This window comes from Chiloscyllium punctatum, chromosome 23 (genome assembly GCF_047496795.1).
Source record: "Chiloscyllium punctatum isolate Juve2018m chromosome 23, sChiPun1.3, whole genome shotgun sequence".
Lineage (NCBI taxonomy): Eukaryota > Metazoa > Chordata > Chondrichthyes > Orectolobiformes > Hemiscylliidae > Chiloscyllium > Chiloscyllium punctatum.
The window spans coordinates 8,096,720-8,168,808 of NC_092761.1; positions in this window are offsets into that span (position 1 = coordinate 8,096,720).

The following is a 72,089-nucleotide window of genomic DNA, read 5'->3' on the forward strand; positions in this document are numbered from 1 at the left end:
AAACAGGAGATTTACCCTCTCCTCAGTTGAGGGCACTGACCGTGTTCTGGCTGTTTAAATTGATAACCGGGAGATTTACACTCTCCTCAGTTTATGGAAATGACTCTGTGCTGGCAGTTTAAATATATATATAACCAGGAGATTTACACTCTCCACAGTGTAGGGCAATTACTCTGTGCTGGCTGGTTAAATATATACAACCAGGAGATTTACACTCTCCTCAGTTTAGAGCACTGAGTCTGTGCTGGCTGGTTAAATATATATAACCAGGAGATTTACGCTGTCCTCAGTTTAGGGTCCTGACTCTGTGCTGGCTGGTTAAATATATGTATAACCAGGAGATTTACCCTCTCCTCAGATTAGGGCACTGACTTTGTGCTGGATGTTTAATATATATAACCAGGAGATTTACCCTCTCCTCAGTTGAGGGCACTGACTCTGTGCTGGCTGTTTAAATGTATATAACCAGGAGATTTACACTCTCCTCAGTTTTTGGCAATGACTCTGTGTTGGCTGGGTAAATATATATATATATATATATATATATAACCAGGAGATATACCCTCTTGTCAGTTTAGGGTACTGAGTCTGTGCTGGCTGGTTAAATAGGTACATAACCAGGAGATTTACCCTCTCCTCAGTTAAGAGCACTGACTCTGTGCTGGCTGGTTAAATATATTTAACCAGGAGATTTACACTCTCCTCAGTTTAGTACACTGACTCTGTTTTGACTGGTTAAGTATTTATAACCGGGAGATTTGCACTCTCCTCAGATTAGGGCATTGACTCTGCATTGGCTGGTTAAATATATATAACCAGGAGATTTACACTCTCCTCAATTTAATGCAATGACACTGTGTTGGCTGGTTAAATATATATAACCAGGAGATTTACACTCTCCTCAGATTAGGGCACTGACTCTGTGCTGGCTGGTTAAATATATATAACCAGGAGATTTACACTCTCCTCAGTTTAGTGCAATGACTCTGTGCTGGCTTGTGAATTATATATAAAACCAGGAGATTTACACTCTAGTCAGTTTACGCAATGACTCTGTGTTGTCTGGTTAAATATATATAACCAGGAGATTTAAATGCACCTCAGTTTAGCGCAATGACTCTGTGCTGGCTTGTGATATATATATAAGCAGGAGATTTACCCTCTCCTCTGTTCAGGGCACTCACTCTGTGCTGGCTGTTTAAATATATATAACCAGGAGATTTACCCTCTCCTCAGTTTAGGGCACTTACTCTGTGCTGACTGGCTAAATATATATACCCAGGAGATTTACACATTCCTCAGTTTCGGGCACTGACTCCGTGCTGGCTGGTTAAATATATATAACCAGGAAATTTGCCATCTCCTCAGTTTAGAGCAATGACACTCTGCTGGCTGCATAAATATATATAACCAGGAGATTTACACTCTCCTCAGTTTAGGCCATTGACTTTGTGCTGGCTGCTTAAATATATATAAGACGGTGATTTACACTCTCCTCTGTTTGGGGAAGTGACTCCGTGCTGGTTGATTGAAAATATCTAACCAGGAGATTTACACTCTCCTCAGTTTAGGGCACGGTCTCAGTGCAGGCTGGTTGAATATCTATAACCAGGAGATCTCCCCTCTCCTCGGTTCAGGGCAATGACTCTGTGCTGGCCGGTTAAATATATATAACCAGGAGATTTTCACTCTCCTCAGTTTTGGTCACTGGCGCTGTGCTGGCTGGTTATATATATGTAACAAGAAGATTTCCCCTCTCCTCAGTTTAGGGTACTTCCTCTGTGCTGACTGTTTCAATATATATAACCAGGAGATTTACGCTCTCCTCAGATTAGGGCACTGACGCTGTGCTGGCTGGTTAAATATAGAGAACCAGGAGGTTTACACTCTCCTCAGTTTAGGGCACTGAGTCTGTGCTGGCAGGTTAAAAATCTATAACCTGGAGATTTATCCTCTCCTCAGTTTAGGGCACTGACTATGTGCTGGCTGGTTAAATATAGAGAACCAGGAGGTTTACACTCTCCTCAGTTTAGGGCACTGACTCTGCATTTTCTGGTGAAATATATATAACCAGTAGGTTTACACTCTCCTCAGTTTATGGTACTGAATCTGTGCTGGCTGGTTCAATATATATAACCAGGAGATTTACACTCTTCTCCGTTTTGGGCACTGACTCTGTGCTGGATATTTAAATATAGATCACCAGGGGTTTTCCCCTCTACTCAGTTGAGGGCATAGACTCTGTGCTGGCTGGTTGAATATATATAACTAGGAGATTTATACTCTCCTCAGTTTAGGGCACTGACTCTGTGTTGGCTGGGTAAATGTATATATGCAGCAGATTTACACTCTCCTCAGTTTAAGGCAAAGAGACTGTGTTGGCTGGTTAAATATATATGTAACAAGAAGATTTCCCCTCTCCTCAGTTTAGGGTACTTCCTCTGTGCTGACTGTTTTAATATATATAACCAGGAGATTTACGCTCTCCTCAGCTTAGGGCACTGACGCTGTGCTGGCTGGTTAAATGTAGAGAACCAGGAGGTTTACACTCTCCTCAGTTTAGGGCACTGACGCTGTGCTGGCAGGTTAAAAATCTATAACCTGGAGATTTATCCTCTCCTCAGTTTAGGGCACTGACTATGTGCTGGCTGGTTAAATATAGAGAACCAGGAGGTTTACACTCTCCTCAGTTTAGGGCACTGACTCTGCATTTTCTGGTGAAATATATATAACCAGTAGGTTTACACTCTCCTCAGTTTATGGCACTGAATCTGTGCTGGATGGTTCAATATATATAACCAGGAGATTTACACTCTTCTCCGTTTTGGGCACTGACTCTGTGCTGGATATTTAAATATAGATCACCAGGGGTTTTCCCCTCTACTCAGTTGAGGGCATAGACTCTGTGCTGGCTGGTTGAATATATATAACTAGGAGATTTATACTCTCCTCAGTTTAGGGCACTGACTCTGTGTTGGCTGGGTAAATGTATATATGCAGCAGATTTACACTCTCCTCAGTTGAAGGCAAAGAGACTGTGTTGGCTGGTTAAATACATATAACCAGGTGATTTACACTCTCCTCAGTTTCGGGCACTGAGTCTGTGCTGGCTGGTTAAATATATATAACCAGGGGATTTACACTCTCCTCAGTTTAGGGCAATGACTCAGTGCTGGCTGGTTCAATATATACAACCAGGAGATTTACACTCTCCTCAGTTTAGGTTACTGAGTTTGTGCTGGCTGGTTATATATTTCTAACCAGGAGATATAAACTGTCCTCAGTTTGGGGCAAAGTCTCTGTGCTGCCTGTTTAGATATATATATTACCAGGAGATTTACACTCTCCTCAGTTTAAGGCAATGACTCTGTGCTGGCTGGTTAAATATATATAACCAGGTGATTTACACTCTCCTCAGTTTCGGGCACTGAGTCTGTGCTGGCTGGTTAAATATATATAACCAGGAGATTTACACTCTCCTCAGTTTAGTGCACTGAGTCTATGCTGGCTGGTTAAATATATATAATCAGGAGATTTACACACTCCTCAGTTGCGGGCACTGAAACTGTACTGTCCGGATAAAGATATATAACCAGGAGATTTACACTCTCCACAGTTTAGGGCACTGACTCTGCACTGGCTTGTTAAATATTTGTAACCAGGTGATTTCCACGATCCTCAGTTTTGGACACTGACTCTGCGCTGGCTGTTTAAATATATATTACCAGTAGATTTAGCCTCTTCTCAGTTTTGGGCACTGAGTCTGCGCTAGCTGGTTAATTAAATATAATCAGAAGATGTACCCGCTCCTCAGTTTCGGGCACTGACTCCGTGCTGAACGGTTAAATATATATAACCAGGAGATTTGCACTGTCCTCAGTTTAGGTCACTGACTCTGTGCTTTCTGCCTGAATATATATAACCAGGAGATTTTCACTCTTCTCAGTTTAGGTCACTGAATCTGTGCTGGCTGGTTGAATATATATAACCAGGAGATTTACCCTATCCTCAGTTTAGTGCACTGAGTCTGTGTTGGCTGGTTGAATATATAAATCCAGGAGATTTACCTCTCCTCAGTTTAGGGCACTGAGGCTGTGCTGGCTGGTTGAATATATATATAGCCAGGAGATTTACACTCTGCTCAGTTGAGGGCAATGACTCTGTGTTGGCTGGTTAAATATATATAACCAGGTGATTAACACTCTCCTCAGTTGAGGGCACTGACTCTGTGCTGGCTGGTTGAATATATATTGCCCGGAGATTTACCCTCTCCTCAGTTTTGGGCACTGATTCTATGCTGGCTGGTTAAATATATATAACCAGGAGATTTACACACTCCGCAGTTTAGGACACTGAGTCTGTGCTGGCTGGTTGAATATATATAACCAGGAGATTTACATTCTCCTCAGTTTCGGACACTGACTCTGTGCTGGCTGGTTCAATATATATAACCAGGAGATTTACACTCTCCTCAGTTTAGTGCAATGACTCTGTGCTGGCTGGTTAAATATATATAACCAGGTGATTTAACCTCTCCTCAGTTTATGGCACTGACTCTGTGCTGGATGGTTAAATATATTTCACCAGGGGATTTACCTCTCCTCAGTTTAGGGCACTGACGCTGTGCTGGCTGGTTGAATATATTTTACCAGTAGATTTAACCTGTCCTCAGTTCATGGCACTGTCTCTGTGCTGGCTGGTTAAATATATATAACCAGGGGATTTACCTCTCCTAAGTTTAGGGAACTGACTCTGTGCTGGCTGGTTCAATATATATAACCAGGAGATTTACACTCTCCTCAGTTTAGTGCAATGACTCTGTGCTGGCTGGTTAAATATATATAACCAGGTGATTTAACCTCTCCTCAGTTTATGGCACTGACTCTGTGCTGGATGGTTAAATATATTTCACCAGGGGATTTACCTCTCCTCAGTTTAGGGCACTGACGCTGTGCTGGCTGGTTGAATATATTTTACCAGTAGATTTAACCTGTCCTCAGTTCATGGCACTGTCTCTGTGCTGGCTGGTTAAATATATATAACCAGGGGATTTACCTCTCCTCAGTTTAGGGCACTGAGTCTGTGTTGGCTGGTTAAATATATATAAAACCAGGTGATTTACACTCTCCTCAGTTTTGGACACTGAATCTGGACTAGCCGGATAGGATATATAACCAGGAGATTTACACTCTCCTCAATTTAGGGGACTGACTCTGCGCTGGCTGTTTAATAATTTATAACCATGGGATTTACCCTCTCCTCAGTTTTGGACACTGACTCTGTGCTGGCTGTTTAAATATATATAACCAGGAGATTTACACTGTCCTCGGTTACGGCAATGACTGTGTGCTGGCTGGTTAAATATATATAACCAGGGGATTTACACTCTCCTCAGTTTAGGGCACTCAGTCTGTGCTGGCTGGTTGAATATATATAGAGCCAGGAGATTTACACTCTCCTCAGTTTTGGACACTGACTCTGCGCTGGCTGGCTAAATATATATAACCAGGAAATTTACACTCTCCTCAGTTTAGGGCACTGGGACTGTGCTGACTGGTTGAACATATATAGCCAGGAGATTTTCCCTCTCCTCAGTTTAGGACACTGAGTCTCTGCTGGCTGGTTAAATATATATAACCAGGAGATTTACACTCTCCTCAGTTTAGGACAATGACTCTGTGCTGGATGTTTAAACATATATAACCTGGAGATTTACCCTGTCCTCAGTTTATGGCACTGACTCTGTTCTGGCTGGTTAAATATATATAACCAGGGGATTTACCTCTCCTCAGTTTAGGGCACTGACTCTGTGCTGGCTGGTTGAATATATATTGCCCGGAGATTTTCCCTCTCCTCAGTTTACGGCACTGAGTCTATGCTGGCTGGTTAAATATATATAAAACCAGGTGATTTACACTCTCCTCAGCTTTGGACACTGAATCTGTACTGGCCGGATAAGATATATAACCAGGAGATTTACACTCTCCTCAGTGTAGGGCACTAACTCTGTGCTGGCTGGTTAAATATATATAACCAGGAGATTTACACTCTCCTCAGTTTAGTGCACTGAGTGTGTGATGTCTGGTAGAATATATATAGCCAGGAGATATAGACACTCCTCAGTTTAGGGCACTGACTGTGTGCTGGCTGGTTAAATATATATAACCAGGAGATTTACACTCTCCTCAGTTTAAGGCACTGACTCTGTGCTGGGTGTTCAAATATATATAACCAGGAGATTTACACTCTTCCCAGTTTAGGGCACTGACTCCGTGCTGGCTGGTTGAATATGCATAACCAGGAGATTTCCCCTCTGCTCAGTTTAGGGCAGCGAGTCTGTGCTGGCTCATTGAATATATATAACCAGGAGATTTACACTCTCTCATTTTACGGCACTGAGTCTGTGCTGGCTTGTTGAATCTATCTAGCCAGGAGATTTACACTCTCCTTAGTTTAGGGCACTGACTCCTTGCTGGCTGGTTCAATCCATATAACCCGGAGATTCACCCTCTCCTCAGTTTAAGGCACTGACTCTGTGCTGGCTGTTCAAATATATATAAAAAGGAGATTTACACTCTTCCCAGTTTAGGGCACTGAATCTGTGCTGGCTGGTTAAATGTATATAACCAGGAGATTTGCGCTCTCCTCAGTTTAGGGCACTGACTCTGTCCTGGCTGGTCAAATATATATAACCAGGGGATTTACTCTCTCCTCAGTTTCGAGCCCTGAATTTGTGCTGGCTGTTTAAATATATATCAACCGGCGATTTACACTCTCCTCTGTTTAGGGTACTGACTCTGTTCTGGCCTGTTAAATATATATATATATATCAACAGTAGATTTACAGTCTCCTCAATTTCGGGCACTGAATCTGTGCTTTGGTTAAATATCTATATATATCCAAGAGGTTTACACTCTACTCACTATAGAGCACTGACTCCGTGCTGGCTGGTTAAATATATGTAACCAGAAGATTTGCCCTCTCCTCAGTTTAGGGCACATGATCTGAGCTGGCTATTTAAATTTATATAACCAGGAGATTTACCCTCTCCTCAGTTTAGTGCAATGACTCTGCGCTGGGTGGTTAAATATATATGACCAGGAGATTTGCACTCTCCTCAGTTTAGTGCACTGACTCTGTGCTGGCTGGTTGAATATATATAACCAGGAGATTTACCCTCTCCTCACTTCAGGGCACATGATCTGTGCTGGCTGTTTAAATTTATATAACCAGGAGATTCCCACTCTCCTCAGTTTTGGGTAATGACTCTGTGCTGGCTGGTTAAATATGTATAACCAGGAGATTTACACTCTCCTCTGCTTAGGGCACTGACTCTCTCCTGGCTGGTTAAATATATATAACCAGGAGATTTACACTCTCCTCAGTTTCGGGCAAAGCCTCTGTGCTGGATGGTTGAATCCATATAACCAGGCGATTTACACTCCCCTCAGTTTAGGGCACTGACTGTGCACTGGCCCGTTAAATATATGTAACCAGGAGATTTACACTCTCCTCAGTTTAGGGCACTGACTCTGTGCTGGCTGTTTAAATATATATACACAGGAGATTTATACTCTCCGCACTTTAGGGCAATGACTCTGTGCTGGGTGGTTAAATATATATAACCAGGGAATTTACTTTCTTCTCAGTTTCGGACACTGATTCTGCGCTGGCTGGTTAAATATATATAACCAGGAGATTTACACTGTCCTCAGTTTAGGGCAATGACTCTATGCTGGCTGGTTAAATATATATAACCAGGGGATTTACTCTCTACTCAGTTTCGAGCGCTGAATCTGTGCTGGCTGGTTAAATATATATAATCAGGAGATTTACACTCTCCTCTGTTTAGGGCACTGACTCTGCGCTGGCCTGTTAAATATATAGAACCAGGAGACTTACAATCTCCTCAGTTCAGGGCACTGACTCTGTGCTGGCTGGTTTAATATATATAACCAGGAGATTTACACTCTCCTCAGTTTAGGGCACTGACTGTGCACTGGCCGGTTAAATACATTTAACCAGGTGATTTACACTCTCCTCAGTTTCAGGCAATCACTCTATGCTGGCTGGTTAAATATATATTACCAGGAGATTTACACTCTCCTCAGTTTGGGGCACTGACTCTGTGCTGGCTGTTTAAATATATATAAACAGGAGATTTACACTCTCCTCAGTTTAGGGTACTGAATCTGCGCTGGCTGGTTAAATATATATAACCAGGAAATCAATCCTCTTGTCATTTTAGGGCTCTGACTATGTGCTGGCTGGTGAAATATATATATAACCAGGAGATTTCCCCTCTCATCTGATGAGGGCACTTACTTTGTGCTGGCAGTTTAAATATATATAAAACCAGGAGATTTACACTGTCCTCAGTTTAGGGCAATGACTCTGTGCTGGCTGGTTAAATATATATAACCAGGAGATTTACCCTCTCCTAAGTTTAGGGCACGGACTCTGTGCTGGCTGGTTGAAGATATATCGTCAGGAGATTTACCCTCTCCTCAATTTAGGGTACTGACTCTGAACTGGCTGGTTAAATATTAATAACCATGGGATTTACTCTCTCCTCAGTTTCGGGCTCTGACTCTGTGCTGGCTGGTTAAATATATATAACCAGATTTACCCTCTCCTCAGATCAGGGCACTGACTCTGTGCTGGCTGGTTAAATATATGTAACCAGGGGATTTACACTTTCCTCAGTTTCGGGCACTGAGTCTGTGCTGTCTGGTTAAATATATATTAACAGGAGATTTACACTCTCCTCAGTTTAGGGCACTGAATCTGTGCTGGCTGGTGAACTATATATAACCAGGAGATTTCCCGTCTCCTCTGTTTAGGGCACTGACTCTGTGCTGGCTGGATAAATATATATAACCAGGGGATTTACTCTCTACTCAGTTTCGAGCACTGAATCTGTGTTGGCTGGTTAAATATATATAACCAGGAGATTTACACTCTCCTCTGTTTAAGGCACTGACTCTGCGCTGGCCTGTTAAATATATTTAACCAGGAGACTTACAATCTCCTCAGTTCGGGGCACTGACTCTGCGCTGGCTGGTTTAATATATATAACCAGGAGATTTACACTCTCCTCAGTTTAGGGCACTGACTGTGCACTGGCCGGTTAAATACATTTAACCAGGTGATTTACACTCTCCTCAGTTTCAGGCAATCACTCTATGCTGGCTGGTTAAATATATATTACCAGGAGATTTACACTCTCCTCAGTTTGGGGCACTGACTCTGTGCTGGCTGTTTAAATATATATAAACAGGAGATTTACACTCTCCTCAGTTTGGGGTACTGAATCTGCGCTGGCTGGTTAAATATATATAACCAGGAAAACAATCCTCTTGTCATTTTAGGGCTCTGACTATGTGCTGGCTGGTGAAATATATATATAAAACCAGGAGATTTCCCCTCTCATCTGATGAGGGCACTTACTTTGTGCTGGCAGTTTAAATATATATAAATCAGGAGATTTACACTGTCCTCAATTTAGGGCAATGACTCTGTGCTGGCTGGTTAAATATATATAACCAGGAGATTTACCCTCTCCTAAGTTTAGGGCACGGACTCTTTGCTGGCTGGTTGAAGATATATCGTCAGGAGATTTACCCTCTTCTCAATTTAGGGTACTGACTCTGAACTGGCTGGTTAAATATTAATAACCATGGGATTTACTCTCTCCTCAGTTTCGGGCTCTGACTCTGTGCTGGCTGGTTAAATATATATAACCAGATTTACCCTCTCCTAAGATCAGGGCACTGACTCTGTGCTGACTGGTTAAATATATATAACCAGGAGATTTACACTTTCCTCAGTTTCGGGCACTGAGTCTGTGCTGTCTGGTTAAATATATATTAACAGGAGATTTACACTCTCCTCACTTTTGGGCAATGACTTTGTGCTGGCGGGTTAAATATATATATAACCTGGAGATTTACACTCTCCTCAGTTTAGGGCACTGACTCTGTGCTGGCTGGTGAAATATATATAACCAGGAGATTTCCCATCTCCTCTGTTTAGGGCACTGACTCTGTGCTGGCTGGTTAAATATATATAACCAGGGGATTTACTCTCTCCTCAGTTTCGGGCATTGAACCTGCGCTGGCTGGTTAAATATTTATAATCAGGAGATTTATCCTCTCCTCAGTTTGGGGCACTGACTCTGTGCTGGCTGGTGAAATATATATATAACCAGGAGATTTCCCCTCTCATCTGATGAGGGCACTTACTCTCTGCTATCAGTTTAAATATATATAACCAGTAGATTTACACTGTCCTCAGTTTAGGGCAATGAATCTGTGCTGGCTGGTTAAATATATATAACCAGGAGATTTACACTCTCCTCTGTTTAGGGCACTGACTCTGCGCTGGCCTGTTAAATATATATAACCAGGAAACTTACAATCTCCTCAGTTCGGGGCACTGACTCTGCGCTGGCTGGTTTAATATATATTACCAGGAGATTTACACTCTCCTCAGTTTAGGGCACTGACTGTGCACTGGCCGGTTAAATACATTTAACCAGGTGATTTACACTCTCCTCAGTTTCAGGCACTGAGTCTGTGCTGTCTGGTTAAATATATATTAACAGGAGACTTACAATCTCCTCAGTTTAGGGCACTGACTCCGTGCTGGGTGGTTGAATATACATAACCAGGAGATTTTCACTCTCCTCAGTTTAGGACAATGAATCTGTGCTGACTGGTTTAATGTATATAACCAGGAGATTAACACTCTCCTCAGTTTAGGTCACTGACTCCATGCTGGCTGGTTGAATATGTATAACCAGGAGATTTACACTCTGCTAAGTTTAGGACACTGACTCGGCGCTGGCTGTTTAAATATATATAACCAGGAGATATACACTCTCATCAGTTTAGGGCACTGAATCTGTGCTGGCTGTTAAATATATATAACCAGGAGATTTACACTCTCCTCAGTTCAGGGCACTGACTCTGTGCTGGCTGGCTAAATATATATAACGAGGAGATTTACCCTCTCCTCAGTATAGGGCCCTGACTGTGTGCTGGCTTGTAAAATATATTTAACCAGGATATTTACACTCTCCTCAGATTAGGGCACTGACTCTGCGCTCGCTGGTTAAATACATATAAACAGAAGATTTACACTCTCCTCACTTTAGGGCAATGACTCTGTGCTGGCGGGTTAAATATAGATATCACCTGGAGATTTACACTCTCCTCGGTATCGCGCACCGACTCTGTGCTGCCTGGTAAAATATGTATAACCAGGAGATTACACTCTCCTCAGATCAGGGCACTGACTCTGCGCTGGCCTGTTAAATATATATAACCAGTAGACTTTCAATCTCCTCAGTTTCGGGCACTGACTCTGTGCTGGCAGGTTAAATATGTATATAACCAGGAGATTTACACTCTCCTCAATTTAGGGCACTGACTCCGTGCTGGCTGGTTGAAGGTGGGTGAATAAATGTGGAAGAGAAGGAGTGCTTTTGGAACAGCGGCAAGAAACTCCAGGTTGGTGTATTGGTTAGGAAGGACAACATGCACTGCTGGAACTAACCCAGGAAGAAGGAGTGGGTTTGCTAAACCATAACAGGTTCGAACTCAAACAGGATGCTGAGTCCCTTCATCAGTAACACGACACTTCATAAAAAGTGAACCTCTGGGCCCTCAATACAACAAGCGGGCGCAGCTGTGATTGGACCCTATGGTCAGCTGCTTACCAAGGAGGGGTTTTAAATAACTAAGCGACGTCCATATGTGCAGTTCCTTAACCACATGACCACAGTAACTCGGAAATACATTTCTGTATCAATATTACTCAGTGTGATTTACAATCAAACCCCGCTTTTTCAAAACCAGACATTAGACGACTGAACATTCTTCAATGTAAAGCCAAATAAAAGGGAAATCTTCTCTTACATTGGCTTCAAAAAGATATTTGTATCTGTTTAAATTGACAGGTCAAAGGGGACATTTTTCATCCGCTTGGGGATTATTGACGGCTTTAATATACACAGAGGTAATCTCACATGAAGAGGAACAGTGTCATTGCCATGAATTGACCAGGAATGGTGTGTGAGCCAATGTAAACAGTTTGCAGTAAAGGCTGACTCATTAGCAGCGACACAGCCTTGCACCACCAGATCCAGACTCACTTCCTGCCTCATGCCTCCCAGTCATCATTGTCATTCACGTCACTTTCACTTCCCTGCTCCACTTCTCAACTTACTACCGATCTCCTGCAGGTGTCCGATTGGAACCTACCACTGTTAGAAACGCATTCCTGGGATAAAGATATCACTCAATGGAATAGGACTCGCTGTCCATCCCTAAATATCCCAGAGATGGAGGAGATGCGTTGCTTTTGTGAACCATTGAACTCCTTCACACTTGAGGTACAGCCATTATGCTGCAAGCGCGGGATTTCCTGGATTTACACCCAGAGACACTGAAGGAACACCAACATATTTCCAACTCACGAAGGTGAGATGATTGGAGGTAGATTTGAAGGGGTCACTATCGTATCTGTCCGCTGTCATTGTCCTTCTACATGGTTCAAGCAATCACTGGACTGATTCTGGAGGGATCCCGGTATGTCTTCTGTGTGGAACGGGGAATGCGTTTTCATTCAGACAATTCACATGAAGAGAATTAAACCTTCATTCCGTGAATGGGAACTGTATCCATGTCTGGACGATGCAAACTTTGATTCCTCAGCACGGGCCCCCTGTAATGCTGACAGTATCCAAAGCGACCTGAATTGTACACACCCTTGTGCCTGTCCATCCCTTCATAACCACCTTCGGCAACAAAGTTTCTCTCTTCAATTTTGCAAACGCTTCATATTATCGCCTTGGGTTTCAAAGTAAAGAAAGTGGGCTGTGGTAATCTGATGTTGGTCAGTAGGTGTAATGCAGGAATGTACAGAACAGGTTGGCGCTGGGAGAGACTCGTTTTGAGGCGTGAGGTTGCAGTGACGGGGTCCCACCAGTAAAAGGCGCTGTTCATCTCGTCTGATTCTCCATCCCGGGATTCAAACCAACAGAGGTTTCTCGCTGGATTGGTTCAGGATCTTGACTGGAAGAGGCCATGACGCAAGGTATGAAAAGATGTTTCACTGGAGTGAATCAAAAAATCGCGGAGTGACTGTAAATAAAATGTTGGCAACTTCCAGCAGAGGCGCAGGCGACCCTAAAGCAGGTACCTGAGGGCAAATATGTTTCCTGGGCCATTGAAAGACATTGCTTCACGAAGTGGGACATTCGATGTGAAACAGTGATGATAATTATTTTTACTGATTGTTCACCTTGTGAATACTGTTTCCCCCGATGTCCATGTTTCCATTTCATATCGACTCCCTGGTGAAAGGCTGTGCTTAATAGTTACCTTTTTATTCCTATTTGTTTCTGTCAGTCAGCAGCCATGTCGATTGGAGAATTGGTCCTTTCAGTATCTCCCTCAATATGCGTCTCCATATTGCTTTCTTTCTCTGTGAATGCACCTGACCCTCTTTCACATTCTCGGACTCTCGGTCTGCCATATTCCTCATTTCCCATTTCTGCTCTTTGAAAAGTCTGACATTCGGAGACAAATTGAGAGTGGACCAGCTAACAGGCTTTCTGCCCCCTCGGTAGCATGTGTGGGATTGGCTCACATTCTCCGAATAATGTGTCTGGCACTTATGCCTGAGGTGAGGAGTCATTCCTTCCTCCAAATATTATGATCCTTTCCAGTTCTAAATAGACTTCATAATCCACAAGAAAAGAAACCGCAATCACAGTGCAAACCACAACGATAGGAGTGTAATGAAGTATTTCCTGTTGGTGTGGAATGAATGAATGTTGACAGCAGAGAATTAGGGTGAACAGCTCTTGGTGTCTGCGCCATGACTACAACATTCACCGGCGAGTCTGTCATGTCTCCTGGCTCACCTCGTTATTCCCAACAAACTGGAAATGAACGGGGCGTAATAAAGGAGGAGGAGAAGCAGAAGTTCTTGTCAAACACAGGAAGGAAACTCCAGATTGAATTAATAGTTCGGAAGAAACAATATCCCTGGAGGAACTAAACCAGGGAGCAGATCAGGATCACCAAAACAGGCTGACACTCAAACAGGAGTCATGGTTGACTGATGAGCAACACTGACTTGGGAGATTTGGAAACAACCATGCATTTGGTAAAATGCACAGGCACCACTACGATGTGAAATCTTGGTGGGCTGTTTATGATGTCGGCAAGTTCACAAACTGAGCCACGGCACCACACCACAAGTGGTTTTCTCATCCCAGTTCCTTCACCAATTGATAACAGGAACTCGGAATTGTGTTTTCTGTATTAATGTTGCTCAGTGAGAATTGCATTCAATCCCCACTTTTGCAAAAAACGTTTATGGCTGAACGTTCTGCTCTGAAATTGTACATAAAAGACAATCTCCTCTTCCATTGGCTTCAAACTGATATGTTCAACTGTTTAAACTGACAGGATAAAGAGAATGTATTCATCCTCTCGGGGCCCATTAACTCTGTTAATATACACAGGCAACCTCACAAAAAGAGGAACAGGGGCATTGAGTTAAACTGACCTGAACAGCGTGTGAGTTAGTGTAAACAATATGTAGTAAAGATTTGGAGGTGCCGGTTTTGGACTGGGGTGGACAAAATTAAATAATCACACAACATCAGGTTATCGTCCAACAGGTTTATTTCATAGTACTAGCTTTTGTAGCGCTGTTCCTTCATGGAGCATAACATCATACGACACAGAATTTATAGTAAAGGATTACAGGGTGATGCCACTGAAATGAAATATTTAAAAGTAAAAGTGTATTGTCTTTTCAGTGTGTATACTTTTGGAAATACCATGTTAGATTTTGTTCTTTCATATGTAAACCATATGTAAAAATAGCTAGATTCTCAGGTAAATCTTTAACAATAGGTGCCACCTCAGCTCAGATTCAGCCTTGAAGGTGTGAGGTTGAAATCTGCCTGTGTCCCAATGCTCTGTCGTGGCAGAGGCTGGGGGTACCCTGCCTCATGTCTTTCAAGACGCATTTGACATCGGCAGTGAGGTTCCCACATCGGGTCCCATTGCCTAATATGAAGGGACATCCGGGTGTGTTGTCTTTGTGTACCTTCGGAAGGCAGTCGAAGTCGCCTGCTTGAGAAGTGCATGAGATGAGGTTGATGGAACTCTGAAAGAGTGCATTTCAGAGCTTAGATCAGAGTGGTGCTGGAAAAGCACAGCAGGTCAGGCAGCATCCGAGGAGCAGGAAAATCGACGTTTCTGGTAAAGGTCTTCATCAGGATTTCGGAGGTGCCGAGCACTGAAACAGACCCTCTATTCCAGCGCGTCCCTGCAGACCAGACAATTGAAATTAATCTAGCGTCTCTGCTTCCTCCTGTATTATAGAAAATAAAGGAGCTGGAGCAGCGTAACTGCTTCCTCCTGTATTATAGAAAATAAAGGAAATGGAGCAGCGTCACTGCTTCCTCCTGTATTATAGAAAATAAAGGAAATGGAGCAGCGTCACTGCTTCCTCCTGTATTATAGAAAATAAAGGAGATGGAGCAGCGTCACTGCTTCCTCCTGTATTATAGAAAATAAAGGAGCTGGAGCAGCGTAACTGCTTCCTCCTGTATTATAGAAAATAAAGGAAATGGAGCAGCGTCACTGCTTCCTCCTGTATTATAGAAAATAAAGGAGATGGAGCAGCGCCTCTGCTTCCTCCTGTATTATAGAAGATAAAGGAGCTGGAGCAGCGTCACTGCTTCCTCCTGTATTATAGAAAATAAAGGAGCTGGAGGAAGCAGTGACGCTGCTCCAGCTCCTTTATTTTCTATAATACAGGAGGAAGCAGTGACGCTGCTCCGGCTCCTTTATTTTCTATAATACAGGAGGAAGCAGTGACGCTGCTCCAGCTCCTTAATTTTCTATAATACATGAGGAAGCAGTGATGCTGTTCCAGATCCTTTATTTTCTATAACACAGGAGGAAGCGGAGACGCTGCTCCTGCTCCTTTAGTTTCTAGAATACAGGAGGAAACCGTGACGCTGCTCCAGCTCCTTTATTTTCTATAATACAGGAGGAAACAGTGATGCTGCTCCAGCTCCTTTATTTTCTATAATACAGGAGGAAGCAGTGACGCTGCTCCAGCTCCTTTATTTTCTATAATACAGGAGGAAACAGTGATGCTGCTCCAGCTCCTTTATTTTCTATAATACAGGAGGAAGCTGTGATGCTGCTCCAGCTCCTTTATTTTCTATAATACATTAGGAAGCAGTGACGCAGCTCCTGCTCCTTTATTTTCTATAATACAGGAGAAAGTAGAGACGCTGCGCCAGCTCCGTTATTTTCTATAATACAGGAGGAAGCGGTGACTCTGCTCCAGCTCCTTAATTTTCTATACTACAGGAGGAAGCAATGACGCTGCTCCAGCTCCTTTATTTTTTATAATACAGGAGGAAGCAGCGACGCTGCTGCAGCTCCTTTATTTTCTATAATACAGGAGGAAGCAGTGACGCTGCTGTAGCTCCTTTATTTTTTATAATACAGGAGGAAGCAGCGACGCTGCTGCAGCTCCTTTATTTTCTATAATACAAGGAGGAAGCAGTGACGCTGCTGTAGCTCCTTTTTTTTCGATAATACATTAGGAAGCGGTGACGCTGCTCCAGGTCCTTTATTTTCTAGAATACAGGAGGAAGCAGAGACGCTGCTCCAGCTCCTTTATTTTCGATAATACAGGAGGAAGGAGAGACGCTGCTCCAGCTCCTTTATTTTCTATTACACAGGAGTAAGTAGAGTCGCTGCTCCAGCTCCTTTATTTTCAATAATACAGGAGGTAGCAGTGACGATGCTCCAGCTCCTTTATTTTCTATAATACAGGAGGAAGCAGTAACTCTGCTCCAGCTCCTTTATTTTCTATAATACATAATGAAGCAGAGACACTGCTCCAGCTCCTTTATTTTCTATAATACAGGAGGAAGCAGTGACGCTTCTCCAGCTCCTTTATTTTCTATAATACAGGAGGAAGCAGTGACGCTGCTCCAGCTCCTTTATTTTCTATAATACAGGAGGAAGCGGTGATGCTGCTCCAGCTCCTTTATTTTCGATAATACAGGAGGAAGCGGTGATGCTGCTCCAGCTCCTTTATTTTCTATAATACAGGAGGAAGCAGTGACCCTGCTGCAGCTCCTTTATTTTCTATAATACAGGAGTTAGCAGAGACGCTGCTCCAGCTCCGTTATTTTCCATAATACAGGAGGAAGCAGTGACGCTGCTCCAGCTCCTTTATTTTCAATAAAAAATGAGGAAGCAGTGACGCTGCTCCAGCTCCTTTATTTTCTATAATATAGGCGGAAGCAGTGATGCAGCTCCTGCTCCTTTATTTTCTATAATACAGCTGGAAGTAGAGACGCTGCGCCAGCTCCTTTATTTTCTATAATACATGAGGAAGCAGTGACGCTGCTCCAGCTCCTTTATTTTCTATAATATAGGAGGAAGCAGTGATGCAGCTCCTGCTCCTCTATTTTCTATAATACAGGTGGAAGTAGAGACGCTGCGCCAGCTCCGTTATTTTCTATACTACAGGAGGAAGCCGTGACGCTGCTCCAGCTCCTTAATTTTCTTTACTACTGGAGGAAGCAGTGACGCTGCTCCGGCTCCTTTATTTTCTATACTACAGGAGGAAGTAGAGACGCTGCGCCAGCTGCGTTATTTTCTATAATACAGGAGGAAGCGGTGACGCTGCTCCGGCTCCTTTATTTTCTATAATACAGGAGGAAGTAGTGTCGCTGCTCCGGCTCCTTTATTTTCTGTACTACAGGAGGAAGTAGAGACGCTGCGCCAGCTCCTTTTTTTTCGATAATGCAGGAGGAAGCAGTGACGCTGCTCCAGCTCCTTTATTTTCTATAAAATAGGAGGAAGCAGTGATGCAGCTCCTGCTCCTTTATTTTCTATAATACATGTGGAAGTAGAGACGCTGCGCCAGCTCCGTTATTTTCTATAATACAGGAGGAAGCGGTGACGCTGCTCCAGCTCCTTAATTTTCTATACTACAGGAGGAAGTAGAGACGCTGCGCCAGCTGCGTTATTTTCTATAATACAGGAGGAAGCGGTGACGCTGCTCCGTCTCCTTTATTTTCTATAATACAGGAGGAAGCAGTGTCGCTGCTCCGGCTCCTTTATTTTCTATACTACAGGAGGAAGTAGAGACGCTGCGCCAGCTCCTTTTTTTCGATAATGCAGGAGGAAGTAGAGACGCTGCTCCAGCTCCTTTATTTTCTATAATACCGGAGGAAGCAGAGACGCTGCTCCAGCTCCTTTATTTTCTATAATACAGAAGGAAGCTGTGACGCTGCTCCAGCTCCTTTATTTTCTATAATACAGGAGGAAGCAGAGACGCTGCTCCAGCTCCTTTATTTTCTATAATACAGGAGGAAGCAGCGACGCTGCTGCAGCTCGTTTATTTTCTACAATACGGGAGGAAGCAGTGACGCTGCTCCAGCTCCTTTATTATCTATAATACAGGAGGAAGCAGAGACGCTGCTCCAGCTGCTTTATTTTCTATAATACCGGAGGAAACGGTTAACCAGCCAACAGAGACTCATTGCCCTAAACATGGACAGTGTAAATCTCCAGGTTATATATATTTAACCAGTCAGCACATGATCTGTGCCCTAAACTGAATAGTGCGTAAAACGCCTGGTTATATATATTTAACCAGCCAGCACAGACTCAGTGCCCTAAACTGAGGACAGTGTAAATCACCTGATTATGTATATTTCTCCAGACAGCACAGAGTCGGTGCCCTAAACTGAGCAGAGAGTAAAACAACTGGTTATGTATATTTAACGAGCCAGCACAGACTGAGTCCCCTAAACTGAGGAGAGTGTAAAACTCCTGGATATATATATTTAACCTGCCAGGACAGAATCAGTGCCCTTACCTGAGGACAGTGTAAATCATCTGGTAATAAATAATTAACCGGCCAGCCCAGACTCAGATCCCTAAACTGAGAAGAGAGTAATCTCCTGGTTATATATATTGAACCAGCCAACACAGAGACAGTGCCCGAACCTGAATCGATTGTAAAACTCGTGGTTATATATATTTAACCAACCAGCAGAGTCAGTGCTCTAATCTGAGCAGAGCGTAAAACAACTGGTTATAAATATTGAACCAGCCAACGCGGAGTCAGTGACCTTAGTTGAGGAGAGTGTAAATCTCCTGGTTATATATATTTAAACAGCCAGCACATAGTCAGTCCCCTAAACTGAGGAGAGTGTAAACCTCCTGGTTCTATATATTTAAACAACCAGCACGGAGTCAGTGCCCTGAGTTGAGGAGAGTGTAAATCTCCTGGTGATAGATATTTAACCAGACAGCACAGAGGCATTGGCCTGAACTGAGGAGAGAGTAAAACACCTGGTTTTATATATTTAACCAGTCAGCGCAGAGTCAGTGCCCTAAACCGAGGAGAGTGTAAATCTCCTGGAATATATATTTAACCAGTCAGCACCGAGTCAGTGCCCAAAACTGTGGAGAGTGTAAATCTCCTAGTTGTATATATTTAACGAGCCAGAAAATAGTCAATGCCCTAAACTGAGGACAGTGTAAATCTCCTGGTTCTCTATTTCACCAGTCAGCACAGAGGTAGTGCCCTAAAATGAGGAGAGTGTAAAAATCCTGGTTATATATATTTAACCAGCCAGCACGGAGTCAGTGCCCGAAACTGAGGAGAGTGGAAATCTCATTGTTATATATATTGATTTCAGACAGCACAGAGCCAGTTCCCTAAACGGAGGAGAGTGTAAAGCTACTTTATATATATATATAATCAGCCAGCACAGAGTCAGTGCCCTAAACTGAATAGAGTGTAAAACTCCTGGTTATCTATATTTACCCAGCCAGCACAGAGTCAGTGCCCTAAACTGAAGACAGTTTAAATCTACTGGTTATATATATTGAACTAGCCAGCACACAGTCAGTGCCCTAAGCTGAGGAGAGTGGAAATCTGCTGGTTATGTATATTTAACTAGCCAGCACACAGTCAGTGCCCTAAATTGTGGAAAGTGTCAATCTCCTTGTTATATGTATTTAACCAGCTAGAACAGAGTCATTGTCCGACACTGAGGAGAGTGTAAATCTCCTGGTTATATATATTGAACCAGCCAGTACAGAGTCAGTTCCCTAAACTGAGGAGAGTGTAAATCTCCAGTTTATGTATATTTAACCAGTCAGCAAAGAGTCTGTGCCCTAAACTGAGGACAGTGTAAATCTCCTGGTTCGATATATTTAACCAGCCAGCACAGAGTCAGTGCCCTAAACTGAGGAGAGCGTAAATCTCCTGGTTATATTTTTTTCACTAGCCAGCACCGTGGCAGTACCCTCAACTGAGGAAAATTTCAATCTCCTGGTTACATATATTTAGCCAACCAGCACAGTGTCAGTGCCCTTAGGTGAGGAGAGTGTAAATCTCTTGGTTATATATACTTAATCAGACAGCACAGAGACAGTGACCTAAAATGAGGAGTGTGTAAATCTCCTGGTGATATGTATTTAAACAATCAGCAACGAGTCAGTGCCCTAAACTGAAGAGAGTGTAAATCTCCTGGTGATCTATATTTGACCAGCCAGGGCAGAGTCAGTGCCCTAAACTGAATCAAGTGTAAATCTCCTAGTTAGATATATTTAACCAGCCAGCACAGAGTCAGTGCTCTAAACTGAGGACAGTCTAAATCTCTTGGTTATATATATTGAACCAGCCAGCACAGAGTCGGTGCCCTAAGCTAAGGAGAGTGGAAATCTGCTGGTTATATATATTTAACTAGCCAGCACACAGTCAGTGCCCTAAATTGCGGAAATTGTCAATCTCCTTGTTATATGTATTTAACCAGCTAGAACAGAGTCATTGTCCGACAATGAGGAGAGTGTAAATCACCTGGTTATATATAATTAACCAGCCAGCACAGGATCAGTGCCATAAACTGGGGACAGTGTTAATAATCTGGTTACATCTATTTAACCAGCCAGCCCAGACTCAGATCCCTAAACTGAGGAGAGATTAAACGCCTGGTTATATATATTGAACCAGCCAACACAGAGTCAGTGCCCAAAACTGAATCGACTCTAAAACTCCTTGTTATATATATTTCACAAGCCAGCACAGAGTCAGTGCCCTAAACTGAATCAAGTGTAAATCTCCTGGTTAGATATATTTAACCAGCTAGCACAGAGTCAGTGCTCTAAACCGAGGACAGTCTAAATCTCCTGGTGATATATATTGAACCAGCCAGCACAGAGTCGGTGCCCTAAGCTGAGGAGAGTGGAAATCTTTTGGTTATATATATTTAACTAGTCAGCACCCAGTCAGTGCCCTAAATTGCGGAAATTGTCAATCTCCTTGTTATATGTATTTAAGCAGCTAGAACAGAGTCATTGTCCGACACTGAGGAGAGTGAAAATCTCCTGATTATATATATTGAACCAGCCAGTACAGAGTCAGTTCCCTAAACTGAGGAGAGTGTAAAACAGCTGGTTACATATATTTAACCAGCCAGTATAGACTCAGAGCCCTAAACTGAATAGAGTGTAAAACTCCTGGTTATATATATTGAACCAGCCAGCAGAGAGTCAGTGCCCTAAACTGAGGACAGTGTAAATCTCCTGGTTATATATATTGAACCAGCCTGCACAGAGTCAGTGCCCCCAACTGCGGACAATGTAAAACAACTACTTATATATTAAACCAGCCAGCACAGAGTCAGTGCCCCCAACTGCGGACAATGTAAAACAACTAGTTATATATATTAAACCAGCCAGCACAGACTCAGTGCCCTAAACTGAGGAGAGTGTAAATCATCTGGTAATAAATATTTAACCGGCCATCCCAGACTCAGATCCCTGAACTGAGAAGAGAGTAATCTCTTGGTTATATGTATTGAACCAGCCGGCACAGAGTCAGTGCCCTCAATTGAGGACAGTGTAAAACAACTGGTTATAATTATTTAAACAGCCAGCACAGAGTCAGTGCCCTAAACAGAGGACAGAATAAATCATCTGGTAATATATATTTCACCAGCCAGAACAGACTCAGTGCCCTAAACTGTTGACAGTGTAATTCTCCTGGTTATATATATTGAACCAGACAGCACAGAGTCAGTGCCCTATATGAAGTAGAGTGTAAAACAATTGGTTATATATATTTAACCAGCCAGCACACAGTCAGTGCCCTAAACTGAGGACAGTGAAAATCTCCTGGTTTTATATATTGAACCAGCCAGCACAGAGTCAGCGCCCTAAACTGAACAGAGTGTTAAACAACTGGTTATATATATTTAATCAGCCAGCACAGACTCAGTGCCCTAAACTGAATAGTGTAATACTCCTGGTTATAAATATTGAATCATCCAGCACACAGTCAGAGCCCTAAACTGAGGAGAGTGTAAAACTGCACTTTATATATATTTAACCAGCCAACGCAGACTCAGTGCCCGGAACTGAGGAGAGAGTAAAACGTCTGGTAATATATATTTAACCAGCCAGCACAGACTCAGTGCCCTAAACTGAGTTGAGTGTACATCTTCTGGTAATATACATTTAACCAGCCAGCACAGAGTTAGTGCCCTAAACTGAGGACAGTGTAAATCTCCTGGTAATATATATTTAACCAGCCAGCACAGACTCAGTTCCCTAAACTGAGGAGAGTGTAAAACAACTGGTTATATATATTTAAACAGCCAGCACAGTCTCAGTGCCCTAAACTGAGGAGTGTGTAAAACTCCTGGTTACATATATTTAACCAGCCAGCACGGTGTCAGTGCCCTAAACTGAGGAGAGTGGAAAACAACTGATTTTATATATATTTAACGATCCAGCACAGAGTCAGAGCCCTAAGCTGTGGAGAGTGTAAATCTCCTGGTTATATGTATTAAACCATCCAGCACAGAGTCCGTGCCCTAAACTGAGGACAGTGTAAATCTCCGGGGTAAATATATTGAACCAGCCAGCACAAAGTCAGTTTCCTAAACTGAATCGAGTGTAAAACTCCTGGTTACATATATTTAACCAGCCAGCACAGAGTCAGTGCCCTGAACTGAGGAGAGTGTAAAACTCCTGGTTATAAATATTGATCCAGCCAGCACAGAGTTGGTGCCCAAAAGTGAGGACAGTGTAAAACTCCTGGTTATATATATTTAACCAGCCAGCCCAGAGTCAGTGCACTAAACAGAGGAGAGTGTAAAACAACTGGTTATATATATTGAACCAGACAGCGCAGAGTCACTGCCCGAAACTGTGGATAGTGTAAAACGCCTGGGAATATATATTTAACCAGCCAGCACAGAGTCATTGCCCTAAATTGAGAAGAGTGTAAATCTCCTGGTTATATATATTTAACCAGCCAGCACAGTGTCAGTGCCCTAAACTGTGGAAATGTCAATTTCCTGGTTATATTTTTGAAACCAGCCAGCACAGAGTCAGTGCCCTAAACTGAGGAGAGTGTAAATCTCCTGGTTATATATATTTAACCAGTCTGCACAGAGTCAGTGCTCTAAACTGAGGACAGTCTGAATCTCCTGGTTATATATATTGAACCAGCCAGCACAGAGTCGGTGCCCTAAGCTGAGGAGAGTGGAAATCTGCTGGTTATATATATTTAACTAGCCAGCACACAGTCAGTGCCCTAAATTGCGGAAATTGTCAATCTCCTTGTTATATGTATTTAACCAGCTAGAACAGAGTCATTGTCCGACACTGAGGAGCGTGTAAATTTCCTGGTTATATATTTTGAACCAGCCAGTACAGAGTCAGTTCCCTAAACTGAGGAGAGTGTAAAACAGCTGGTTATATATATTTAAACAGCCAGTATAGAGTCAGAGCCCTAAACTGAATAGAGTGTAAAACTCCTGGTTATATATATTGAACCAGCCAGCATAGAGTCAGTGCCCTAAGCAGAGGAAAGTGTAAATCTCCTGCTTATATTTATTTAACCAGCCAGCACATGCTCAGTGCCCAAAACTGAATAGAGTGTAAAACTCCTGGTTACGTATATTAAACCAGCCAGCACAGAGTCAGTGCCCTAATCTCAGGACAGTGTAAATCTCCTGGTTATATCTATTGAACCAGCCTGCACAGAGTCAGTGCCCCCAACTGCGGACAATGTAAAACAACTAGTTATATATATTAAACCAGCCATCACAGACTCAGTGCACTAAACTGAGGAGAGTGTAAATCATCTGGTAATAAATATTTAACCGGCCAGCCCAGACTCAGATCCCTAAACTGAGAAGAGAGTAATCTCCTGGTTATATATATTGAACCAGCCAACACAGAGTCAGTGCCCGAACCTGAATCGAGTGTAAAACCCCTGGTTATATATAATTAACCAGCCAGCACAGAGTCAGTGCCCTAAACTGAATTAAGTGCAAAACGCCAGGTTAATGTATTGAACCAGCTGGCACAGAGTCAGTGCCCTCAACTGAGGACAGTGTAAAACAACTGGTTATATTTATTTAAACAGCCAGCACAGAGTCAGTGCCCTAAACAGAGGACAGAATAAATCATCTGGTAATATATATTTCACCAGCCAGAACAGACTCAGTGCCCTCAACTGTTGACAGTGTAAATCTCCTGGTTATATATATTGAACCAGCCAGCACAGAGTCAGTGCCCTAAATGAAGTAGAGTGTAAAACAATTGGTAATATATATTTAACCAGCCAGCACAGAGTCAGTGCCCTCCTCTGAGTAGAGATTAAACATCCTGGTTATATAAATTTAACCAGCCAGCACACAGTCAGTGCCCTAAACTGAGGAGAGTGAAAATCTCCTGGTTTTATATATTGAACCAGCCAGCATAGAGTCAGTGCCCTAAACTGAACAGAGTGTAAAACAACTGGTTATATACATTTAACTAGCCAGCACAGAGTCAGTGCACTAATGTGAGGACAGTGTAAATCTTCTGGTAATACATATTTAACTAGCCAGCACAGACTCAGTGCCCTAAACTGAGGAGAGTGTAAATCTCCTGGTTTTACACATTCAACCAGACAGCACAGAGTCAGTGCCCTAAACTGAGGACAGTGTAAAACAACTGGTTATAAATATTTAACCAGCCAACACAGAGTCAGAGTCTGAAACTGAATAGTGTGTAAATCTCCTGGTTATATATTTTTAACGAGCCAGCACAGAGTTTTTGCCCCAAACAGAGGACAGAATAACTCTTCTGGTAATATATGCATAAGTAGCCAGAACAGAGTCAGTGCCCTAACTGATGTGAGTGTAAATCTCCTGGTTATATATATTTAACCAGCCAGCACAGAGTCAGTGCCCTAAACTGAATCGAGTGTAAAACTCCTGGTTATATATATTTCAGAAGCCAACACAGAGGCAGTGCCCTGAACGGAATCAAGTGAAAAACCCCTAGTTAAATATATTGAACCAGCCAGCACAGAGTCAGCGCACTAAACTGAGGAGAGTGTGAATCTCCTGGTTATTTATATTTACCAGACAGCACAGAGTCAGTGCCCTAAACTGTGGAGAGTGTAAATCGCCAGGTAATATATATTTAACCAGCCAGCACAGAGTCAGAGCCCTGAACTGAACAGTGTGTAAAACTCCTGGTTATGTATATATAACGAAGCAGCACAGAGTCACAACACTAGACTGAATCGAGTGTAAAACTCCTGGTTATATATATTTAACCAGCCAGCACAGAGCCAGTGCCCTAAGCTGTAGACAGTGTAAATCTCCTGTTTATATAGATTGAACCAGCCAGCACAGAGTCAGTGCCCTAAACTGAGGAGACCGTTAATCTCCTTGTTATATATATATAACCAGCCTACACAGAGTCAGTGCACTGAACTGATTAGTGTGTAAATCTCCTGGTTATATTTTTTAAATCAGCCAGCACAGAGTCAGTGCCCTAAATTGAGGATAGTGTAAATCTTCTGGCGATATATATTTAACCAGCCAGCAGAGTCTCAGCGCCCTAAACTGAATCGAGTGTAAAACTCCTGGTTATATAGATTTAACCAGCCTGCACAGAGTGAGTGGCCTAATCTGACGACAGTGTAAAACTCCTGGTTATATATATTTTACCAACCAGCAGAGAGTCAGTGCGCTAAACTGAGGACAGTGAAAATCTCCTGGTTATATTTTTTAAATCAGCCAGCACAGAGTCAGTGCCCTAAATTGAGGATAGTGTAAATCTTCTGGCGATATATATTTAACCAGCCAGCAGAGTCTCAGCGCCCTAAACTGAATCGAGTGTAAAACTCCTGGTTATATATATTTAACCAGCCTGTACAGAGTGAGTGGCCTAATCTGACGACAGTGTAAAACTCCTGAGTATATATATTTAACCAGCCAGCACAGAGTCAGTGCCCTAAACTGAGGACAGTGTAAATCTCCTGGTTATATTTTTTATACCAGCCAGAACAGAGTCAGTTCCCTAAACGGAGGAGAGTGTAATTCTCCTGGTTATATATATTTAACCAGCCAGCACAGAGTGAGTGCCTTAAACTGAGGACAGTGTAAAACTCCTGGTTACATATAGTTAACCAGCCAGCACAGAGTCAGTGCCCTAAACTGAATCAAGTGTAAAACCCCTGGTTATATATATTGAACCAGCCAGCACAGATTCAGTGCCCTAAACTGAGGAGAGTATACATCTCCCGGTTATATATATTGAACCAGCCAGCACAGAGTCAGTGGTCTAAACTGAGGAGAGCGTAAAACAACTGTTTATAAATAATTAACCACACAGCACAGAGTGAGTGCCCTAAACTGAAAAGTGTAAAACTCCTGGTTTCAGATAGTTAACCAGCCAGCACAGAGTCAGAGTCCTAAACTTAATACTGTAAAACTCCTGGTTATATATATTTAACCAGCCAGGACAGAGTCAGTACCCTACTCTGAGGAGAGGTTAAAACTCCTGGTTATATATATTTAATCAGCCAGCACACAGTCAGCACCCTAAACTGAGGAGAGTGTAAAACAACTGGTTATATATATTTAATCAGAGAGAACAGACTCAGTGCGCTAAACTGAATAGTCTAAACTCCTGGTTATATATATTTAACCAGCCAGCACAGAGTCAGTGCCCTAAAGTGAACAGAGTGTAAAACATCTGGTTATATACATTTAACTAGCCAGCACAGAGTCAGTGCACTAATGTGAGGACAGTGTAAATCTTCTGGTAATACATATTTAACTAGCCAGCACAGACTCAGTGCCCTAAACTGAGGAGAGTGTAAATCTCCTGGTTTTACACATTCAACCAGCCAGCACAGAGTCAGTGCCCTAAACTGAGGACAGTGTAAAACAACTGGTTATAAATATTTAACCAGCCAACACAGAGTCAGAGTCTGAAACTGAATAGTGTGTAAATCTCCTGGTTATATATTTTTAACGAGCCAGCACAGAGTTTTTGCCCCAAACAGAGGACAGAATAACTCTTCTGGTAATATATACATAAGCAGCCAGAACAGAGTCAGTGCCCTAAACTGAGGAGAGTGTAAAACTCCTGGTTATATATATTTAACCAGCCAGCACAGAGTCAGTGCCCTAAACTGAATAGAGTGTAAAACTCCTGGTTATATATATTTAACCAGACTGCAGAGAGGCAGTGCCCTAAACTGAGGACAGTGTAAATCTCCTGGTTATATTTTTTAAACCAGCCAGCACAGACTCAGTGCCCTAAACTGAGGACAGTGTAAATCTTCTGGTGATATATATTTAACCAGCCAGCACAGACTAAGTGCCCAAAACTGACGAGAGTGTGAATCTCCTAGTTATATATATTTAAACAGCCAGCACCGACTCAGCGCCCTAAACTGAATCGAGTGTAAAACTCCTGGTTATATATATTTAACCAGCCAGCACAGAGTCAGTGCCCTAAACTGAGGACAGTGTAAATCTCCTGGTTATATTTTTTATACCAGCCAGAACAGAGTCAGGTCCCTAAACGGAGGAGAGTGTAATTCTCCTGGTTATATATATTTAACCAGCCAGCACAGAGTCAGTGCCCTAAACTGAATCAAGTGCAAAACCCCTGGTTATATATATTGAACCAGCCAGCACAGAGTCAGTGCCCTAAACTGAGGAGAGTGAAAAACAACTGGTTATATATATATATAACCAGAGTGCACAGAGTCAGTGCCCTAAACTGAATAGTGTAAAACTCCTGGTTATATATATTTAACCAGCCAGCACAGAGTGAGTGGCCTAAACTGAGGACAGTGTAAAACTCCTGGTTTTTCTATATTTAACCAGCCAGCACAGAGTCAGTGCCCTAAATTGAGGACAGTGCAAATCTCCTGGTTATATTTTTTATACCAGACAGAACAGAGTCAGTTCCCTGAACGGAGGAGAGTGTAATTCTCCTGGTTATATATATTTAACCATCCAGCACAGAGTGAGTGCCCTAAACTGAGGCCAGTGTAAAACATCTGGTTATATATATTTAACCAGCCAGCACAGAGTCAGTGCCCTAAACTGAATAGTATAAAACTCCTGGTTATATATATTTAACCAGCCAGCACACAGTCAGTGCCCTAAACTGGGGAGAGTGCAAAACAACTGGTTGTATATATTTAACCAGCCAGCACAGAGACCGAGACCTAAACTGAATAGAGTGTAACAGCCTGGTTATATATATTTAAAAAGCCAGCACAGACTCAGTCCCCGAAACTGAGGAGAGTGTAAATCTCCTTGTTATATATATTTAACCAGCCAGCACAGATTCAGTGCCCTAAACTGAATCGAGTGTAAAACTCCTGGTTACATATATTGAACCAGCCAGCGCTGTGTCAGTGCCCTAAACTGAGGAGAGTGTAAAACAACTGATTATATGTATTTAACGAGCCAGCACAGAGTCAGAGTCCTAATTTGAATAGCCTGTAAAACTCCTGGTTATATATATTTAACCAGCCAGCACAGAGCCAGTGCCCTAAGCTGTGGACATTGTAAATCTCCTGTTTATATAGATTGAACCAGCCAGCATAGAGTCAGTGCCCTAAACTGAGGAGACTGTTAATCTCCTGGTTATATATATTTAACCAGCCAACACAGACTCAGTGCCCTAAACTGAATCGAGTGTAAAACTCCTGGTTATGTATATTGATCCAGCCAGCACAGAGTTAGTGCCCTAAAGTGAGGACAGTGTAAAACAACTGGTTATATATATTTAACCAGCCAGCACGGACGCAGTGCCCTAATCTGAATAGAGTACAAAACTCCTGGTTATATATATTTAACCAGCCAGCACAGAGTCAGAGACCTAAACTGAATAGAGTTTAAAAGCCTGGTTATAGATATTTAATCAGCCAGCAAAGACTCAGTGACAGAAACTGAGGAGAGTGTAAATCTCCTGGTTATATAGATTGATCCAGCCGGCACAGAGACAGTGCCCAAAACTGAATATAGTGCAAAACCCCTGCTTATATATATTTAACCAGTCGGCACAGAGTCAGTGTCCTAAACTGGGGACAGTGTAAAACTTCTGGTTTTATATATATTTAACCAGCCAGCACAGAGTCAGAGCCCTAAAGTGAGGACAGTGTAAATCTGCTGGTTCACTATTTAAGCAGTCAGCACAGAGTTAGTGCCCTAAAATGAGGAGAGGGTAGTATCCTGGTTATATATATTTAACCAGCCAGAACGGAGTCCGGGCCCGAAACTGAGGAGAGTGGAAATCTCCTTGTTATGTATATTGAACCAGCCAACACAGAGTCAGTTCCCTAAACCGTGGAGGGTGAAAAACGACTCTTTATATATATTTAATCAGCCAGCACAGAGTCAGGGCGCTGAACTCAGAAAGTGTAAATCGCCTTGTTATTTAACCAGCCAGCAAACATTCAGTGCCCTAAACTGCGGAAAGTGTCAATTTCCTGGTAATATGTATTTTACCAGCTAGCACAGAGTCAGTGTCCTCATCTGAGGACAGTGTAAATCTCCTGGTTATATATATTGAACCAGCCAGCACAGACTCAGTGCCGTAAACTGAATAGAATGTAAATCTCCTGGCTATATATATTTAACTAGACAGAAGAGAGTTAGTGCCCTATACTGAGGACAGTGTCAATCTTCTGATAATGTATATTGAACTCGACAGCACAGACTCAGTGCCCTAAACTGAGGAGAACGTAAATTTCCTGTTTAAATACATGTAACCGCCAGCACAGACTCAGTGCCTAAAATTGAAGTGAGTGCAAAACTCCTGGTTATAAATATTTGACCAGCCAGCAGAGAGGCAGTGCCCTAAATTGAGGAGAGAGTAAACTCCTGGTTATATATATTGAACCAGCCAACACAGTGTCAGTGCCCTAAACTTTATCGAGTGTAAAACTCCAGGTTCTGTATATTTACCGTGTCAGCACAGAGTCAGTGCCCTAAACTGAATCGAGTGGAAAACAACTGGTTATATATATTGAACCAGCCAGCACAGAGTCAGTGCCCGAAGCTGCGGAAAGTGTAAATCTCCTGGTTATATATATTTAACCAGCAAGAACATAGTCAGTGCCCTAACCTGAGGACAGCGTAAATCTTCTGGCTATATATATTTAACTAGCCAGCACATAGTCACTGCCCTAAACTGAGGAGAATGTAAATCTCCTGGTTATATATATTGAACCAACCAGCACAGAATTAGAGCCCTAAACTGAATATAGTGCAAAACTCCTGCTTATATATATTTAACCAGTCAGCACAGAGTCAGTGCCCTAAAATGAGGAGAGGGTAATATCCTGGTTATATATATTTAACCAGCCAGCACGGAGTCAGGGCCCGAAACTGAGGAGAGTGGAAATCTCCCATTTATATACATTGACCCAGACAGCACAGAGTCAGTGCCCTAAACTGAGGACAGTGTAAATCTTCTGGTAATATATATTTAACCAGACAGCACAGACTCAGAGCACTAAACTGCGGAGAGTGTAAATCTCCTGGTTATATTTATTGAACCAGCCAGCACAGAGTCAGAGCCCTAAACTGAATAGTGCAAAACTCCTGATTATATACATTTAACCAGCCAGCACAGACTTTTTGCCCTAAACTGAGGAGAGTGTAAATCTCCTGGTTATATATATTTAACGAGCCAGCAAAGAGTCAGATCTCTAGACTGAATAGAGTGTAAATCTCCTGGTTATATATATTGAACCAGTCGGCACAGAGTCAGTGCCCTAAACTGAGGACAGTGTAAAACGTCTGGTTTTATATATATTTAACCAGCCAGCACAGAGTCAGTGACCTAAACTGAACAGAGTGTAAAACTACTGGTTAAATATATATAACCAGACAGCAGAGAGGCAGTGCCCTAAACTGAGGACAGTGGAAATCTTCTTATAATATATATTTAACCAGACAGCACAGACTCACTGCCCTAAATTGAGGACAGTGTAAATCTTCCGGTTATATATATTTGACCAGCCAGCACAGACTCAGTGCCCTAAACTGAGATGAGTCTAAATCTACTGGTTATATGTATTTAACCAGCTAGCACAGAGTCAGTGCCCTAAACTGAGGAGAGTGTAAAACAACTGGTTATATATATTTAACCAGCCAGCACAGACTCAGTGACCTAAACTGAATAGAGTGTAAAACTCCTGGTTAGAAATATTTAACCAGACAGCAGAGAGGCAGTGCCCTAAACTGAGGACAGTGGAAATCTTCTGATAATATATATTGAACCAGACAGCACAGACTCAGTGCCCTAACCTGAGGAGAGTGTAAATCTTCTGGTTATATATATTTGACCAGCTAGCACAGACTCAGTGCCCTAAACTGAGAAGCGTGTAAATTTACTGGTTATATGTATTTAACCAGCCAGCACAGAGTCAGTGCCCTAAACTGAGGAGAGTGTAAAACAACTGGTTATATATATTTAATCAGCCACCACAGACTCAGACACCTAAACTGAATAGAGTGTAAATCTTCTGGTTATATATATTTAACCAGCCATCACATAGTCAGTGCCCTTATCTGAGGACAGCGTAAATCTCCTGGTTATATATATTGAACCAGCCAGCGCAGAGTCAGTGCCCTAAACTGAGGATCGTGTAAATATCCTGGTTATATATATTTAACCAGCCAGCAGAGAGTCAGTGCCCTTAACGGAGGACAGTGTAAATCTCCTGGTTATATATATTTAACCAGCCAGCACAGAGTCATTGCCTTAAACTGAGGAGAGTATAAACGTACTGGTTTTATATATATATTTAAACAGCCAGCACAAACTCAGTGCCCTAAAGTGAGGCGAGTGTAAATATCCAGGTTATATATATTTAAGCAGCCAGCACAGAGTCAGTGCCCTGAACTGTGGAGAGTACAAATCTCCTGGTTATATGTATTCAAAAAGCCAGCACCGATTCAGTGCCCTAAACTGAGGAGAGTGTCAATCTCCTGGTTATATATATTTAAACAGCCAGTGCAGAGTCAGTGTCCTAAACTGAGGAGAGTGTCAATCTCCTGGTTATATATATATAACCAGCCAGCACAGACTCAGTGCCCTCACCTGAAGAGAGTGTAAATCTCCTGGTTCTGTATTTATTTAACCAGCCAGCACAGAGTCATTGCTCTAAACTGAGGAGAGTGTAAATCTGCTGGTTATATATTTTTAAAAAGCCAGCACAGGGTCAGTGCCATAAACTGAGGAGAATGTAAATCTCCTGGTTATATATATTTTAACAGCCAGCACAGAATCAGTGCCCTAAACTTAGGAGAGTGCAAACCTCCAGGTTAAATGCATTTAAACAGCCAGCTTAGAGTCAGTGCCCTAAAATGAGGATAGTGTAAGTCCCCTGGCTAGATATATTCAACCAGCCAGCACAGATTCACTGCCCTCAACTGGGGAGAGGGTAAGTCTCCTGATTATATATATTTTAACGGCCAGTACAGATTCAGTGCCCTAAACTTAGTAGAGTTTAAATCTCCTGGTTATATATATTTAAAAAGACAGCACAAAGTCATTGCACTAAACGGAGGAGAGTGTAAATCTCCTGGTTATATATATTTAACCAGCCAGTGCAGAGTCACTGCCCTAAAATGTGGAGAGGGGAAATCTCCTGGTTATATCTATATTTAAACTGCCAGCACAGTGTCAGTGCCCTAAACTGAGGAGAATGTAAATCTCCTGCTTATATATATTTTAACAGCCAGCACAGAATCAGTGCCCTAAACTTAGGAGAGTGCAAACCTCCAGGTTAAATACATTTAAACAGCCAGCTAAGAGTCAGTGCCCTAAAATGAGGATAGTGGAAGTCCCCCGGCTAGATATATTCAACCAGCCAGGACAGAGTCCGTGCCCTAAACTGATTAGAATGTACATCTCCTGGTTATGTATATTTAACCAGCCAGCACAGATTCAGTGACCTAAACTGAGGAGAGTGTAAATCTTCTGGTTATGTATATTCAACCAGCCAGCACAGACTCAGTGCCCTCAACTGAGGAGAGGGAAAGTCTCCTGGTTATATATATTTAACCGGACAGCACAGATTCATGCCCTAAACTGAGGAGAGTTTAAATCTCCTGGTTATATATGTATTTAACCAGCCAACACAGAGTCAGTGCCCTAAACTGAGGAGAGTGTAAATCTCCTGATTATATGTAACTAACCAGCCAGCACAGAGTCAGTGCCCGAAACTGAGGAGAATGTACATTTCCTGGCTATATATATTCAACCAGCCAGCAGAGTCAGTGCCGTATACTGAGGAGAGTGTAAATCTGCTGGTTATATATATTTAACCAGCCAGTACAGATTCAGTGCCCTAAAGTGTGGAGAGTGAATATCTCCTGGTTACGTATATTCAACGAGCCAGCACAGATTCACTGCCCTTAACTGGGGAGAGGGTAAGTCTCCTGGTTATATATATTTAACCGGCCATTATAGATTCAATGCCCTAAACTTAGTCGAGTTTAAATCTCCTGGTTATATATATTTACCCAGACAGCACAAAGTCATTGAACTAAACTGAGGAGAGTGTAAATCTCCTGGTTATATATATTTAACCAGCCAGTGCAGAGTCAGTGCCCTAAACTGAGGAGAGTGTAAATCTCCTGGTTATATATATTTAAACAGCCAGTGCAGAGTCAGTGCCCGAAACTTAGTAGAGTGTAAATCTCCTGGTTATATCCATATATCCAGCCAGCACAGACTTAGTGTCCTAACCCGAACAGAGTGTAAATCTCCTGGCTCTGTATTCATTTAACCAGCCAGCACAGAGTCATTGCTCTAAACTGAGGAGAGTGTAAATCTGCTGGTTATATATTTTTAAAAAGCCAGCACAGTGTCAGTGCCCTAAACTGAGGAGAGTGTAAATCTCCTGGTTATATATATTTTAATAGCCAGCACAGAATCAGTGCCCTAAACTTAGGAGAGTGCAAACCTCCAGGTTAAATACATTTAAACAGCCAGCTTGGAGTCAGTGCCCTAAAATGAGGATAGTGGAAGTCCCCCGGCTAGATATATTCAACCAGCCAGGACAGAGTCAGTGCCCTAAACTGATGAGAATGTACATCTCCTGGTTATATATATTTAACCAGCCAGCACAGATTCAGTGACCTAAACTGAGGAGAGTGTAAATCTTCTGGTTATGTATACTAAACAAGCCGGCACAGACTCAGTGCCCTCAACTGAGGAGAGGGTAAGTCTCCTGGTTATATATATTTAACCGGCTAGCACAGATTCATGCCCTAAACTGAGGAGAGTTTAAATCTCCTGGTTATGTATGTTGAACTAGCCAGCACAGAGTCATTGCACTAAACTCAGTAGCGTGTAAATCCCCTGGCTATATATATTTAACCAGCCAGCGCAGAGTCATTGCCCTAAACTGAGGAGAGTTTAAATCTCCTGGTTATATATATTTAATCAGCCAGCACAGAGTCATTGCACTAAACTGAGGAGAGCGTAAATCTCCTGGTTATATCCATATTTAAACTGCCAGCACAGAGTCATTGACCTAAACTGAGGAGAGGGTAAATCTAATATATATATATATTTAACAAGCCAGCACAGACTTAGTGCCCTGAAGTGAGGAGAGTGCAAATCTCCTGGTTATATATATTTAACCAGCCAGCACAGTGTCATTGCCCTAAACTGAGGAGAGTGTAAATCTCCTGGCTATATATATTTCGCCAGCTAGTGCAGAGTCAGTGCACTAAACTGAGGAGAGTGTAAGTCTCCTGGCTAGATGTATTCAACCAGCCAGCACAGGCTCAGTGCCATAAACTGAGGAGAGTGTAAATCTCCTGGTTAACCATATTTAACCAGCCAGCACAGATTCAGTGCCGGAAACTGAGGAGATGGTAAATCCCCTGGTCATATATATTTACCCAGCCAGCACAGAGTCATTGCCCAAAACTGAGGAGAGTGTAAATCTCCTGGCTATATGTATTCAACCAGCCATCAGAGTCAGTACCCTAAACAGACGAGAGTGTAAATCTCCTGGCTATATATATACAACCAGCCAGCAGAGTCAGTGTCCTAAACTGAGGAGAGTGTAAATCTCCTGGTTGTAGATATTTAGCCACCCAGCACGGACTCAGTGCCCTAAACTGAGGAGAGGGTAAATCTCCTGGTTTTATATATATATATTTAAACAGCCAGCACAGACTCAGAGCCCTAAACTGAGAAGAGGGTAAATCTCCTGGTTATTTATATACAACCAGCCAGCAGAATCAGTGTCCGAAACTGAGGAGAGTTTAAATCTCCTGGTTATAGATATTTAACATGCCAGTACAGATTCAGTGCCCTAAATTGAGGAGCGGGTAAATCTCCTGGTTAAAAATATATTTAACCAGCCAGCACAGTGGCATTGCACTAAACTGAGGACAGTGTTAATATCCTGGTTATATAAATTTAAACAGCCAGCACAGATTATGCGCCCTAAACTGCGTAGATGGTAAATCTCCTGGTTATATATATTTAAACAGCCAGCAAAGGGTCAGTACCCTATACTGAGAACAGTGTAAATCTTCTGGTCATATATATTTAACCAACCAGCACAGACTCAGTGCCCTCAATTGATGAGAGTATAAATCTCCTGGTAACATATATTTAACCAGCCAGCAACGAGTCAGTGCACTTAGGTGAGGAGAGTGTAAATCTCCTGGAAAGATCTATTTAACCAGACAGCACAGAGACAGTGCTCTAAATTGAGGAGTGTGTAAATCTCCTGGTTATATATATTTAACCAGCCAGCACAGTCTCACTGCCCTAAACCGAGGACAGTGCAAATCTCCTGGTTATATATATTGAACCAACCAGTGCAGAGTCAGTGCCCGAAACTGAGGAGAGTGTAAAACAACCGGTGATATTTATTTAACCAGCCAGCACAGACTCAGTGCTAGCCAGCACAGAGTCAGTGCCCTAAACTGAGGACAGCGTAAATCTCCTGGTCATATATATTTAACCAACCAGCACAGACTCAGTGCCCTAAACTGAGGAGAGTGTAAATCTCCTGGTTATATATATTGTACCAGCCAGCACAGAGTCAGTGCCCTCAACTGAGGACAGTGTAAAACAACTGGTTATATATATTTAACCAGCCAGCACACAGTCAGTGTCCTAAAATGAAGACAGTGTAAATCTAGTGGGTATATATATTTAACCAGCCAGCACAGAGTCAGTGCCCTCAACTGAGGACAGAGTAAATCTTCTGGTAATATATAGTTAACCAGACAGCACATAGTCAATGCCCTATAGTGAGGAGAGTGTAAATCGCCTTGTTATATATATTGAACCAGCCAGCACAGAGTCAGAGCCCTCAAATGAGGACAGTGTAAAACAAATGGATATATATATTTAACCAGCCAGCACTGACTCAGTGCCCAAAACTGAAGAGAGTGTAAAACTCCTGGTTACATATATTTAATCAGCCAGCACAGAGTCAGTTCCCTAAACTGAAGACTGTGTAAATCTCCTGGTTATATACATTTAACCAGCCAGTGCAGAGTCAGTGCCCGAAACTGAGGAGAGTGTAAAACAACTGGTTATATATATTTAACCAGCCAGCACAGACTCAGTGCCCTAAACTGAGGACAGCGTAAATCTCCTGGGTGTATATGTTGGACCAGCCAGCACAGAGTCAGTGCCCTAAACTTTGGATAGTGTAAATCTTCTGGTAATATATATTTAACCAGCCAGCACAGAGTCAATGCCCTAAACTGAGGACAGTGTAAATCTTCTGGTTATATATATTGAACCAGCCAGCACAGTCTCAGTGCACTAAACCGAGGAGAGTGTAAATCTCCTGGTTATATATATTGAACCAGCCAGTGCAGAGTCAGTGCCCGAAACCGAGGAGACTGTAAAACAACTGGCGATATATATTTAACCAGCCAGCACAGAGTCAGTGACCTAAACTGAGGACAGAGGAAATCTTCTGGGAATATATATTTAACCGGACAGCACATTGTCAGTGCCCTAAACTGAGTACAGTATAAATATCCTGCTTATGTATATTTAACCTAGCAGCACAGAGTCAGTGCCCTAAACTGAGGAGACTGTAAAACCCCTGGTTATATATATTTAACCAGCCAGCACAGACCCAGTGCCTGAAACTCAACAGAGTGTAAAACTCCTGGTTATATATATTTAACCAGCCAGCACAGAGTCAGTGCCCTAAAATGAGGACAGAGTAAATCTTCTGGTAATATATATTTAACCAGCCAGCAGAGAGTCAGTGCATTAAACTGAGGTCAGAGTAAATCTTCTGGTAATATATATTTAACCAGACAGAACATAGTCAAGACCCTGAACTGAGGAGAGTGTAAAACTCCTGGTTACATATATTTAATCAGCCAGCACAGAGTCAGTGCCAGAAACTGAGGACAGTGTAAATCCCCTGGTTATATGCATTGAACCAGCCAATGCAGAGTCAGCGCCTGAAACTGAGGAAAGTGTAAAACAACTGGTTATATATATTTAACCAGCCAGCAAAGACTCAGTGCCCTATACTCAATAGAGTGTAAAACCCCTGGTTATATATATTTAAACAGCCAGCACAGAGTCAGTGCCCAAAACTGAGGATAGTGTAAATCATCTGGTAATATATATTTAACCAGCCAGCACAGAGTCAATGCCCTAAACTGAGGACAGTGTAAATCTTCTGGTTATATATATTGAACCAGCCAGCAGAGAGTCAGTGCATTAAACTGAGGTCAGAGTAAATCTTCTGGTAATATATATTTAACCAGACAGAACATAGTCAAGACCCTGAACTGAGGAGAGTGTAAAACTCCTGGTTACATATGTTTAATCAGCCAGCACAGAGTCAGTGCCAGAAACTGAGGACAGTGTAAATCCCCTGGTTATATGCATTGAACCAGCCAATGCAGAGTCAGCGCCTGAAACTGAGGAAAGTGTAAAACAACTGGTTATATATATTTAACCAGCCAGCAAAGACTCAGTGCCCTATACTCAATAGAGTGTAAAACCCCTGGTTATATATATTTAAACAGCCAGCACAGAGTCAGTGCCCAAAACTGAGGATAGTGTAAATCTTCTGGTAATATATATTTAACCAGCCAGCACAGAGTCAATGCCCTAAACTGAGGACAGTGTAAATCTTCTGGTTATATATATTGAACCAATCAGCACAGTCTCAGTGCACTAAACTGAGGAGAGTGTAAATCTCCTGGCTATATGTATTTAACCAGCCAGCACAGAGTCAGTGCCCGAAACTGAGGACAGTGTAAATCTCATGGTTATATACATTTAACCAGCCAGCACAGATTCAGTGTTCTAAACCGAGGAGAGTATAAATCTCCTGGTTATATACATTTAACCAGCCAGTGCAGAGTCAGTGCCCTAAACTGAGGACAGAGTAAATCTTCTGGTTATATATATTTAACCAGCTAGCACAGAGACAGTGCCCTAAACTGAGGACAGCGTAAATCTCCTGGTTATATATATTTAACCAGCCAGCACAGACTCAGAGCCCTAAACTCAACAGAGTGTAAAACTCCTGGTTATATATATTTAACCAGCCAGCACAGACTCAGTGCCCTAAACTGAGGACAGAATAAATCTCCAGGTTATATATACTTCATCAGCCAGTATAGAGTAAGTGTCCTAAACTGAGGATAGTGTAAATCGTCTGGTAAAATATATTTAACCAGCCAGCACAGTCTCTGTGCCCGAAACTGAGGAGAGTGTAAATCCCCTTGTTATATATATTGAACCAGTCAGCACAGTCTCAGTGCCCTAAACCGGGAGAGACGAAATCTCCTGATTATATATATTTAACCAACCAGTGCAGAGTCAGTGGCCGAAACTGAGGAGAGTGTAAAACAATTGGTTATATATATTTAACCAACCAGCACAGACTCAGTGCCAGCCAGCACAGAGTCAGTGCCCTAAACTGAGGACAGCGTAAATCTTCTGGTTATATATATTGAACCAGTCAGCAGAGAGTCAGTGCACTAAACTGAGGACAGCGTAAATCTTCTGGTTATATATATTGAACCAGCCAGCACAGAGTCAGTGCCCTAAAGTGAGGAGAGTGTAAATCTCCTGGTTATATATATTGAACCAGCCAGCACTGAGTCAGTGCCCTAATCTGAGAAGACTGTAACACTCCTGGTTATATATATTAAACCTGCCAGCACAGAGTCGGAGCCCTAAACTGTATACATGTTTTAATCTCCTGGTTAAATATATTCAAACAGCCATCACAGAGTCAGTGCCCTAAATTGAGGAGAGTGTAAAACAACTGGTAATATGTATTTTACCAGCCAGCGCAGACTCAGTGCCCTAAACTGAGGAGAGTGTAAATCTCCTGGTTGTATATATTTAACCAGCCAGCATGGAGCCAGTGCCCTAAACTCAGGAGAGTGTAAAATATCAGGTCATATATAATTAACCGGCCTGCACAGAGTGAGTGACCTAAACTGAGGAGGGTATAAATCTCCTGGTTATATATATTTAACCAGCCAGTGCACAGTCAGTGCCCTAAACTGAGGAGAGTGTAAAACAACTGGTTATATATATTAAACCAGCCAGCACAGACTCAGTTCCCTAAACTGAGGACAGTGTAAAACTCTTGGGTATATATATTGAACGAGCCAGCACAGAGTATGTGCCCTAACCTGAGGAGAGTTTAAATCTCCTGGTCATATATATTGAACCAGCCAGACAGAGTCAGTGCCCTAAACTGAGGATAGTGTAAATCTTCTGGTAATGTATAATTTAACCAGCCAGCACAGACTCAGTGCCCTAAACTGAGGAGAGTGTAAATCCCCTTGTTAAATATATTGAACCAGCCAGCACAGAGTCAGTGCCCTAAACTGAGGACAGTGTAAATTTCCTGGTTATATATATTTAACCAGCCAGCACAGATTCAGTGCCCTAAACTGAGGAGACTGTAAATCTCCTGGCTATATGTACTTAACCAGCCAGCACAGAGTTAGTGCCCGAAACTGAAGACAGTGTAAATCTCATGGACATATATATTGAACCAGCCAGCACAGATTCAGTGCCCTAAACCGAGGAGAGTGTAAATCTCCTGGTTATATACATTTAACCAGCCAGTGCGGAGTCAGTGCCCGAAAATGAGGACAGTGTAAATCTCCTTGGTGTTTATATTAAACCAGCCAGCACAGAGTCAGTGCCCTAAACTGAGGACATATAAATCTCCTGCTTATGTATATTTAACCAGCCAGCACAGAGTCAGTGCCCTAAACTGAGGACAGAGTAAATCTTCTGGTAATATATATTTAACCAGACAGAACATAGTCAATGCCCTAAACTGAAGAGAGTGTAAATCTCCTGGTTGTATATATTTATCCAGCCAGCATGGAGCCAGTGCCCTAAACTCAGGAGAGTGTAAAATATCAGGTCATATATAATTAACCGGTCTGCACAGAGTGAGTGACCTAAACTGAGGAGGGTATAAATCTCCTGGTTAAATATATGTAACCAGCGGGCACAGACTCAGTGCCCAAAAATGAGGAGAGTGTAAATCCCCTTGTTATATATATTGAACCAGCCAGACAGAGTCAGTGCCCTAAACTGAGGATAGTGTAAATCTTCTGGTAATGTATAATTTAACCAGCCAGCACAGACTCAGTGCCCTAAACTGAGGAGAGTGTAAAACTCCTGGTTACATATATTTAATCAGCCAGCACAGAGTCAGTGCCCTAAACTGAAGACTATGTAAATCTCCTGGTTATATACATTTAACCAGCCAGTGCAGAGTCAGTGCCCTAAACTGAGGACAGTGTAAATATCCTGGTTTTATATATATATTTAACAAGGCAGCGCAGAGTCAGTTCCCTAAACTGAAGAGAGTGTAAATCTCATGGTGATATATACTTAACCAGCCAGCAAAGAGTCAGTGCTCTAAATTGAGGACAGTGTAAATCTCGCGGTTATATATATTTAACCAGCCAGCACAAAGTCCGTGCCCTAAACTGATGAGAAAGTTAGACAACTGGTTATGTATATTTATACAGCCAGCACAGACTCAGTGCCCTAAACTGTGGAGAGTGTAAATCTCCTGGTTATATATATTGAACAAGCCAGCACCGAGTCAGTGCCCTCAACTGAGGACAGTGTAAAACAACTGGTTATATATATTTACCCAGCCAGCACATAGTCAGTGTCCTAAAATGAAGACAGTGTAAATCTAGTGGGTATATATATTTAACCAGCCAGCACATAGTCAGTGCCCTAAACTGAGGATAGTATAAATCTCCTGATTCTATATATTTAACCAGACAGCATATAGTCAATGCCCTAAACTGAGGAGAGTGTAAATCGCCTTGTTGTATATATTGAACCAGCCAGCATAGAGCCAGAGCCCTCAAATGGGGACAGTGTAAAACAAATGGATATATATATTTAACCAGCCAGAACTGACTCAGTGCCCAAAACTGAAGAGAGTGTAAAACTCCTGGTTACATATATTTAATCAGCCAGCACAGAGTCAGTGCCCTAAACTGAAGACTATGTAAATCTCCTGGTTATATACATTTAACCAGCCAGTGCAGAGTCAGTGCCCGAAACTGAGGAGAGTGTAAAACAACTGGTTATATATATTTAACCAGCCAGCACAGACTCAGTGCCCTAAACTCAATGGAGTGTAAAAACCCTGGTTATATATATTTAACCAGCTAGCACAGAGTCCGTGCCCTAAACCGAGGACAGCGTAAATCTCCTGGGTATATATGTTGGACCAGCCAGCACAGAGTCAGTGCCCTTATCTGAGGACTGAGAAAAGCTTCTGGTAATATATATTTAACCAGACAGCACAGTCTCAGTGCCCTAAACTGAGGACAGTGTAAATCCCCTTGTTATATGTATTGAACCAGCCAGCACAGAGTCAGTGCCCTCAAAAGAGGGCAGTGTAAAACTACTGGTTATATATATTTAACCAGCCAGCACAGAGTCAGATCCCTAAACTGAGGTGAGCGTAAATCTCCTGGTTATATGTATTTAACCAGCCAGCACAGTCTCAGTGCCCGAAACCCAGGAGAGTGTAAATCTTCTGGTTATATATTTTTAATCAGCCAGTGCAGAGTCAGTGCCCGAAACTGAAGAGGGTGTAAAACAAATGGTTATATATCTTTAACCAGCCAGCACAGACTCAGAGCCATAAACTCAACAGAGTGTAAATCTCCTGGTTATATATATTGAACCAGCCAGCACTGAGTCAGTGCCCTAAACTGAGAAGACTGTAACACTCCTGGTTATATATATTTAACCTGCCAGCACAGAGTCGGAGCCCTAAACTGTATACATGTTTTAATCTTCTGGTTAAATATATTGAAACAGCCATCACAGAGTCAGTGCCCTAAATTGAGGAGAGTGTAAAACAACTGGTTATATATATTTAAGCAGCCAGCACAGACTCAGAGCCCTAAACTGAGGACAGTGTAAATCTCCTTGGTGTTTATATTTAACCAGCCAGCACAGAGTCAGTGCCCTAAACTGAGGACATACAAATCTCCTGCTTATGTATATTTAACCAGCCAGCACAGAGTCAGTGCCCTAAACTGAGGACAGAGTAAATCTTCTGGTAATATATATTTAACAAGACAGCACATAGTCAATGCCCTAAACTGAAGAGAGTGTAAATCTCCTGGTTGTATACATTTAACCAGCCAGCATGGAGCCAGTGCCCTAAACTCAGGAGAGTGTAAAATATCAGGTCATATATAATTAACCGGCCTGCACAGAATGAGTGACCTAAACTGAGGAGAGTATAAATCTCCTGGTTAAATATATGTAACCAGCGGGCACAGATTCAGTGCCCTAAACTGAGGAGAGTGTAAATCTCCTGGTTATATATATTTAACCAGCCAGTGCACAGTCAGTGCCCTAAACTGAGGAGAGTGTAAAACAACTGGTTATATATATTAAACCAGCTAGCACAGAGTCAGTCCCCTAAACTGAGGACAGTGTAAAACTCTTGGGTATATATATTGAACGAGCCAGCACAGAGTATGTGCCCTAACCTGAAGAGAGTGTAAATCTCCTGGTCATATATATTGAACCAGCCAGACAGAGTCAGTGCCCTAAACTGAAGATAGTGTAAATCTTCTGGTAATGTATAATTTAACCAGACAGCACAGAATCAGTGCCCTAAACTGAGGAGAGTGTAAATCCCCTTGTTATATATATTGAACCAGCCAGCACAGAGTCAGTGCCCTAAACTGACGACAGTGTAAATCTCCTGGTTATATATATTTAACCAGCCTGCACAGATTCAGTACCCTAACCTGAGGAGAGTGTAAATCTCCTGGTCATATATATTGAACCAGCCAGACAGAGTCAGTGCCCTAAGCTGAGGTGTGTGTAAACCTCCCGGTTATATATATTTAACCAGCCAGCACAGAGTCAGTGCCCTAAACTGAGGAGAGTGTAAATTTCCTGGTTATACACATTTAACCAGCCAGCAAAGAGTCAGTGCCCTAAACTGAGGACAGTGTAAATCTCCTGGTTATATATATTGAACCAGGCAGCACTAAGTCAGTGCCCTAAACAGAGAAGACTGTAAAATTCCTAGTTATATATATTTAACCTGCCAGCACAGAGTCGGAGCCCTAAACTGAATACAGTTTAAATCTCCTGGTTAAATATATTAAAACAGCCATAACAGAGTCAGTGCCCTAAATTGAGGAGAGTGTAAAACAACTGGTTATATACATTTAACCAGCCAGCACAGACTCAGAGCCCTAAACTCAACAGAGTGTAAAAATCCTGGTTATATATATTTAACCACCTAGCACATAGTCAGTGCCCTAAACTGAGGACAGCGTAAATCTCCTGGTTATATATATTTAACCAGCCTGTGCAGAGTTAGTGCCCGAAACTGAGGAGAGTGTAAAACAACTGGTTATATATATTTAACCAGCCAGCACAGACTCAGTGCCCTAAACTCAATAGAGTGTAAAAACCCTGGTTATATATATTTAACCAGCTAGCACAGAGTCAGTGCCCTAAATTGAGGACAGCGTAAATCTCCTGGGTATATATGTTGAACCAGCCAGTGCAGAGTCAGTGCCCTAAACTGAGGAGAGTGTAAATCCCCTTGTTATATATATTGAACCAGCAAGCACAGAGTCAGTGCCCTCAACTGAGGGAAGTGTAAAACTACTGGTTATATATATTTAACCAGCCAGCACAGAGTCAGAGCCCTAAACTGAGGTGAGCGTAAATCTCCTGGCTATATGTATTTAACCAGCCAGCACTGAGTTAGTGCCCTAAGCTGAGGACAGTGTAAATCTTCTGGTTATTTATATTGAACCAGCAAGCACAGTCTCAGTTCCCGAAACCGAGGAGAGTGTAAATCTCCTGTTTATATACATTTAACCAGTCAGCACAGAGTCAGTGCTCGAAACTGAACAGGGTGTAAAACAACTGGTAATATATCTTTAACCAGCCAGCACAGACTCAGAGCCCTAAACTCAATCGAGTGTAAATCTCCTGGGTGTATATATTTAACCAGCCAGCGCAGAGTTAGTGCCCTAAACTGAGGACAGTGTAAATCTTCTGGTAATATATATTTAACCAGACAGCACATAGTAAGTGCCCTAAACTGAGGACAGTGTGTAGGGGGTAGTGTAATTTTTAAACGGTTAGCTGCCTTTTAGTCTTTTTACCTTATAGTAAACACAAGCAGACACTCGAAACTGTTGCCGGACCTCCCCCATGTTTATATGAATGAAACAGTTGTAACAGCTTTCCTCGATAGTTGAGAGACCGCCCTTAACCACAGTTGTACAACATCATCCATATAAGGAAAGAACGGGAAGCTCAAACACTGATTGGCCAAGTGAATAACAAAATAATCGCAGGCACAAGAACCCAAATAAGGAAAACAGTGGGGAATCCTAGCACTCGTTGGTCAAGACAGCAGTAGTAGACCCAGCCCACATATACATGTATATAATGCGTGGAGATTACTATGCTTGTGTGTGTGTACCTTTGGGAACAACACCCGACTTTGCAAAGTTGAATGAAAAAGTTTTGGACAGACTCCTCCGTGTCTTTGTTCCTGGGAAGGGAAATAAAAATTGCCATAGATGGAGCCGGACAGCCACCTATCTCGCACAATTGGGGGCTCGTCCGGGATGAAATAATTATTGCCGGGGGGCGGGGGGGCAGTCTCTTCGGCTCACGGATCAAGCCTGATTACAACAAAGACGCGTCTAGTATTTATTTATACTTCTCACTGATCAGCTTGGTCCGTCGGCCGTCGGCCAAGAGAGGATGTGACCCGGCTCATTTTAAAATAATTTTGAATCCTGGAAAAGGAACACACGGACGAGTGCTGGGACGACCAGTTAGTGACTATACACGGGGGTACACACATTTTAAAAGGCCAGACAACTCCGTGCACGGATCAAGGTAAGAGATTATTTTGTTCTTCCTTGTTGGCCGCGTGGTTTTGACGGTCATCTGTGAAAACGCTTTGGGCGTTTAAGACCAGGACCGAAGATAGACCATGGGAAATCAGACTTCTAGATTTACTAAGGAAAAGTCAGGGAAGACTGCAAATGGGAAAGAAATACCCCCCGATAGTCCATTATGTCGGAAGTTAAGTCTATGGACGGACAGTAGTAGAACGAAGGACTTAAAGAAAGAGACCATGATAAAATATTGTTGTTTTATATGGACCAAAGAACCTATCCGCGCCCCCTCGGTAGTTTGGCCCGAGTATGGGTCTGATGAAGACTGGGTGTGTCAAATCCTAAATGTATATTTTAACAGAAAACAACCGTTTGACCCAGAGGAGAGCAAATACGCCGCCGCCTGGTTGGCGAGCGACGGCGAGAATCCCACGCGTCTCTATCCTCTGATTCCCCAAACAGACCCGAGGAAGCCCCAGAAGTCTAGGGACATCCTCACCGACGGTTTGCTAACGTCTGCCCCGCCCCCGGATATACCACCCGCGCACGACCAGGCGTCCAGCGCGGACCTCCCTCCTGCGACGGATAATTCCGAGTCCCAGCAGGCTACGACCAGTGAGGAAGGGACTGCTGGGGGGGCGGGGTACAGGAGGGGGCGCAGAACTCACCCCAGGCACTAGGAAATCAGTCCGACTCGAGATGCGGAAAGGTCGAGAAGAGGGATTGAGAGCTGGGAGGAGTGACAATATTGAACAGCTGAACCCCTTACGAAAGGTGTCGTTTGGTAACGAACGGACCGGATTCGTAGTACAACCTTTAAATTCTGGGGATATCCGGCAACTCCGTAATGAACTACCCCGTCTACTGGATGACCCCGTCAGTGTGGGAATACAACTGGACCAATTTCTGGGGCCCAGTATATGCACATGGGCTGAACTGCAGGCCATGATGAGAATACTATTTAATTACGATGAAATTGTTATGATCCGGAATAGTGCAATGGCCATTTGGGATAGGGAGCATCAGGACGGCCCTCAGCGGGGAGAGCAGAAGTACCTCTTAGTGGACCCCTGGTGGGATCATAACGACGCGGGGGGACGAGCCAATATGACAGACCACAGAAGCCTTATAATCAGGGGGATCCAAACCTGCGTGCCCAATCAGCGGAATTTAGTGAAAACATTCGAAGTTGGACAGAAAATGGATGAATCCCCGAGTGAGTTTTTAGAACGTTTGTGGGAGTCCATGCGAAAGTATTCAGGTTTAGACCCCGATGGGGAAATAGGCAAGAGCATGCTTAAGGTGCACTTTGTGACTAAGTCATGGCCTGACATTCAGAAGAAATTACAGAAAGTGGAGGATTGGGCTGAAAAGGATGTTGCAGAATTATTACGGAAGCACAGAAGGTGTACGTTCAGAGGGATGTAATAAGGGAGAAACATAAGACAAAAATGATGGTGGCAGCCGTACGGGAAGCTTGTAAGTCCACCGGAAAGGGGGAGGGAGGTTATGGGGTGGAAAGAGGAACGTTGAAGAAAAGTTGGAGCGGGAGAGAAGCGAGACGGGGCAGAAGTGAGAGAGGAGGATCTTATGGAATTGAGCGCCCTCAGAAGGCTGGATGTTACCATTGCGGGAAACTGGGACACTTCAAAAGGGATTGTCCCGAGTTTAAAAGGGAAAGAGAAGGGATGTATGAAATGGAGTGTGAACAAATGGATTAGGGAAGTCAGGGGAGGATCGGAACACGGGCCTACCAAGAACCCCTGGTAAATTTACGGGTGGGTCCATTTAGACAAGATGTTACCTTCTTAGTTGACACAGGCGCCGGCAGGTCCTCAATTCCCCTCCATCCGAGGGGGTTTGGCTTCCAAGCTAAAACATTAAACATTTCAGGATTTAAGGGTGGGTTTTTTTTTAAATGCGAAAATATTCGAACCACAACCCTTGCGGCTGGAGGAGGAGGAGCTCCAGGTGGAACTCCTTCACCTCCCCCATCTTCCCTATGGGTTGTTGGGACGGGATTTGATAGTCCGTTACGGATTACGAATAGAAGTGGGAGAAGAGGAAGAATTAGCCGTTACCATGTCATACCTTAGTGTGTCCCGATTGACAGAGATAGACCCTAGGGTTTGGGTCGCCAAAGGGAACCGGGGGGGACTCGAAATTCGACCTGTGGAGGTAAAATTAAAGCCCCAGAGCCCCGACGTCAGAGTGCGCCAATACCCCATCTCTTGGGAAGGGAGGCAGGGCCTGAAGACAGTTATGGAAGACCTAATAAAAGATGGATTGGTAGAGCCCTGTATGTCACAATACAATTCCCCCATCCTGCCGGTCTGGAAGTCGGACGGGAGCTACCGAATGGTCCAAGACCTAAGGGAAGTAAATAAAATTGTCCAAGTACGACACCCTGTGGTACCGAACCCATACACTCTTCTGGGGCGAATCCCCCCGGACCACGGCGGGTTTAGTGTTATAGACTTAAAGGATGCCTTCTGGGCGTGTCCCCTGGACAAGGACAGTAGGGATCTTTTTGCTTTTGAATGGGAGGATCCTGATACTGGCAGAAAACAACAGTACAGGTGGACCGTACTCCCCCAAGGATTCAATGAGTCCCCGACTCTGTTCGGGCAGATTCTGGAACAATTATTGGAGGGACTAAACTTGTCCCCGGCCCTTAGGCTTATACAATACGTGGACGATCTCCTTTTATCCGGACCCGCGGAGGAGGACGCCCTACTTGGGACCAATGCCCTGTTAAACTACCTAGCTGAGAAGGGGTTAAGAGTGAGCCAGAAGAAGCTCCAATATGTCGAGAAAGAGGTTAAGTACCTGGGACACTTATTAAGCCAGGGACAGAAACGAATAAGTCCGGAAAGAGTGCGGGCAATAATCGAACTAGGCCTCCCAACGACCAAGAGGGAGTTGCGGAAGTTCTTGGGACTCTTAGGCTATTGTCGGTTATGGATAGACGACTATGCCCCCCTTACTAAAGACTTGTACCTAAAACTCATTGAGGAGGCACCCAACAGAATAAAATGGGAGGAGGAGGAGAAAAAGTTAATTGGAATCCTTAAAGGAAAATTGATGGCCGCACCTGTTTTAAGCTTGCCGGATTTTAGTAAGACATTTCGTCTCTTTGTGAACTCCAGAAAGGGAACCGCTCTTGGAGTATTGACCCAGGATTGGGGGGAAAAAGGAAGCCCGTGGCTTTCCTGTCAAAAATTCTGGATCCAGTCTCCCGAGGGTGGCCGGAGTGTGTCGAAGCGGTGGCAGCCACGGCAAAGCTGGTAGAGGAGAGCAGGAAGTTGACTTTCGGGGCCCCCTTGACAGTCACTACTCCCCACCACGTTAGAACTATCCTGAATCAGAAGGCCGGGAGGGGGCTGACTGACTCGAGGATTCAGTTACAAGTGGAGTTCCGCAGGGATCAGTTCTGGGTCCTCTGCTGTTTGTAATTTTTATTAATGACTTAGATGAGGGAGTCGAAGGGTGGGTCAGTAAATTTGCAGATGATACAAAGATAGGTGGAGTTGTGGACAGTGAGGAGGGCTGTTGTCGGCTGCAGAGGGACTTAGATATGATGCAGAGCTGGGCTGAGGAGTGGCAGATGGAGTTCAACCCTGCCAAGTGTGAAGTTGGCCATTTTGGAAGAACAAATAAGAATGCGGAATACAGGGTTAATGGTAGGGTTCTTGGTCAGGTGGAGGAACAGAGGGATCTTGGGGTCTATGTACATAGATCTTTGAAGGTTGCCACTCAGGTGGGTAGAGTTTGTAAGAAGGCCTATGGAGTATTATCGTTCATTAGCAGAGGGATTGAATTCAAGAGTCGTGAGGTGATGTTGCAGATGTACAGGACTTTGGTTAGGCCACATTTGGAGTACTGTGTGCAGTTCTGGTCGCCTCACTTTAGGAAAGATGTGGAAGCTTTGGAGAGGGTGCAGAGAAGATTTACCAGGATGTTGCCTGGAATGGAGAGTAGGTCGTACGAGGATAGGTTGAGAGTTCTCGGCCTTTTCTCGTTGGAACGGCGAAGGATGAGGGGTGACTTGATAGAGGTTTATAAGATGATCAGAGGAATAGATAGAGTAGACAGTCAGAAACTTTTTCCCCGGGTACAACAGAGTGTTACAAGGGGACATAAATTTAAGGTGAAGGTTGGAAGGTATAGGGGAGATGTCAGGGGTGGGTTCTTTACCCAGAGAGTGGTGGGGGCATGGAATGCGCTGCCCGTGGGAGTGGTAGAGTCAGATTCATTGGCGACCTTTAAGCGGCATTTGGATAGGTACATGGATTGGTGCTTAATCTAGGATAGAAGTTCGGCACAACATCGTGGGCCGAAGGGCCTGTTCTGTGCTGTATTGTTCTATGTTCTATGTTCTATGTTCTATTCGGAAATATGAAGCCATATTGTTAGACCGAGAAGACCTCCGAATAGAAGTCGGGGGCTGCCAGAACCCGGCGGACTTTCTTTGGAAAGGGGAAGGGGAGGAGGAACTGGAACACTGCTGTTCAGACATAATAGAGTACCAGAGTAAAGTGAGGGAAGATCTGAGGGATACCCCCTTACATGCAGGAAGGCTGTGGTACATTGACGGGTCCTCTCGAGTGATAGATGGGAAGAGACACAACGGTTATGCAGTCATTAGTGAGACTGGTTGGGAATTAGTGGAAAGTGGACGGCTACCGAATGCCTGGTCGGCACAAACGTGCGAATTGTACGCCTTGCACCGGGCTCTGAGGAATTTAAAGGGAATAGCCGGGACAATCTACACTGACTCTAAGTACGCCTTTGGGGTAGTACACACCTTTGGGAAGATCTGGAAAGAAAGGGGAATGATAAATAGTAGAGGGAAGGAGTTGGTCCACGAGGAACTAGTAGCCATGATCTTGGAGGATTTGTTGCTGCCACAAGAGATTGCTGTAGTACATGTGAAAGGACACCAGAAAGACGATAAAATAGAGACCCTGGGGAATCAATTGTCAGTTGAACAGGCAAAATTGGCTGGGATGGGGACGGAAGTAATAAACTGCCTGGTAAGGATTCCCCAGATATCCGAAATTACCGAAGTGCCCACGTTTACTGACAAAGAAGAAACTCTTCTCGCGTCTCTGGGGGGTACAAAGGATAGGGAAGGCAAGTGGACCTTACCCGATGGCCGCCAGCTACTAAATCGACCGTTGACGCGGGACATTATTGCCCGTCTACACCAAGGGGGTCACTGGGGCGCCCAGGCACTGTGTGATGCCTTCCTGCGCCGATATGCTCACCCTGGTCTGTACACGGTCGCCAAGCAGGTCACAGGAGATTGCATAACATGTCGAAAGATTAACAAAAGGGGGCTGCGTCAGCATGCAAGACAAGGGGGTAGGAGTCCGGCCTATAGGCCGTTTGAGTATGTCCAGGTAGATTACACTGAGCTCCCCCATAGGTCGCCTGAAGTATCTATTAGTAGTGGTAGATCACCTGACAGGATGGGTGGAAGCTTTCCCCACTACCACGGCAACGGCAACTCAGGTTAGCAAGATTCTACTCGAGCAAATCATCCCACAATTTGGGCTACCCCGCGCTATTGACTCTGACCAGGGGAGCCACTTCACCTCGACCGTCCTCCAGAATGTAGTGCAAGCAATGGGGATTGACTGGGATTTGCACACACCCTGGCATCCCTCCTCCTCGGGCAAGGTCGAAAGAATGAACCAGACCATCAAAAAGCAGCTAACCAAACTCACTAGTGAAATCGGCCTGCCTTGGACCAAATGCCTACCCCTTGCCCTATTGCAAATTCGCACCCAGCCAAGGCGGGATTTGGGCGTCAACCCTTTCGAAATGCTATTTGGCCTCCCGTTCCATGGGCCGAAGGGGGAACCTCCTGTATTTGAGTCTCGGGATATGTTTGTGCAAAAATATGTGGTGGCTCTGGGGTCTGCTGTATCTCGTTTACGCCAACAGGGACTTTTGGCACAGACGCCGCCCCTCGAGTTTGCGGTGCACACCGTCAAGCCGGGTCAGTGGGTCCTGATTAAAAGCTGGAAGCAACGTACCCTCGAACCAACTTGGGACGGTCCCTTCCTGGTACTTTTGACGACCGAAACGGCTGTCCGTACGGCCGAAAACGGCTGGACACATTACACTCGAGTCAAGGGACCAGTGCAACAACCGACGGAGGACGAACGAACCTCTCTGACAAAGACATCTAAGGAACAGAGACCCTGAGAACGAACTAATCGGACTTTGGCGAGTCTAAAGGAACTGTGCCCTCGGGCTACGGGTGTCGCGAAAAAAAAAAATGCGGTCAATCGTATTGTTAACTTGCTATGCCATTATCCTTGGGCTGGGTCATAGTGTGCGTGTTACCCAATTTGGCCTCTGGAAAAAACAAGCAGACGACCGTCAGTGGTTCACCATCTCCGTGCTTGCCAACCAATCAACACAGACACTTAGCTTAGACCTATGTGAGTTGGTGCCCTGTAGGACTAATAGTCAACTGAATCAAACTAAGCGGAACCTAGAGAGAGAAAGGGGATTCCAGGGTCAGACGTTAGTATTACAATTGCATGGTAGGGAAGGCCTAAATAGGCCTCCAGCCCCCGGGGTCCAGGCTATGGTGTCAGTTGTCCGTGATCCCATCACCCCTGGACGAGATTGTGGGCAGAATCAGTGCAATCCGCTTTATCTGACCATAAAGAACTTGGAAAAGAACGAGGCGAGCCTTAATAGAACAATACTGGGTATTAGAGTTGGGGGCCAGGCAGGATGGGGGGGGATGCAGCTGTGCTGCACGTATATCACGGTCATTGAAGCTGAGTCTGGGGGCTCATCCACCACTGATAAGCAGGAAAAGATTAGAATAATTGAGACGATGGATTTGGAAAAGGCCTTTGAAATAGAAACAGGATACGGGGAGGCGAATGCCTGGATGGAATGGGTCAAATATACTGTGAGGAGCATGAAAAAGAGTGATTGCTACGCCTGCACGAGTGCCCGCCCTAACCCTCAGGTGGTCCCATTCCCGCTGGGATGGGAGAAACACCCACGAACCATGGACTGCATGATAAGGCTGTACCAGGACCGAGAGACCTGGAACGACCCCACTTGTCGACCCTTGAGTTTGAATTTTCCCTGCGTCAGGTCTGAGGGGGCGCCCCGCCCGCCATCATTCTCAGGGGTAACGGGTACGCACCAGGCCTGCGTCTCTCGGACGGGACTACAGTGGGACGACGATGTGGGGACATTTGACAAGTGCAGCGGATCAATTCGGCTGGTCAATGAAACTACCGGGGGCGGGAATTACTCCCACATTCGTGTGCCTAGGGCAGACCTCTGGTGGTACTGTGGTGGGAGGGTTCTGCAACCGACTCTGCCCCAAAAATGGACGGGCACTTGTGCGATCGTTCAATTGGCCATCCCATTCACCCTAGTATTCGAAAAACAAGAGCAACCCCGTTCTAGTGGAAGAACCGAGAGAGCTTTGGAGACCTCTTTCGATGATAACATATATTTAGATGCCATAGGGGTCCCCAGGGGTGTTCCTGACGAATACAAGGCTTGGAACCAGATTGCGGCGCGTTTTGAGTCGTCACTGTTCTGGTGGGTGACCATCAATAAGAATGTGGATTGGATTAATTATATTTACTACAATCAGCAGAGGTTCATTAATTATACCCGGGATGCAGTGAAAGGAATAGCAGAACAACTGGACGCCACTAGTAGGATGGCGTGGGAAAATAGGTTGGCCTTAGACATGATGTTGGCAGAGAAGGGGGGTGTTTGTGTCATGATAGGCACTCAGTGCTGCACTTTCATCCCCAACAACACAGCCCCTGATGGGTCCATCACCCGCGCCCTGGATGGACTCACCACATTGGCGGACGAACTGGCCGAAAACTCGGGCATCGACTCTGGCCTCACGGACTGGGTGGAAGCTTGGTTCGGTAAATGGACGGGGGTGGTCGTTCCCTTTCTTGTCTCATGTATAGTGGTGGCAGGAGTACTCACTGCGTTTGGGTGCTGCGTTATTCCCTGTGTCCGGGGTTTAACTCAACGACTGATCGAAACCGCCCTTACTAAGAAGGATGTTCCCTATGGGCAGGTTGAACGAATAAATCTCGAGATGGAACAACGTGAATCCCTCTTGGGCGGGGGTAGTATTAGAGAAGGGCAGTTTGATGAACAAGCTCGGAAGTTATTAAATGCCCTGGAGAAGAAACTTACGGTTGAAAAATTACAGGCCGTAATAAAAGACACGGGGGATTTGTAGGGGGTAGTGTAAGTTTTAGACGGTTAGCTGCCTTTTAGTCTTTTCTACTTCATAGTAAACACAAGCATGTAGGGGGTAGACGGTTAGCTGCCTTTTAGTCTTTTCTACCTCATAGTAAACACAAGCAGACACTCGAAACTGTTGCCGGACCTCCCCCACGTTTATGTGAATGAAACAGTTGTCACAGCTTTCCTCGATAGTTGAGAGACCGCCCTTAACCACAGTTGTACAACATCATCCATATAAGGGAAGAACGGGAAGCTCAAACACTGATTGGCCAAGTGAATAACAAAATAATCGCAGGCACCAGAACCCAAATAAGGAAAACAGTGGGGAATCCTGGCACTCGTTGGTCAAGGCAGCAGTAGTAGACCCAGCCCACATATACATGTATATAATGCGTGGAGATTACTATGCTTGTGTGTGTGTACCTTTGGGAACAGCACCCGACTTTGCAAAGTTGAATGAAAAAGTTTTGGACAGACTCCTCCGTGTCTTTGTTCCTGGGAAGGGAAATAAAAAGTGCCGTAGATGGGGCTGGACAGCCACTTATCTCGCACAGAAGCAGGGATAATAATTCCCCTGGCTGTGGTGTCTAAAACAAGGGTCCACAGTATTATGTACAGACAGACCATTCTGCAATGAGATGACAATAAATGTCTGCGCTCAGCGACTGGTGAACCTGGGGAATGCACTCGAACCTGGAAGCCAAGCCACTGAATATAAATAGGGATTTAGAGACAGTAAAGGAATGGTGGGAGAGCAGGAGTACAGTGGGGAAATAAAGGGCAAGCCATCATTCAATTGAATTGTGTAGCAAACTCGATGGACCAAAGGGACTACTGCACTTCCTATTTTATAGCTTCCCAAGGTCAATCACATTACCGGATATATTCATTGTGTGGGATAAGTGCATTGAGGAGATGTTTGAACATGAACAACAATGAGGAAGGCTCAATGTGATGTATGGCCTACTCCATTCCTGATGTTTCTGTGCAGTCTGTGGGAAATTTCTGTAAATGCTTGAGAGGGAGAGGGTACAGTCGAAAGTGACAGTATTTCTGTTGAATAAAGGGAACTATGGAGCTATGAGGGAGGAGCTGGCCAAAGTTCAATGGTGCAATACTTTAGCAGGGATGACCGGGGAGGAACAATGGCGGATATTTCTGCGTTTAATGCAGAAGTTGCAGGATCAGTTCATTCCCAAAAGGAAGAAAGATCCCAGGAGGAGGCATGGGTGGCCATGCCTGACGAGGGATGTTAAGAAACATATAAAGTTAAAAGAGAAAATGTATAACATAGCAAAGCTAAGTGGGAAAACTGAGGACTGGGAAGCTTTTAAAGAACAACAGAGGATTACTAAGAAGGAAATACGCAGAGGAAAAATGAGGTACGAAGGTCAACTGGCCAATAATATAAAGGAGGATAGTAAAAGCTTTTTTAGGTATTTGCAAGGCAAAAAAACGGTTAGGAGTAAAATTGGGCCCTTGAAGACAGAAACAGGGGAATATATTACGGGGAACAAAGAAATGGCAGAAGAATTAAATTGGTACTTCAGATCTGTGTTCACTGGGGAAGACACAAGCAATCTCCCTGATTTAACAGTGGCTGAAGGACCTGAACTTAAAGGAATTTATATTTGCCAGGATTTGGTGTTGGAGAGACTGTTAGGTCTGAAGGTTGATAAATCTCCGGGACCTAATGGTCTACATCCCAGGGTACTGAAGGAGGTGGCTCGGGAAATCGCGGATGCGTTGGTGATTATTTTCCAGAGTTCGATAGATTCGGGGTCAGTTCCTGCGCATTGGAGGGTGTCTAATGTTATATGACTTTTTAAAGAAAGGTGGGAGAGAGAAAGCAGGAAATTATAGACCAGTAGTCTGACCTCAGTGGTGGGAAAGATGCTGGAGTCTATTTTAAAGGATGAAGTTACGGCACATCTGGATAGTAGTAACAGGATAGGTCAGAGTCAGCATGGATTTATGAAGGGGAAATCATGCATGACTAATCTACTGGACTTTTTTGAGGATGTAACTCTGAAGCTGGATGAGGGAGATCCAGTAGATGTAGTGTACCTGGACTTTCAAAAGCTTTTGATATAGTCCCACACAGGTGGTTAGTGAGCAAAAGTAGGGCGCATGGTATTGGGGGCAAAGTACTATCTTGGACTGAAATTTGGTTGGCTTATAGGAAACACAGGATAGTGATAAACGGCTCCATTTCAGAATGGCAGGCAGTGACCAGTGGGGTACCGCAGGGATCCGTGCTGGGACTGCAGCTTTTTACAATATATGTTAATGCTATAGAAGATGGTATCAGTAATAATATTAGCAAATTTGCTTTTGATACAAAGCTGGGTGGCAGGGTGAAATGTGATGAGGATGATGAGATTACAGGGTGACCTGGACAAGTTAGGTGAGTGGGCAGATGTATGGCAGATGCAGTTTAATGTGGATAAGTGTATGGTTATCCACTTTGGTGGCAAGAACAGGAAGGCAGATTACTACCTCAATGGAATCAATTTAGGTAAAGGGGCAGTACAGAGAGATCTGGGTGTTCTTGTACACCAGTCAATGAAGATAAGCATGCAGGTACAGCAGGACGTGAAGAAGGCTAATAGCATGCTGGCCTTCATAACAAGAAGAATTGAGTATAGAAGCAAAGAGGTGCTTCTGCAGCTGTACAGGGCCCTGGTGAGACCACACCTGGAGTACTGTGTGCAGTTCTGGTCTCCAAATTTGAGGAAAGACATTCTGGCTATTGCGGGAATGCAGCGTAGATTTACGAGGTCAATTCCTGGAATGGTGGGATTACCTTACACTGAAAGACTGGAGCGACTGGACTTGCATACCCTTGAGTTTAGAAGACTGAGAGGGGATATGGTTGAGACATATAATATTATGAAAGGATTGGACACTCTGGCAGCAGGAAACGTATTTCCGCTGATGGGTGGGTGCCGAATCAGAGGACACAGCTTAAAAATACGGGGTAGACCATTTAGGACAGAGATGAGGAGAAACATCTTCACCCAGAGAGTGGTGGCTGTGTGGAATGCAGTGGGGGCCCAGTCTCTGGATTCATTTCAGAAAGAGTTGGACAGAGCTCTCAAAGTGAGTGGAAACAAGGGTTATGGAGATAAGGCAGGAAGAGGATAATGATTAGGAATGATTAGCAATGATCATATTGAATGGTGGTGCAGGCTCGAAGGGCAGAATGGCCTACTCCTGCACCTATTGTCTATTGTCTATTGTTGTCACAAGCTCTCAGATGTTAGGAAGGTAGTCTCTGCAGTGTCAACAGGACTGTGTTTCCTGTTCCCTTTTTCCGATACTGAGGCTGGGGCCGGGTTTTCTGTCCAGGTTTATCCTTTAAGACCTCAGAGCAGTTTGATACAATAGGGTGTCTTGCTTGGCTGATTCAGAGATCATTGAAAAGTTTTATCCCATATCTATGTGTCTGCAGTCACAGATAATCATAGATTATCATAGATAACAAACAGCTATGGACCCAGCCTCCAGTCTGACAAGTATCCTTCCACTAAACACTCTGCTTCCTACCAACAATCCAACTGTGTATCCAATTGGCCAGTTCCCCCAGCATTCCATGCCACGTAACCTTCCAGAGCACCCTACCATATGGAACCTTATCAAAGGCCTTACTGAAATCCATCGAGACTACATCTACCGCTATGTCCTCGTCAACCTTTCTGGTCACTTCATCAAAGAACTCTAACAAATTTGTGAAGCATGATCTCCCACTCACAAGTCTATGCTGACCGGTCTGAATCAAACCCTGTGTAAGTAATGGGTTCAGTCAATGGTATGCTGTGCTTCATTGTAAGATGATTCGAGTACATAAGTAAAGCCATCTTCCTGCTGTTGTAAAGCCTTGCTGAGAGAGCATTAGGGGCACCCTGTACAGATTTGATCTCCTTTGTAAGGAATGATCTCCTTACCACAGACATGGGTGATGTTAACATGAGGATAGAGTGATGAAGCTGAGTGTTTAATCTGTGGAGCTTGTGAGGAAATGGTGACGCTGAATCCCAAGGAGTGGCAGCGATCACTTATTTCCAAAACAGACATTGACAGGGAGAGAAATTCCATACTTTACCCAGGATTGATTGGTGTGATTTATTGCCACGTGTACCTCAGTACAGGGAAACACTTTGTTTATGAGCAGTGGAGGAAGATCATAGTAAGCAGGGCCAGACAGATCATAGGGTGGAAATAGACTTGGACAGAGTAAGGCATACAGGTTACACTGCACAGGAGGTGCACTAGACAAGATCAACATGAACAAGATCAGCATTATTTGAACTTAGAGAGTCCATTCATCAGACTAACGTGACTTTCCTAATAGTTTATAGGCCTTTACTAACTCTCCCCATGTTATTTTGCAGTCGGCGTGTGAACCCTGTACTGAACGACAGGTTGCTCACAATCCCCAACAGCAGCCACAATACCTTCGATCTGAAACAGGTAGCCATTCCCACCAGCTTCCACCCTGCATAGAGAACACAAGGCTGTCTTCTTGGGGATGAAAGATGCCTTCTTGAGATTTCACACAAGACATATGGCATCCCTTCTCAACACTAGAAAACCACGTTAAAGTCCCACATGTGTATCATGAGCAACGGAGCGAGGAGGAACAACGTGGAGCAGTCTGTTTGTGCAGCCTCTGCTCCAATTGATCATCATGTTGGAGCATCAATCTGGAGACACGTAAGACTGCCGATGCTGGAGATCAGAGTTTCCAGCATCTGCAGTCATTGTTTTTACCGAGTTGATTTTAACCCTACTGTGAATCCTCTTGCAAGGATGCCTGCCTTGAAGACGTTTTCCTCCTCGAAGGGCTTTTCCCTGAATCGTCGATTTTCCTGCTCCTCGGATGCTGCCTGAATTGCTGTGGTCTTCCAGCACCACTAATCCAGGATCGGATAGAGCGTCGATTGCTGGAAAAGCACAATAGGTCAGTCAGCATCCGAGAAGCAGGAGAATCGACGTTTCGGGAATAAGCCATTCATCAGGAATCAGCATCAATTACCACATTCTGCCCCTGTGTAAGTGCATTGAGGTGGGAATGGTCTCCTACTGTTCCTGTATAAGTGACTCAAGGGGCTAATTGACTTCTTCCTCGTCCGATTGGACAGGGCCAAGGGCGCAGGTTACCCCGGGTTCCTGTTTGATAGCTCGATGTGCTGACAAGTGTGGCAATGCTGCAGCTTTAAGAGGTTATTTTGTCCTAGTTTCTTTTAAGAGAGAGATTGAACAATCATTACCAAGCTGGTTAGTTAAGACCATTTCAGTAAACAGCTCGGGAGGCCTTAGGTTAATTTTAATGCAGCCTGAATGGGTGTGGCCAGCTCTCACAGATTAGGATCACTGGGTTTTGGTTTCTCAGTAACATCAAAATCTTTAGTGGTCTCCACAGAGTTTGAAGCTTCAGTGAATGCCTCCTGACTGCTACTCTCACTGAATTTTCTCTTGATGCTGTCACATTGCATCTGGAACAGACCCTTTACATTCCCTTTAAAATAAGATAATATTAGAATCGAGGCTACTGCATTCAAATATTTTCGAGGGACTCTGGTGTGGTCCATCACACTAGACTCCTTCCCTTCCTGAGTAATAGGCTGGAGACACTGAATGGGCTGCCCCTGTTCTTCTCCTATAGTGTCAATGGGGTGAATGACTTCCTCATATTCCGGTGAAACCAGCGTGAGGTGCTGAATGAACTCTTGTTTTACTGTGGCAATGTGCAGTGTCAGACAGTGCTGTTACATGAATGTTACTGACACGTTAACAGCACAACTCTCAATGGAGTCTGGGTCTTGCTGCACACGGACACAGACCTGTTCAGGATCTGAGGGGGGACAAAATGTTCTGAACATTGTGTAATCTTCAGTGAGCATCCCCACTTCTGATCTTATGGTGGGGCGGGTGGAAGCGGGGAGAATTTGATGAAGCAGCTGAAGCTGTTTGTGAAGAGGAAGCTACCGTGAGGATCTCACACAGAGGTGACCCAGGACTGAGATGATGAACATCTTCCTTTGTGCCATGTTTGACCCCAAACACTGGAGAGGTTACTCTGATTCCCATTAAGTCCAGTTTTGTTAAGCTCCTTGATGTCAACAGAAGGCAACCACTGCCTTGATATCAGGGTCAGTCATTTATACCTGAACCCTTGTCTCAACCTCTTTTGTTCATATCGATAAACCATGATAAAGGAGCAGCAAGTGTTTTCTTCAAACAGGTGGGATTGAATGTCAGGATTTCTGTTCTCAAGAGTGTTCGGGGAATGAGATGAATGAAATTATTTGAAGAGGAGGTAGATGGATATTGATCTGTCAGAGAGGTGAGGGCTATGAGGAATTGGGTATTAAAGAGGATTTCAGACCGAGAGCAGATCAGCCACAATCTTCGTGAAGGACAAGGCAGGCTTGGGGAGTGAACGACCTGCCTCTGTTTCTGATGTTATCACATTCTGTTATTGGAGAGTTAGTGTGTGTTATTTTCATGGATGTCTGTTATTGCATACTACAGTCAGGGAGACAAGATGATTTTGTGAGCCATCTCTGGGAGAGGTATAGGGGCTGTATTCATAGTGAATCTGGATCTACAACATGACCAACAAATGAAGCACAAGTTGCAGAGAGGGGAAGCTCTTTAAAGAGAGATGAGGGGCCTCTTTCATACCCGTGCCTGGGTTTTCCAATTACATTTCCCAAATCACCTCAAAGCGTGTGGGACAGTCTTGAAGGGCTGAATGGTCTCCTCTGTTTCTGTGCACCGGTTTATAGGAGTAAGTAGCCTCCAACTGCTACTGTCTAGCAGGTTTGAGGGGCTGAATGGAACACAGGAACATGGGACTGAGGAGCAGGAGTGGGTGATTAGACACTTTGAACCTTCTCCACCAGGCAGAAAGATTATGGCTGATCAGGTTGGGGTCTCAGCCCCACTTTCCTGTCTATATCCCATTATGCATGACTCACTTCTCTGTCAAATATTTACCTAATGCAGCTTTCAATCAATGTGAGCATGGGGGCACGATAAACTTCCAGTGAAGAGATTTCCCACTTGAAAGGTCCTTTCAGAATTATTCATCATCCTTTTTATAGAATCAGAGAGTCATGCAGAACGGAAACAGACCCGTTAGTCCAATCTGTTCACTCCGATCAGATATCAAATCTGATCCAGTCCCATTTGTCAGCATTTGGCCAATATGGCTCCTCTTTCAGACACTTTTTAAATATGCGATTGTAACCGCTATCAGCACTTCCTCTGACTGTACTTTCTGTACACACACCACGCTCTGTGTGAAACATTTACCTTCAGGTCCCTTCTAAATTATTCGCCCTCTCCCCTCCAACCTCTGCCCTCTTGTTCTGGAACCCCCTATCTTGGGGAGTAGATCATGGCTGTTCAGAATATCCATGCCTCTGATGATTTTATAAACCTCTATAATGTCACCCCTCAACCTCTGACACTCCAGGGAGAAACACATCAACCTAATCAACCTCTCCATAAAGCTCAAACCTCCAGTCCTGGGACATCTGTGTCGAAATCATTTCAGCAGAAAACCGAGTTGTACAGAGTATTCTTAAAGTGTCCTCATCAACGTCCTGTACAGATACAACATGCCACCACAACTCTTATATTCAATGCTCGAACTGATTAAGGGAAATGTGCCAAATGTGCTATGTCCCATTCTGTCTACCTGCGACTCCACTTTCAAGGAACAATGTACCTGCAGACTTATCCCTTTGTTTCACAACACGCCCCAAGACCTTACCATCAAGTGTATAATTCCTGCCCTGGTTTGCATTCACAAAATGCAAAACCTCGTACTTATCTAAATTAAACTTCATCTCTCACTCCTTGCCCTTTTGTCCCATCTAATTGTGGTCTCGTTGTTCTCTGAGATAATCTACTACACCACCTTTCTGATGTAATCTGTAAACTTACTAACTATGTCCCCAATATTCACATCTAAATCATTACATAAATGATGAAATGCAGTGAACTCAGTACTAATTCTTACAGCACACTGCTGCTCACAAGCCTCCAGTCTGAAAAATATCCCTCCTCCTTCAAGCCAATTGTGACGAGCTTCCTCTCTGTCCCATGTGACCGAACCTTACTCATTTGTCTACCAATCAGAATGAAATACTTGCTATGAAGAGGGGCTGAGTAGGTTAGGTTTATTTTCACTGGAAAAAAGGAGATTGAGGGGGGACTTGATTGAGGTTGAAAAAATCATGATGGGTATAGACAGGGTGGATAAAGAGGGGCTTTTTCCCAGGGTGAAGGATTCAATAACGAGAGGTCGTGCTTTCAAGATGAGAGGTGGAATGTTTAAGGGGGATACACAGAGGGTGCTGGGCATTTGGAACGTGTTTCCAGCAGAGGTGGTGGAGGCAGGCACGGTAGATTCATTTAAGATGCGTCTGGACAGATGCATGAGTAGGTGGGGAGCAGAGGGATACAGATGCTTAGGAATTGACCGACAGGTTTAGACAGTACATTTGGATCGGCTCAGGCTTGGAGGGTGAAGGGCCTGTTCCTGGGCTGTAAATTTTCTTTGCTCTTTGTTCTTTAAATGAACACCTTGCTGAGGTCCATATAGACAAGGTCTACCAAACTGTCTTCATCAATCTTCTTTGTCGCCTCTTCAAAAAACTCAACCGAATCAATGAGAGATGACTTCCCATGCAGAAAGCCACGTTGTCTACCCCTATCAGCCCTTGCCTTCCCAAATGTATGTAAATGCTTTCCCTCAGAATCCCCTCCAACAACTTACCCACCACGGACATCAGGCTCTCCAGTCTATAGATTCCCGACTTTTTGGGGTCACTGGTTCCTTTTCTAGTCCCACTCCTCCACTGCTCATAACAAATGTTAAATGTAACCAGGTCGATGATATGGTCGATGATATCGGTCTCAGGGTCAGTTTTAGCAACAAGTCAGGCTAGTTTCTTTAATCTGCTAAAACAACACGTTTATGATCCAGAGCAATGTTACTCAAACTATGGTGGAAAGATGAATGGCAAACTCTTTGGGTATTGCAAATATATAATCAATAGCTTGGAAAGGGTTTACGCTAAGAAATTGTTTCCGTTAGGCGAGGAGACTAGGACCCGTGGACACAGCCTTAGAATTAGAGGGGGTCAATTCCAAACAGAAAAGCGGAAACATTGCTTCAGCCAGAGAGTGGTGGGTCTGTGGAATTCATTGCCACGGAGTGCAGTGGAGGCCGGGACGCTAAATGTCTTCAAGGCAGAGATTGATAAATTCTTGATGTCATAAGGAATTAAGGGCTACAGGGAGAATGCGGGTAAGTGGAGTTGAAATGCCCAACAGCCATGATTAAATGGCAGAGTGGACTCGATGGGCCGAATGGCCTTACTTCCACTCCTATGTCTTATGGTCTTATGGTCTAATACTTCCCTTTCTAAACACACAAACACGTACACACACACAAACACATACACACACAAACACTATTAGAATGGATTTAGAATTGGGACTTGATGGAGAAGGAAGAGGTGTCAGTATTGCATTTCAGAATTTAGGCCCAGGATGAATGAAAGTACAGTTATTCGTGTTGATTGAAGTCACGTTTCGCAGCAGTAAAGGTTTATAAAATCAGAATGGTCATGGGTAGGTTGAGTAGTCAGGGTTTTTCCCCAGTTTTGGGGCGTTCAAAACACATACACACACAAACAAACGCACACATACAAACACACACGTACACACACACACACACACACACACACACACACACACACACACACACACACACACACACAAACGCACAAACAAACACACACACAGATTATCAAAAATACTGCAATTTTAATTTGAAAGAACTTTGTCCAGACATTATTGGAACTCATGACAAAAGTAAAAATTGAGATTGTCCAAAACGTTATTCTGTTCTGAAGATATTGTACTCACACAGCTGCTAGCAATGGGATTCCATCCTGGGAGAATTGGATTTGGCTGAATTCCCTTTGCTTTAGGCAGTGAGTAGATTACAATGAATTCTGGTCAGGGAGCACCCAAAGGGTAGTACGGTGGTTAGCACTGCTGCCTCACAACACCAGGGACTTGGGTTCGATTCCAGACTTGGGTGACTGTCTGTGTGGAGTTTGCACATTCTCCACTTTCCTGTGTGAGCTTCTAAGGGGTGATCCAGTTTCCTACAACAAACTGTGTAGGTTCGGTGGATTGGTCATGCTAAATTGTCTGTAGTGTTCAGGGATTTCTAGGTTAAGTGCAATGGTCAGGGGTAAATATAGGGAAATGGGTTGAGAAGGTTGGTATGGACTTGTTGGGCCGAAGGGCCTGTTTCAACACTGCAGGGATTGTATAAAAATAAGAACTGTAATGATGACTGTTGAGTTTGTTTTAGCTTGCACACATTGCTGTGATGAGGGACAATGAAGGACGGAGAGTGCAATAGGCCATTCCTTCTCAGGAAGATTACATTTTCTCCCTCTCTGAGTTGAATCACACAGTAATGTCATCCTCTCCCATATCGGACCATGTGAGGTCTTCTTGTACATTGTCCAAACTATGTCTCCATCACATTCCCTGTTCCATGAAGGTGCATCATTGCTGCTGTCATACACAGAGCCATATCCTTAGCAGAAAATGGTCTCGGCCGATTTGAAATATGTTTACATGGCCCTGCGTCATTAAAAAAAAATAAAATATTTAATGTATTCAGAACACCTGTGTTAAAATGCATGCATATTTTAACAAAGACAGAAATTGCTAGAAAAGCTCGGCAGGTCTGTCAGTACCCAGATGCCTTTTACATGCTGTAGTTGTACCAGCCTCCATCACTTCCTCTGGCAGCTCATTCCATACACACATTCTGTGTGAAAAGCTGCCCTTTAGGCCTCATCAAAACTTTTCCTCTCTCACTTTCAAACAATGCCCTCTAGTTTTGGACGCCCCAAAACTGGGAAAAACGCCTGACTACTCACCCTTTCCATGACCGTTCTGCTTTTATAAACCTTTACTGCTGCGAAATGTGACTTCAATCAACAAGAATATCTGTACTTTCAGTCATCCTGGGCCTAAATTCTGAAATGCAACACTGACACCTCTTCCTTCTCCATCAAGTCACAATTCTAAATCTCATATGTATCCTGAGACACTTCTGTGGGCTTTACACGTAGACCTTTATGCCCGGAGGTAGGGACACGAGCATCACTCAGCAATACCCATAAAGCTGTAACAGTATTCTCCTGTGTGTTTGTTCATCAGCCTGTTATGACATGCTGTGACATACCTCTGCAACAGGCAGGACTTGGATCCAGTCCTACTAGACCAGAGCTAGGAACACTGCCACACAAGTTCAGAAATTGGAATCAAATCCACAGTTCTGGCTCAGAGGCAGGGACATTCGACACGACCATACCCAGATTTTGGGTCATATTTTAGTGAACCACTTTCAGCTCGGTGTGGATTTATTATAATCAGGTTCCCATTACTGAGCTACACAAAACACTTTGTATTGTTAAACAAATGCAAGATATTTGTCTCAACTGCAGGATGTTGAGTGTACTTGCTATGACACTGAAATTAACTATAAACATTTTTAATCGCTATTATCTGTAGTCTGCAATATTAGGGAAAGAAATCCTGAAGACACACTCTGCCCAATGAAGAGTCTCAAATGAATATTTATTACTGAACAGCAGAGATGAAAGAAGAGCTTAATTTCTGGTCACAAAACACCGATCACTCTTACCCAACTCTAACGTGCGACTCCCCTATTCCTGGCCGGTGATTACTGTCCAGCCTCTCCTTCCCACTGACTGTGTCTGCAATCTGTCCCTCCTCTCCCGAACCATACAAGGGAAACCAAGCTCAGGGTCTTTGTGAAAATCAAGGCCGGAGTGTGCAGGCCTCCTGGAGAGGGATGGGCGTTTTAAAATTGAAGGGGGTGGGTGAGACGGCAGTAATATCACACACTGGGCTGAGAGGTGGCAGATGGAGTTTAGTTTAGATTAATGCGGTGTATTGGATTTGGTCAATCAAACAAGAGCAGGACCTATACAATTAAAAGTAGGGCCTTTGGCAGTGTTGTAGAACAGAGACCGAGGCCGTCAGGTATAATTCTTTAAAATTTGCATCTTATATAGATCGTGTGGTAAATAAGGTGTTCAGCACACTTGTCTTCATTGGTTAGACCTTTGAGTATTGGAATTGGGACATCATGCTGAGGTTGTACAGGACATTGGTGAGATCTCTTCTGGAGTACTGTGTCTAATCTGGTCATTCTGCCCGCTCATTCCATAGGCACATCACCCTCTGGATGAAAATGCTGCCCCAGGGTCACTTTAATATTTCCCCTCTCACCTTAACCCTATGTCCTCTAGTTTTGGACACCCCACCCCCCTCCGCACCCTTAGAAAACACCTTGACTATTCACTTTGATATTATTGACATTGATATTATTAAGCTGGAGAGGATTCAGAAGAGATTAACCTGAGTGTTTCTGGGAGAGGAGGGATTGAGCGATAAGAGAGGCTGGGTCGACTGGGACCTTTTGTCACAGTCCCCTCGCAGTCTTCTAAACTCAAGGGTATACAAGCCCAGTCGCTTCAGTCTTTCAGTGTAAGGCAATCCTGCCATTCCAGAAATTGACCTCGTGAACCTACGCTGCACTCCCTTAATAGCCAGAATGTCTTTCCTCAAATTTGGAGACCAGAACAGTACACAGTACTCCAGGTGTGGTCTCACCAGGGCCCTGTACAGCTGCAGAAGCACCTCTTTGCTTCTATACTCAATTCCTCTTGTTATGAAGGCCAGCATGCTATTAGCCTTCTTCACGACCTGCTGTACCTGCATGCTTGCCTTCATTGACTGGTGGACAAGAACACCCAGATCTCTCTGAACAGCCCCTTTACCTAATTTGATACCATTGAGGCAGTAATCTGCCTTCCTGTTCTTGCCACCAAAGTAGATAACCAGACATATATCCACATGAAACTGCATCTGCCATGCATCTGCCCACTCACCTAACTTGTCCAGGTCACCCTGTAATCTCCTAACAACCTCATCACATTTCGCCCTACCACCCAGCTTTGTATCATCAGCAAATTAGCTAATGTTATTGCTGATACCATCTTCTATAGCATTTACATATATTGTAAAAAGCTGCGGTCCCAGTACGGATCCCTGCGGTACCCCACTGGTCACTGCCTGCCATTCCAAAATGGAGCTGTTAATCACTACCCTTTGTTTCCTATTAGCCAACCAATTCTCTATCCAATCTAGTACTTTGCCCCCAATACCGTGCGCCCTAATTTTACTCACTAACCTCTTGTGTGGGACTTTATCAAAAGCTTTCTGAAAGTCCAGGTGCACTACATCCACTGGATCTCCCTCGTCCATCTTCCGAGTTGCATCCTCAAAAAATTGAAGAAGATTAGTCAATCATGATTTCCCCTTCATAAATCCATGCTGACTCTGTCCTATCCTGTTACTATTATCCAGATGTGCCGTAATTTCATCCTTTATAATAGACTCCAGCATCTTTCCCACCACTGAGGTCAGACTAACTCGTCATTAATTTCCTGCTTTCTCCCGCCCACCCTTCTTAAAAAGTGGCACAACATTAGCCGCCCTCCAATCCTCAGGAACCGACCCTGATTCTATCGAACTCTGGAAAATAATCACCAGCGCATCCACGATTTCCCGAGCCACCTCCTTCAGTACCCTGGGATGCAGGCCATCAGGTCCCGGAGACTTATCAACCTTCAGACCTAACAGTCTCTCCAACACCAAATTCTGGCAAATATAAATTCCCTTAAGGTCAGGTCCTTCAGCCACTGTTACCTCAGGGAGATTGCTTGTGTCTTCCCCAGTGAACACAGATCTGAAGTACCCATTTAATTCCTCTGCCATTTCTTTGTTCCCAGTAATGTATTCCCCTGTTTCTGTCTTCGAGGGCCCAATTTTTGTCCTAACCATTTTTTTGCCTTGGACATACCTAAAAAAGCTTTTACTATCCTCGTTTATATTCTTGGCCAGTTTACCTTCGTACCTCATTTTTTCTCTGCGTATTTCCTTCTTACTAATCCTCTGTTGTTCTTTAAAAGCTTCCCAGTCCTCAGTTTTCCCACTTAGCTTTGCTATGTTATACTTTTTCTCTTTTAACTTTATATGTTTCTTTACTTCCCTCGTCAGCCACGGCCGCCCATGTCTCCTCCTGGGATCTTTCTTCCTTTTGGGAATGAACTGATCCTGCAACTTCTGCATTAAACGCAGAAATATCCGCCATTGTTCCTCCCCGGTCATCCCTGCTAAAGTATTGCACCATTGAACTTTGGCCAGTTGCTCCCTCATAGCTCCATATTTCCCTTTATTCAACTGAAATATTGTCACTTCCGATTGTACCCACTCCCTCTCAAATTGCAGATTGAAGCTTATTGTATTATGGTCACTACTTCCCAATGGCTCCTTCACTTCGAGGTCACTGACCAATTCTGGTTCGTTACACAATACCAGATCCCGAATCGCGTTATCCCTGGTCGGCTCCAGCACCAGCTGCTCTAAAAATCCATCTCTGAGGCAATCCACAAAGTCTCTTTCTTGAGGCCCGATACCATCCTGATTCTCCCAGTCTACCTGCATGTTAAAATCCCCCATAACAACTGTAGTAACATCATTGCGACAAGCCAATTTCAGCTCCTGATTCAACTTACATCCGACATCCAGACTACTGTTTGGGGGCCTGTAGATGACTCCCATGAGGGTCTTTTTACCTTTAGTGTTTCGAAGCTCTATCCACACTGACTCTACATCCCCTGACTCTAGGTCCCCCCGCGCAAGGGACTGAATATCCTCCCTTACCAACAAGGCCACCCCACCCCCTCTGCCTGTCAGTCTGTCCTTACGATAGCACGTGTAGCCTTGAATATTCATTTCCCAGGCCCTGTCCCCATGAAGCCACGTCTCAGTTATCCCCACAATATCGTATCTGCCAATTTCCAAAAGAGCCTCAAGCTCATCCACCTTGTGTCTAATGCTTCGTGCATTCATATATAGAATTTTTAATTTGTTACTGCTCTCACCCTTCCGCTCAACACTTATTTCACTCAACTTTACAGCATGATGCCTTTTCCAGTTTTCTGCCTCTTTGATACAGTTGTCTTTCTTGACTTCTCTTGTTCTAACTACCCCCTCAATTTCCTTTTTAAACATCCAGCTTGTCCCCTCCCCCCCGCTACTTAGTTTAAATGTAGCGGTGTTGCAGCAGTAAACCTGCCTGCCAGAATGCTGATCCCTGATCTATTAAGGTGCAAGCCGTCTCTCTTGTAGAATTTATGGTTACCATAAAATATACCCCAGTGATCCAAGAACTTGAAACCTTGCTTCCTGCACCAGTTCCCCAACCACACGTTCAAATCCATTATCTCCCGGTTTCTGGCCACACTAGCCCGAGGAACTGGAAGCAAACTGGAGATAACCACCTTGGACGTCCTGCTTTTTGTACCAACTCGACACAAAAGGGAGATGGCATCAGGGCCACGGCTTCTAAGTTGTGCCGGGGGGAAACAGAGCTGTCAGTTGGTTTAAAGTGAGAATTGCCCTTCACTGAGCATTGCTCCTTACTCCGTCTGTGGGACGTGGATGTTTCACAATCTCCACACGAGGTGTCCTGGTCCTCTCCGGCTCCTACCAGGGTCCTCCCCACTTGGCAAGGCGAGGGGGTGAGGGAACTGATATTGGTCACCCCACCACCCGGCTTGGCCCTTTCTGTCCTATTCCAGGCTGTTTCTCCTGGAATGGGAGGAAGAGAGGGAGGGAGTGAGGGAGGGAGTGGGTGTGGTCCTACTGTTCGTGTTAGTGTAGGCGGGGAGGGGGTCATGGCGAGGTGTCCGGAGGGAATCAGTCCACAGTGTTGTATCCATGCAGTGTAATTGATGTGGGGGGTAAAGTGGACGGGGTGACAGAGAGAGACAGACAGAGACAGAGAGTGACAGAGAGATAGAGAAAGAGACACAGAGAGAGAGGGAAGGTGCTTCATGCAGCAATGACAGTGTTGGACCATGAGTCTTGTTCGGGGTCGGTGCTATAACAAATGTAAAGTGAGTGTGAGGGAGCAGAGAGAATACGGTGACCCTTATCCTGACAGAGTGGGGAAGGTTATTGATGCTTGTCCTGTATTGCTGGACATTTCTTCAGACCACCGATACTGCACTGAGCTGGGTGGGGAGCTCAGACCATGCTCGGTGGGTCTGGTGGTGTGGCCTCCTCTGAAAAGAGAATGGTCTCATTCTGTACTAGCTCATCCACCAGCACCTCCGTGCCCCTGTCGACAAACAGCGGGGTAATTGCCCATGATCTGCCATGCTCGGGGTAAACTTTGCAGGGCAGCTCCGAACTGAGAAAGACCCTTGGCCTTTTAAAAATGGCACCAGTGCCAGGGATCACTCAATATGCAGGGGCATCCGGGCGATGGTGAGTACCACCCGCCATGATGGGTGGGAGATTTGGGCTGGCATTATTTGAGAGGAGCACCATGGGGTGGGCTGGGTAGTTAATGAGATGAGTCCAATACGACAGCACCAGGAAACTAGCTCAGCCTCGTGTGGACGATCTCTCTGTCACACTCAAGGAAAATCAAACAAAGATAAAATATTGTTAGAATCTGCCCAAAGAGTCATCGATTCTGTTCAAAGCAATTCCAGTAACAAAGACGCAGAACAAATGCTCATTGGCCTCACACCAATATCCCTTTTTCCCATCTTTCCTGGGAAGATTGGCTCATGTTACAGCATGTTATCAAACAGTCGACATTTCAGCATTTTGCAACCTGGGAACACATCCTTCCAAGACACTGTCTCTCAGTCTCCCCATCTCTGTCTATTTCCCAAACCCCGACCATGTGGTGATATTTAAACTGATTCCCCCACCATCTCTCTCTGGCAGTGATGTTCACACCCACAGCACCCCCTTGTCATGGCAACAATGGAGATATGGAGCTGGAAATGAGTGGGAGCTGCATGTCCTGTCACTTCCAGCCCGGGCTGCAAGTTTCCCCACACTGGGCAGGGATCTAACACAGTGTTGCTGAGGAATGCACTGGGGTGGGGTACACAGTCCTACATAGTGGGAGGGTAACTGCTCCTGGTTTACAGATCAACGTACTGTGGTGGTGTACACAGTCCTACATGCTGGGAGGGTAACTGCTCCTGGTTTACAGATCAATGTACTGGGGTGGGGTACACAGTCCTACATGCTGGGGGGGTAACTGCTCCTGGTTTACAGATCAACGTACTGGGGTGGTGTACACAGTCCTACATGCTGGGAGGGTAACTGCTCCTGGTTTACAGATTAATGTACTGGGTGGGGTACACAGTCCTACATACTGGGAGGGTAACTGCTCCTGGTTTACAGATCAATGCACTGGGGTGGGGTACACAGTCCTACATGCTGGGAGGGTAACTGCTCCTGGTTTACAGATCAATGTACTGGGGTGGGGTACACAGTCCTACATGCTGGGGGGGTTAACTGCTCCTGGTTGACAGATCAACGTACTGTGGTGGTGTACACAGTCCTACATGCTGGGAGGGTAACTGCTCCTGGTTTACAGATTAATGTACTGGGTGGGGTACACAGTCCTACATACTGGGAGGGTAACTGCTCCTGGTTTACAGATCAATGCACTGGGATGGGGTATACAGTCCTACATGCTGGGAGGGTAACTGCTCATGGTTTACAGATCAATGTACTGGGGTGGGGTACACAGTCCTACATGCGGGGAGGGCAACTGCTCCTGGGTTACAGATCAATGTACTGGGGTGGGGTACACAGTCCTACATGCTGGGGGGGGGGGTGTGTAACTGGTCCTGGTTTACAGATTAATTCACTGGCAGACTGACTGGTTGAGGTTCATAGATAATGCAATGGTCTAGTCCGTGCAGCTCCACATACTGGATGGATATTTCT